General features: G+C 35.8%; 5 protein-coding genes and 1 non-coding gene across 6 annotated transcripts; 3 read left to right on the top strand and 3 right to left on the bottom strand.

Moving 5' to 3' along the window:
* Positions 1-14,972: 14,972 nt before the first annotated feature.
* On the bottom strand, positions 14,973-15,302 carry LOC133034381 (uncharacterized). Its single transcript, XM_061109460.1, has one exon. The coding sequence runs from the start codon at positions 15,300-15,302 to the stop codon at positions 14,973-14,975; it is 330 nt and encodes a 109-aa protein (XP_060965443.1).
* A 2,923-nt stretch (positions 15,303-18,225) lies between these two features.
* On the top strand, positions 18,226-21,236 carry LOC115719245 (pentatricopeptide repeat-containing protein At2g30100, chloroplastic). The gene is made up of 2 exons (XM_030648207.2): positions 18,226-19,513; positions 20,195-21,236. The coding sequence occupies exons 1-2, from the start codon at positions 18,770-18,772 to the stop codon at positions 20,966-20,968; spliced, it is 1,518 nt and encodes a 505-aa protein (XP_030504067.1). The 5' UTR covers positions 18,226-18,769; the 3' UTR covers positions 20,969-21,236.
* A 2,295-nt stretch (positions 21,237-23,531) lies between these two features.
* On the top strand, positions 23,532-27,690 carry LOC115718922 (ethylene-overproduction protein 1). The gene is made up of 4 exons (XM_030647742.2): positions 23,532-26,146; positions 26,229-26,520; positions 26,606-26,918; positions 27,030-27,690. Exons 1-4 carry the CDS (start codon positions 24,186-24,188, stop codon positions 27,254-27,256), a joined length of 2,793 nt encoding a protein of 930 aa, XP_030503602.2. The 5' UTR covers positions 23,532-24,185; the 3' UTR covers positions 27,257-27,690.
* Positions 27,691-31,210: 3,520 nt separating this feature from the next.
* Positions 31,211-32,125, bottom strand: LOC133034380 (uncharacterized). The gene has a single exon (XM_061109459.1). The coding sequence runs from the start codon at positions 32,123-32,125 to the stop codon at positions 31,211-31,213; it is 915 nt and encodes a 304-aa protein (XP_060965442.1).
* Positions 32,126-35,887: 3,762 nt separating this feature from the next.
* On the bottom strand, positions 35,888-39,292 carry LOC115719297 (inactive receptor-like serine/threonine-protein kinase At2g40270). The gene is made up of 6 exons (XM_030648277.2): positions 38,840-39,292; positions 38,575-38,716; positions 37,638-38,176; positions 37,266-37,456; positions 37,047-37,179; positions 35,888-36,826 (listed from the first exon to the last, which is right to left on the bottom strand). The coding sequence occupies exons 1-6, from the start codon at positions 38,940-38,942 to the stop codon at positions 36,228-36,230; spliced, it is 1,707 nt and encodes a 568-aa protein (XP_030504137.2). The 5' UTR covers positions 38,943-39,292; the 3' UTR covers positions 35,888-36,227.
* Positions 39,293-61,003: 21,711 nt separating this feature from the next.
* Positions 61,004-61,110, top strand: LOC133035232 (small nucleolar RNA R71). The gene has a single exon (XR_009686510.1). It is a non-coding gene; the product is annotated as a small nucleolar RNA R71 (small nucleolar RNA).
* The last annotated feature ends 4,039 nt before the right edge of the window (positions 61,111-65,149 follow it).

Here is a 65,149-nt window from a genome sequence, read left to right as displayed (position 1 = left end):
TAATGATAAGTAACGAGTATCATCTCCACAAGGACTATAAAAATAAAATTTCTATTGCAAAAGTTAATTACCACGCAAAATGCCTAAGAACCAAAATGAAATGATTCATGAATAAACTAAATGAACAAGAAAATAAGTAAATTAACTCAAAAGTGGATGCAAAGATGAACATAAAAATGAGTTGTAAGCTTTTGAAATGTGAAAGGTTTGAACTATTGAATCCCCCTATGTTTAGCAAAAACTGTGCGTTTTGCTGCAGCAAAATGTTAGCAAATCTTTAGCAAAAATCTCAGGTTAACAAGAACTCCATTAAAGTGCACAAACTCTTCCAAATTTTATGCAATCAATCCTTGGACCTGTTCAAACATATTCCTATGCCAAGCAAGCTCAAGAATACCATTCCAAGCATAGTTCTCAATTGTTACACGAGGATATAACATATTCCTATGTTATTTCAAATCTAATCTAAAAAGATAAAGATCTTGTGTCATTCAAGCTAAGTCCATTACACTTAACCTTTCAAGAATTAAATATAACTCAATATCAAGCTATTGGTGGCCAAACAATATCAAGAAACTAACAATAAGCACACTTAAATGAACATGAGAATTTTTTCTAAATATTTGCATAAGAAAATTACTCAACTAAACATAGGGTTCTTCAACAATTCAAACCATTAAAAAAGTTTAGCTCATAGCTAACTTAAGAACCACCATTACCAGATAAAATTTAGACATGGAGTTTGAAGGTTAGAGTTAAAGAAAATAAAAGAGAAAAGAAAGAAATAGCAAACAACTATAGAGGAGGAGTTTTCCAAAAGGGTGGATGTTGAATCTTTTTTGTTCTTCTCCTCTTTCCTCCTTCTTCTTCTTCTTCTTTCACTCCTTTTTCTGTAGAAAAATGGCAGAAAATTTTTGCTCCCAACGTGTTGTCCCCTTTTTTTTTCTCTAAATGGAGGCTCCCTTCTTTTGAAAATCTCCCTAGGTTTAGTACCATTTGCCCCAAATAAACCCTACACGTGGCATGCATCTAGCCTCTCCATGTAATAGCTCAAGCCACCACTCCTAGAATGCCATGCCATCTCCACAAATGCCACCTCTTTTAATGAAATGCCAGCTCATCCTTTTTCCAAGAAAATAAAACAAATCAGCTACTAACCGGTTTGCTGCAGCAAAAACTTCACAGAATTGCAACAAAATTAAGAACATGACTAACTTGTTATTTTCTTTGCCAATTTATACACAAAAGTCATTGATTTCTATTAACAGCTTCAAATTACACATATAAACATAAAACACTGAAACTTTCACAAATTAAAAGACAAAATAATTACAATGACACACAATTACATAAAAAAAAACATGTTTAAAGTGATATCAAATAACTCTTTACTCAAAAGTTATCAGTCATGTATTTCGCTTAGATAGGCTATCATTTTTCCCCCGAGCCTCGTACTCTCCAGACACATGATTTACTACCAACTACGAGTCACTACAGATCTCGATGTGTTCAGCATATAGTTCCCAAGCAAGTTTTAGATCAGCAATGAGGGTTTCGTACTCTACTTCATTATTGGAGGCTCTGAACCCAAATTTGACCGCATCATGCAGGTGTTGCCCCTCGAGTGTGACAAGGGCAATCCATATGCCAGACAGTGGATCTGTAGCCGACCCATCTACGTGTAATTTCTAAGTAGGTTTGTCTTCATTGTTGCTCGACTAAGGTTCTTGTACTGGCCTCGGGTTGCCTTCTGAAATGCTTTCTTCTTTGCCCTTACACTCAACTACAAAATTCGCTAAAGCCTGTCCTTTGATTGTTGTTCGGGGTTGAAAGATTATTTCATACTTACCCAATTCCACTGCCCATTTGAGTAACCATCTAGAAGCGTCGAGTTTTTGTAATATTTGGCGTAATGGTTAGTCAGTGTATACCCGAACAGGATGAGCTTGAAAGTAAGGCCTCAGCTTCCTTGTTGCTAAGATTAGGCAGTAAGTAACCTTTTCAATCAGCGGATATCATCCTTCATTGTTATCTCTTAAAAGGTCTTCTCATATTCCTTTGTCCATTCAAATTTCTTATTTCCTCGCATATGTTGAAGAAAGGATCACACTTGTCTGTTGGCCTTAAAGCAAATCTACTGAGTGCAGTTATCCGACCAGTTAAGCTTTGGATTTCTTTGGTTTTTGTAGGCGATTTCATATCCAGGAGGGCTTGAATTTTCTCTAGATTGGCCTCAATACCTCAGGCATTGACAATAAAACCAAGAAACTTACCCGACCTGACTCCAAATGAGCACTTTAAGGGATTGAGTTTCATGTTGTATTTTTTTAGGACTTTAAAGCATTCATCTAGGTCATCTATATGCCCCTAACCTTCATGGATTTGACGAGCATGTCATCCACGTATACCTCCATATTTCGTCCGATATGATCTTTGAACATTTTGCTTACCAATTTTTGGTAGGTAGCTGTTGGGTTTTATGCCCTAAATAAAACTCTTTACAATCTGATTAGCTATCAATATAAGAAATTTGAAGTGATTGATGTTTGCATGAATTCTACATGTTAATGGTTTAATATGTTTATTACATTTACACACAGAATCAGTTAAATCCAGATCATATGTTTATTCACAATTATAGTATCGTCAACACAGTGGAATGTGATTGTGATCATATGAATCAAAAGACTTGGTCCCTGTTTCATAAGTGTTATTGGATTTACACTAATGTGATAATCATCGATGATGTGTACTTACACTTGGAGTAAGTGTTATGTTCTTTCCAGGACATTAGTAAAGTATACTAGTTTCGAATGTATGGAGTATACATTGGACTGGACCGATATTGCAACTAACTTAAGATATTACAAACTTACCGTTATATATATCTTTCCAAGTCAATATCAGTAGTTGATCTTAAGATTAAAAGAATCTAAATCCTGATATGCTTAGGCTCAACTCAGGAGTGTTATTCATGTTCTTTGATTTATTAGTTAAGCCTACTTTTAGGTCAGGGTGATACGTATATTTTGGGAACATGATAGTATGATTGAGTGGGAGTGCTGAACATAAATATGGAATCTATAGCTTCTACTGGTGTATAGAAGTCAAGTGATGATTCCCTTCGAGCTTAGCAAATAGAAGTAAATGGATGAGCTCTTGTTTAACTGACTAATTATTAGATCACTAAACACCATTTACAGGTAGCTAAGTGTTTTAAGGGGCAAAATACATTGAAGGGTGAGAACGGTAAAGAAATCCCATCTTGATGTAGATCATCTATATAGAGGATCTTTAAATCACAATAAGGTTATAACAATGGTTAAATGAGATAGCATATTGATATCGTGGAACATACAATATGCTCTATATAAGTCTGAGAGTGCAATTCTAAGTTCTAAGAGTGGATTCAACGAAGAATTAATAAGTAGGAATTTACTTGGTAAATTTGGTTCACTTATTGGAAGCTCAACATATAGATCCATGGTCCCCATTCTAGTCGAGAACATTCTGCTTGTAAGACTCATTAATTGATTCGTGATTGATCAGTTATAATTCTAAAGTTAGACTATGTCTAGTTTTATGAATTTTCACTAAGCAGGGGTGAAATTGTAAAGAAAATAATTTCTAGGTTTATTTATTTATTAATGGACTTTATATGTCTAATTAATAATTAAATTAAATGACAATATTATTTAATAATCTATTTTAGTTATTAAATAATTATTTTTGGCATTTAAAAGGTTAGAATTGGAAAATTGGCGTTTTTGAGAAAATAGAGATAAAATTTGATAAAACTGCAAAATCAAGTGGGGCCCACTACAACACCTTGGCTGGCCACTTAATGAGGTTTTTCAAATTAATATTTTCATTATTTTAATGCCAAATAATTCCTAACCTAAACCTAGTAGTTGCGTATAAATAGAAAGTGATGGCTCAGTCAAATCACATGCTTTCATTAGTGATCTGACAAAAATTTCTCTCTTCAGAAAAACTGAGCCTTCCCCACTTTCTATACCTGGCCGAAAGCCCTATTCTCTTTTCTCCTTCATCAATTTCGAACCCTAGTGAGAGAGTAAGTGCCCACACACAGCAAGCAGTAACTCAATCATAGATTGGAAGACTGTGAAGGATCGAACTTGAAGAAGAAGGACATTCGGGCTCAGATCTTGGTTATACTCTGCTACAGAAAGGATACAAGGGTTAGAGATCTGAGTGGAAGGAGACATTAATTCCGCTGCATCAATGTAAGGTTTTCTTAACTTTATATGTGTTTAATTTATCGTTTTAGAAAGTTCATATTTAGGGCGTTTAAACAACATACTTGTGAGTAGATCTAAGATCCTGGTAAAATAAAATTCCAAGAACTGGCCTCAGAGCCATGGTAATTGATTTACTTGCAAGAAATTTGGACTTTAAAACGATTGTTTGTTTGTTTTTGGATGGTATCATGTTGTATTGAGTGTTATTTGATGATTGATTAGTGTTTGTGAATTTTCGTTAAAAATAATTGAATATCTGTTTCTGGAATTATTTTTATTGGATAGTATGGAAAAATTAAGCAAGTTACTTTTTTACAGAACTCAATTTCGATTTAATTTAAATTAGTTATGATTTTTTGAAGATTCTAAAAAATCGGAGTTGTGCTGAAATTCTCATGCGCCCGCGAAAATTGTCCGTACAGCTCGCTTTTTTTTTCGTTTTTCTTCGTTTTTTCATGGAATTAACTTCCAATTTTTTGTGTAGTTTTGTATTTATATATTTGCTATTCCTAATTCAACTCTAATTATCATAATGAATTATTTTAATATTTTTTTTATTTTAATTCATGATATTAGTGTAATTTGAATTTAAAATTAGTAAATATCTATCTTTTTGCTTAATTAATTATCTTATTTTTAAATTTGATTATATCTTATCTTATTTTTAAATTTAATCTCAGATATTAAACCTTTTTAAATTAAATTTTTTTAAAATATTTTGACCTTATTTAAATTTAAAATAAGATAACTATAATCATGTAATTTTAAATAGATGTAAGATATTTTGCTAACTTTTAAATTTTCATACTTTATTTATTTAAATTAAATTTAAAATCTGAAAAAGATATTTATTTTGTCTTTTCTAATTTTTATCTAATTTTTATTTATAAAATAACATTTAATTTTTAAAAGTAGTTAGCAAATTTTGAAATGATATTTAGGTTAGTTGAAACCTAATTTTTCAAAATTGTAGGTTTAATTTTAAATATTTTTTTTAATTTCGAAATTTAAATAAATATTTCTTTTTTATTTTTCGAAAATTAAATTTTAATTTTATTTTTTCGAAAAATAAATTAATATTATTATTTATTTTATTTTTCAAAAATAAAAATATTTATTTATTTATTTATTTAATTTAATTATTATTTTTCGAAATTTATTTATTTAAAATTAAATAAATCCTACTTTCAACTATCCAGCTAACCTTGTTGCAGGAGTATGTGGTTTTAGCTTGTGTGTAAGTTTTCAAAACCTATTATTACTTGATTGCAAATAGCCATGGTTACCTTTTTGCCAGATCTAATGATCTGATGGCTCCCTTGGTCAAGTTAATAATTTGTAACAGGTAAATTTTACAATCTTCTTTCATCTGTGTATGACCTAGCAACATGATAGGATCCATCCAAGTGTGTACCTGTGTGAGCCTATGTGTTTATTTTATTATATAGATGCATATAGGTTGTTGCTAAATAAAATGTCACACCATGATAGATTTTATTTAGGTCCATTTAGTTATTGGACCTATTCAATTTATAACAGTTATTTATTTTAAGGTTAAATTCCTCTCTTTTGGGCCTTGTGTGAGAGTTGGGAGCCATAGAAGTGGGTACGACATACTGAACCCAGCACCCCCTCACATGAACTACCCCAATTGTGAAGGCCCATTTGCCTGATTTAAGTAACTGTACTAGGTTAATTATATTAGTTTGACCTAATAAAATTGAATTAGCAACATAATTAACTTTTAAAATATATGAAAATTTATTTTCATTTTAATATTTTAAAGTTAATTTTAAGAAAAATACTTTTAGTTTTAGATATTATTTCTAGACAAACTATTTGTATTTTTCTTGTATTTAATTAAATATAGAATTTTAACTAACTAGATTCTTTCTGGAGCTTATTTAATTAAATATTCCTATTTAAGTTATAAATTAGTTATATCAACTGATTTTTCTTATCCAACTTAAATTTGAATATTTGATTTAAATTTTAAATCAAGTTGAGGAATCTTAGGCATTAGTTATTAAAGATTCTTAAGATATTTTTTAAGTTAATATCTTTTCGAATATTAACTTAAAATGGAATATTTTAGATATTTTTTAGGTTAATATCTTTTCGAATATTAACTTAAAAAGATATCTTCAAATTAAGTGGTTATAACTTAATTTTGATATTTAATTAAATCTAAATTTGAAATTATTTAAGTTCATTTTTTCTATATAACTTAAATTAGATATTTTTCAAATTTTTGTTGAAAAGATACTTAGTCAAATAAGATATTTTCTAGATAGTAATTTCTAGACTACTTATTATTTCTAATATTGAAATAGGAAAATATTAAAAATTGTGAAATTAATTATTTAAATAATTAATTTTGGTACAATTTTATCTAAGTATATTTTTCCTAGTATTAAACTAGAAATTAATAATTAAGCCTTCTCTACACTTAATTATTTATTTCTTGAATTTAATACATTTAATTAACTTGAAAAATTTAAATATCTAAGTTGATTTTCATCATGATACTTAATATTTATTTATTTTTCATGACACTTAATTAAATAGAAAATTATTTTTAGGTTGAAATTTAATTTTTCAACTTAAATTCAAATAATTTTCAATATATATATATTTTTCCTTTATTTTATTAATCAATTTCGAAAAAAAATGGCATGTTATTTATGCAATATTTTTCGAATTTATCTTGAAAAATAGATTGAGTTGTAAATTAATTATTTATTTTAATTAATTCTTGGACCAACTACAATCAATGATTTTTTTCATTTAATTGATTAATTTAAAATAAATGAATTTAATATATATATATATATATTATTAGAAATTGAATTAACTAGTCAAAAGAAAATCTAGATAGGTGATATTTTTGCTTGAAGTATTTCTTTTCTAATTTTTATTATTTTTTCAAAATTTGTATATTTTTTTTATATATATACTTAATTTTCGAACTCAATAAATATATTCTCAAAGGAAATTTTTAAGTTGCCAATTAATCTAATTTAATTCAACTTAAATTAATTTCCTTAATATTTATATTTAAGATTATTACTAAGATGGAAATAATTAATTTTATTTCAATCACCATCTAAGTATAATTTTATAAATATTATATTAAATTCTTATTTTTTGAATTTAAATTCTAAATTTTCGAATTTAATGAGAATTTATTTATTAGAATAATAAAGAAAATACATTTTAAAGAATGAGCTTTATTATTATTAAGATATTCGATCTCCATTGTTGGTTTTACATCGTGTTTGTTTTAGTGAGTAATCCTCCCTAATGGAGGAACGTTCATTAGCAATTTCGCACCGTTTAATCTCGAAAGATAAGTGGTTTGTAAGTGTTTTATATGGTATGGATCACCCTAATGGTGGCGACCATATTTGACTTGCAAATTGCGAAACAATGGTAGAAGCTCATAAGATAGAATAGCCTTGACTCTCGCCTAAACGGGACAACGCTGGATTCCAATCTTGATCGAATAAAAGGTTGCTAGAATGTTTAACATTTTAGATGAGCTGACAACTCTATTCAATGGATGGTAACTTTGACTCTCGCCTAAACGGGACACTGATTGTGACAGTCAATAGTCCCGTGATCCGTAAGGGGAAATATCGGGTAAGCTGTGCAATCCCACATCGCCTGGGGAAGGTCAAGTAGGATGATTCTGAGACTGTGTAGGTATGGGACTGCACAGTTGAAGAGAGCTTAAATGGATTGATTGGTACTACCTATGTCAACAAGGTGCATCTTGTTTTTTGGTAGCCCATCTCAAAAGAACTCCACAGTTAAGCGTGCTTGGCCTGGAGCAATTTCAAGGATGGGTGACCTCCTGGGAAGTTTTCCCAGGATGCGTGTGAGTGAGGACAAAGCACGCTGAAAACACTCGTGTTGGTCTGTAGGGTCAGTCATCAGTCCATGAAGCCGCCAGAGTGACGCACTCGTGTATAAGAGCCATTCATTCCGTGGGTGTAAGGGCCCAATGGAGGCTTGAAGCGAGGACGTTACACTGATATCAATTTGTTGAAAAACCTTGGAAATTATTTAGGATTGAATTTTTTTAAGTATTTTCTCATATCATTCCTACTTGCTATGTGCTTATAATTTCTGAATTGATTTTGTGTTAAACCATTATTAATTTCTATTATTTTGTAGTATCCTGTATTATCAAAATAAATCCCATGTTATCACTGTTGACTGAAAACAAGCTGAATGGATCTAACTTTAATAAGTGGAATGAGAACATTAATATTGCTCTCATAGGAGAAAGTGCCTTGTTTGTTTTAACTGAGCCGTCACCTGAAGTGCCTGGGGACAATGCATCCAAAGCTGTGAAAGAAAAGTATGAGCGTTGGCAGAAAGCGAATGACAAAGCTCTATACTTTATGCTTTCTAGCATGGTTGACACCCTCAAAACTCGGTTTTCTAAAACCGAGAAGGCTGCTGAAGTTATGACGAAGTTAAATGAGCTATTCGGTAAGGCATCACTTCAGTCACGCTTTGACCCGACTAAGAAGTACATTAATGCACGGATGGAACCTCATCAAAACGTGCGTGACCATGTTCTCCTAATGTCAAGTTATTTCCAAGAAGCCTAGGATCATGGTGCTGAAATGGACAGTGCTACTCAAGTAAGTCTTATCTTGAATAGCCTGACTCCAGCATTTCTACCATACACATCAAATTATGTCATGAATAAGAAGGAAATTGACTTTCATGAATTAGTCAATGACCTTCAAACTTATGAAAATTTGATTGGAGGACCCAAGAAGAAAGGGAGTAAACCTCATAATCCTGGGAATGGTAATGGGACGATGAAACCTGAAGCAAATGTTGCCTCTGCTTCGAAGCCCAAATCGAAGAAGAAGTGGAACAACACCAAGAAGCGAACAAAAGCCATGAAGAATAAAAAGGTTGTTCCTTCTGGTGATGCTACACTTAAAGGAAAGTGTTTCTACTGCAATGAGAAAGGTCATTGGAAACCCCAATGTCCTAAACTTCTTGCAAAGAAACAAGGTATTTCTACTTATAAACTTTAAAAGTTTTAGTGAATTATTATCCAATTGGATTTATGATTCTGGACTAACTTTGTTTATTTGTTTTCTTCTTCTTATAGGCCAAGCTACTTAAACTCAAATGAGTTGGATCAGAAAGCTGGACCAAGGGTGAAATCGTCCAGATGAAGATGAAGCTCTTCAATTTATTTTTCAATTAATTGTTTTAGTTTAAAGACAATTTGGATTTCAAATTTTAGTTAGGGATATTTATCCCTATTTTTCTCATATTGTTGCAATAAATTTTTATTCTATTTTTAATAAAGTATTCTTTTATTTTCGAACCACTATTGCAAATTATGAGATTGAGCTTCATTTAATTTATCTTCATCAATTATTACCGCATTATATTTGTATGTGTAAGTGTTTTTATTATTGATGCAAATTCTATAATATTTACAACTCTTCATAGAGTTATATTAAATAAACACTAGAAACTATTTCTATGTTTATTAATAATTGTTCATTCTAATACAATTATTAAGAATTTGTTTAATAAAAAGATCTTTTGATCTGATAGGGGTGGAGAAAAGTTAAGAAAACTATGCAGTTCAACGATCTTTTATATCTAATGAACTCTGGATAGTATTCAACTCCACATAAACTCTATCACACTAAGATTATAATGATCTTTACAACCTTTAGGGGTGGATCATAATCTCTATATACTTAGGGGTGGAGGTTATCCATAGTACCCTATATGTATATTCTTAGGGGTGGAGTCTATTCCACAATTCCCTATGTAACACATATCTTATTTAAACATGGAAGTAATATGATGAGTTAGATGTTGTCAATATAAATTCTTGATCTTGATTGTATGTTCCATTTCGATTTTACTGTTGTAAGTAAAAGTTTGATACCTATGAAAGTTCTTTGGAAAAGTTTCACACTACCTTAATTGAGTGGGAGAATTTTAAAGTTCTATACCCATCTTCATCAGGTTGATACTTGTGATAGATACTTAAGAACACTACTGAAAAGAAAATCTAACCATTCACATGGATAGAAATAGCTTATCAGAATTATGAGAATAAGATAAAGAACACTAGTTCAGTCCATTCGAATGACTTGAACCTAGAATTCTTAATCCTCATAAAATTTTATGGTATCTTAATTTTGATTACTTTATCTCTGGCATGTATTTTCACTTCAAATACTAGTCTGCTATGTTGATGACTTAGTCTTAACTTAAAGTTTCAGACTAATACAAAAGTCACAACTAGATAACTCTCCAAACAATCAGAGGTTAAAAGTATTATTTAACCAGACATCTGCAATTGAGTGGGAGCTATCTGAGATGTAATCAAATAGGGAACATTAGAAGATATTCAAGAAAGATTTATGAAAGTGATCTATATGTTAGATATTAAGGAACTGTGTATCAGTTGTCCTTGTGTCTCACCAACTCATTTTGCGATCTTTGAGATGGTGCTTACTTTGGGGGTGGAGGAATTATTGTATAATAATTCAAGCTCTACCAAAGAAGAACTATAACTTTGTGTATTCGAAAATCCAAGAAAGTTATATTACTGAAGAAAAGTCTACACTGTATTATCTCAATTACATATTTTAAAATATGAGAGATATGTCTTCTGTTTATTCAGATGTACTTTTAAAACAGTAAAGATTTCAGTATCCCTAGATAAGTAAAGTAATATAGTAAAGGATGTTTCATAAGTGTATTTATGAACTAGTTTCCAGAAGTTTGGGTGGATTCAAATATACTACACTTGATCTGAAGATCAAGACACCAGATTGACCTATTTGCACAGCTTGTTTTATATTAGTGCAAGTGGGAGTTTGTTGGGTTTTATGCCCTAAATAAAACTCTTTACAATCTGATTAGCTATCAATATAAGAAATTTGAAGTGATTGATGTTTGCATGAATTCTACATGTTAATGGTTTAATATGTTTATTACATTTACACACAGAATCAGTTAAATCCAGATCATATGTTTATTCACAATTACAGTATCGTCAACACAGTGGAATGTGATTGTGATCATATGAATCAAAAGACTTGGTCCCTGTTTCATCAGTGTTATTGGATTTACACTAATGTGATAATCAGCGATGATGTGTACTTACACTTGGAGTAAGTGTTATGTTCTTTCCAGGACATTAGTAAAGTATACTAGTTTCGAATGTATGGAGTATACATTGGACTGGACCGATATTGCAACTAAGTTAAGATATTACAAACTTACCGTTATATATATCTTTCCAAGTCAATATCAGTAGTTGATCTTAAGATTAAAAGAATCTAAATCCTGATATGCTTAGGCTCAACTCAGGAGTGCTATTCATGTTCTTTGATTTATTAGTTAAGCCTACTTTTAGGTCAGGGTGATACGTATATTTTGGGAACATGATAGTATGATTGAGTGGGAGTACTGAATATAAATATGGAATCTATAGCTTCTACTGGTGTATAGAAGTCAAGTGATGATTCCCTTCGAGCTTAGCAAATAGAAGTAAATGGATGAGCTCTTGTTTAACTGACTAATTATTAGATCACTAAACACCATTTACAGGTAGCTAAGTATTTTAAGGGGCAAAATACATTGAGGGGTGAGAACAGTAAATAAATCCCATCTTGATGTAGATCATCTATATAGAGGATCTTTAAATCACAATAAGATTATAACAATGGTTAAATGAGATATCATATTGATATCGTGGAACATACAATATGCTCTATATAGGTCTGAGAGTGCAATTCTAAGTTCTAAGAGTGGATTCAACGAAGAATTAATAAGTAGGAATTTACTTGGTAAATTTGGTTCACTTATTCGAAGCTCAGCATATAGATCCATGGTCCCCATTCTAGTCGAGAACATTCTGCTTGTAAGACTCATTAATTGATTCGTGATTGATCAATTATAATTCTAAAGTTAGACTATGTCTAATTTTATGAATTTTCACTAAGTAGGGGTGAAATTGTAAAGAAAAGAGTTTCTAGGTTTATTTATTTATTGATGGACTTTATATGTCTAATTAATAATTAAATTAAATGACAATATTATTTAATAATCTATTTTAGTTATTAAATAATTATTTTTGGCATTTAAAAGGTTAGAATTGGAAAATTGGCGTTTTTGAGAAAATAGAGATAAAATTTGATAAAACTGCAAAATCAAGTGGGGCCCACTACAACACCATGGCCGGCCACTTAATGAGGTTTTTCAAATTAATATTTTCATTATTTTAATGCCAAATAATTCCTAACCTAAACCTAGTAGTTGCGTATAAATAGAAAGTGATGGCTCAGTCAAATCACATGCTTTCATTAGTGATCTGACAGAAATTTCTCTCTTCAGAAAAATTGAGCCTTCCCCACTTTCTATACCTGGCCGAAATCCCTGTTCTCTTTTCTCCTTCATCAATTTCGAACCCTAGTGAGAGAGTAAGTGCCCACACACAGCAAGCAGTAACTCAATCATAGATTGGAAGACTGTGAATGATCAAACTTGAAGAAGAAGGACATTCGGGCTCAGATCTTGATTATACTCTGCTACAGAAAGGATACAAGGGTTAGAGATCTGAGTGGAAGGAGACATTAATTCCGCTGCATCAATGTAAGGTTTTCTTAACTTTATATGTTTTTAATTTACCGTTTTAGAAAGTTCATATTTAGGGTGTTTAGACAACATACTTGTGAGTAGATCTAAGATCCTGGTAAAATAAAATTCCAAGAGTAGCTCCAGCGTTATTTAGACCAAATGGCATGACTTTATAACAGTACAAACCCATATATGTTCGGAAACTTGTATGTTCTTGGTCTGGTGGATGTATTTTGATTTGATTGTATCCCGTATAGGCGTCCATAAAACTTAGGATCTCGTGTCTGACTGTTGCATCCACGAGCTGATCTATTCTTAGAAGTGGAAAACAGTCTTTGGGGCATGTCTTGTTGAGGTATGTGAAATCAATACATACTCGCCATTTCTTGTTGGACTTGGGTACCAGTACGGGGTTAGCTACCCAAGCCGGATAGAAAGCTTCAATGATGAAGTTGTTATTGCGCAGCTTTTCTACCTCTTCTTTTAATGCTTGTGCCCATTCTTTATCCAATAATCTTTTTTTTTCGCTGAATGGGACGAAAGTTCGGATCAATGTTTAGGGCGTGTAAAATTATAGAAGGATCGATACCAACCATGTCTTCATGCGACCAGGCAAAAATTTATAGGTTTGCTCTTAGAAATTTTATCAAAGCTGATTTTACTTCAAGTAACAAACCTTTGCCAATTTTGAGCTTCCTGGACGGGAGCTTTGGGTCAATTTCTATTTCTTCCAGTTCTTCCACTGGCCTAACAGTAATATTTGGTTCCCCAAGTCGGGGATCCACATCTTCGTCCCTACCTTGGGCGGCTCCCTATTTGGCAATGTTTTTCCCTCTGTCAAAACTCTAGCTAGAGGATTCTTCCTTTTTGGCCTTGGTCAGGGCAAGGTTATAACATTCTCGTGCAACTTGTTGATTTCCCTTTAGGCACCCTACCCCATTCTTTGTTGGGAACTTGATGCACGAATGGAAAATTGATGTAATAGCCTTTAGGTCATATAAGGTTGGTCGGCCTAACATAACATTAAAAGCTGATGGAACAACAATTATCAGAAATTATGCCATCAGAGTTATGCTCCTCGGAGCTTGTCCAACAGTGACGGGTAGATAAATTTGCCCTAAAGGTGCAACACTCTGGCCGGAGAAACCATACACCAGTTGGGTATAGGGGATCAGAGCTTTAAGTTGGAGTCCCATCTTTTCATATGGTGCTTTGAACAAAATGTTTACAAAAGCTCCATTGTCTATCATAGTCCGGGCCACTATTTTATTTACTATCTGTACTTCCACGACTAAGGGATTATTGTGCAGGAAGCGAACATGGATAGCATCTTCTTCAGTGAAGGTTATAGTGGGTTCTCCTACCTATGGAATTTTTGACTTCTTTTCTTCTACGACCAAAACTACTTCCTTTTGTTTGTGTTGTAAAGTTCGAGCATACCTCTCCCGAGCTTTGTCTGAATCTCCAGCAATGTGTGGGCCCCCAATGATGACTTGTAAATGCCCGTCCATTGGCGGTGGCATTAGTAGGTCTTGGTTGTTGTCTGCTTGGGCAGCCCGTTGATTTTGATCGGCCTTGACGTACTTTTGCATGTGCGGGTTATTTTTCCTTATCAGGAATTCAATTTCCCGCTTCAGGTTGTTGCACTCATTTGTGTCATGACCATAATCTCCATGAAAACGGAAAAATTTGGACATGTCCCGCTTGCTTATGTCCTTTTTCATGGGGGCAAGTTTTTCGTACGGACCGCAGATTGGGTTGCCATGTAGATTCTCTCTAGGTCGTCAGTTAGGACAGAGAAGACAGTGAATTCGGAAACATTTTCTCTAGGGGTTTGTTTGGCTTTGCCTGCGAACTTTCCATTCTTTCCATTGCCTTATCTGCCATTATTATTGGATCTTTTGCTACTCGGAGTTGAACTGCTAGGATACTGTGGGTTTTGAGCAGATGCTCCTGCCGAGGGGACCTGTGGGTTGCCCGATCTAGGTTCGACATCCGCTCGATGAATGGCTTCTTCAAGCTTGATAAACCCATCTGCTCAGTCTAAAAACTCTGCCATAGATCTTACAGAGCCACTTTCCTGATGTCCTTCCATAGTTCTCCAAGTACTTCAATGCCCCCAAATATTGCGGCTAGCCTCCCTTCTTCAATTAACCTTTCTACTTTCGTAGCTTCTGTCATAAATCTGCTTATATAGGCTCTGAGAGGCTCTCCTGGTCTTTGTTTCACTTCGACCAAGTTTTCTAAATGTAACGGGAGTTGGCAAGAAGAAGAGAACTGTGTATGGAACTCCGAGGAGAAGGCTTTACATGAATTAAACCTTCCTGGTGGTAACTTGAAATACCACTGTTGTGTAGCTTCTGAAAGTGTAGCAGGAAATACTCTACGCCGCATATCGCCTCGTACCTCTTATAAATCCATTTGCATTTCAAAATATTTAAGATGTGACAAGGGATCCTCCTTCCTTGTGTATATCTTCCAGGTCGGTATTTTTAACTTGAAGGGTAGCTCCAGGACATTGATCTCAGGAGTGAAGGGTGATCCACGTGCTCAATCCAACTCGAGATCAGTGAGTTTTTGGCCGGCCAGGCCTTGGAACATATTTTTTAATTCGTCCAACTGTGCTTACACAGATGGGTGAACTAGTTCAGCCTCTTAGCTGACCTGTGTCACATCAAGATATCTTAGAGTTGGGCCCTGGATGTAGATACCGAGCTAAGCGGGTGGTTGAACATATTGTTCGTCCAGACTTCTCCTTCTATTCAAATCGTCCTAAGATCATGGGCTGTACCCAATCTATTGAATGCTGAGACACTAGGTTGCCTCAATGATTGATTGGTTTGGCCGGTTTGTTGGCCATCAGTTTGGATGGACTTATTAGGTATAACTCCACCTAAGGAATTGTCGGATAAGGTCTGGCCGCCTACCACTTGGCCCACAGGTGGAACCTCTGACCAGGGATTGGACGGCTGACCGTTATGAGTTTGGGCGGTATGCCCAGCAAGAATTTCTTCTGTGTCGCCCAGTGGGATACTGGACGTAGCAGCTGGTTGCTGATTAACAACTTGATAGGCTTTTTGTATCAGTTCAGTGGCTTGTCTTGTTCGGTCATCGATGTCTGCCTACTGAGCCTTCAATGTTTCCATTTCCATATCCCTCCATTCAATGAACTGACACCTCTACTCTCCGAACGCAAGGTTCATTGCAGCACAAAGCTCTTCCTGATCATGATGCAAGGTATTAGTATGGCCTTGCATAAGCCCAAGAGCATTGCGGAGGTTCTGAGTCTCAGTATCATCTCCAATTATCGTCTGAGCATTGGTTGTGGACGGGATTCCAGTGCTGGGAGTGCTCTGGTTACCAAACTGGTGTTCTCAGTCTCTTGTACACTGGGTGTGATCCCAGCCAGAGGGGATGTCACACCTTGGCTCACAGTAGGTGGCTGCGCATTTGGCTGTTCAGAATTGGTTCCTGGTGGGACCCTTGTATTTCTAGGAGTTTGCAAGGCAAGATCTGTCAATAGTGAGTCACCCTGGTCAATCACGCCTCTGCGAGTTTCCACCATTCTGTGTGTCTGCTAAAACTTAAAGTAAAGAGCAAACTTGGATTTTTTCTCTCGATGAAAGCACCAAAATGTTGACCTCACTTTTAGCCAACGACAAGGTTTTAAAGAGGTTTGGCCCCTTTTAGTCTGTTAATAGCCTACTCCCCTTGGTTTGTATTGATTTGAGAACAAAGAATACAATGTTTCTTCTCTTAAAGCTCTTACAATGAAATCTTTGAGTATTTTCTCTTAGATCTCTCTCAAGCAATTCTCTTGATCCCTTTTACAGTGAGGATGAATCACTATTTATAGGGCTAAATGCATGAGGGAAGGTTTCTCTTTTGCTTACAATATCTATAATTGGTAAGAACATACATTGCATATTGAGAATACATAAAATGAGGGATTCGGACAGCTTGCCATATCCCTTTGATACGATTCCATGATTGTAGGGATTGTTCTTGAGCTTCACGATATCATCTTGAAATAGTTAAGTCCTGATGCACTGCTTGGAGAAATGACTTCATTTGTTGTTTGGATCATCTGCTTTTGTTCTGTTCGGAATCTTTCTCCAGCCAAGTGTAGAGAATAGTGGACACGTGTCACCAGTATGCATTACCGCGTCATAGTACGAAAAATGGAATAACACAAAAATATTACATAAAAATCCTAAATATATATATTTATATAACATAAATAGTTTTGATTTTGAGTTTGAGGGAGAAGAAAAAGAAATTTGCTACGCATTTTAGATTGAATGCAAAAGTTTAACAAAAGGATTATATTCCGTTAAAATTAACAGAATAAAAATAATAAAGGGTTATACCAATAATTGATATATTGATGTTCGTATTTATGATCATAAAAATTAAGGGGAGTTCTATTTACACCCCATAAATTTATAAATACACCTCATTATTAAAAAAAATATAAACTTAAATAATTTTTAAAAAATACTCTAATTATTTTTTTTTTAAAATTGTTTCTTCACATTATTTTATATTAATTTCAATACTTATTTTGATTTCATTTTCATAATTTTTTCTAACTCATGTATATTTTTTTTTTCTAAGAAAATTTCATATAATTTTTTATTTTAATTTTTTTTGCCATAATATTTAAAATACAATTTAATTTTGTTTGATAGGTATATTTTTTAAGAATATGAATTGGAAGAAAAAAGTTAAAAAAACTTAGTATAGTTGAAAATATAAATTTTATATAAAATAAAAATTATTTAAATGGGGTGTCTTTATAAATTTTTGGGTGTAAATAACCCAAAATTTTCTAAAGGCACCCCATTTTAATAATTTTTATTTTATATAAAATTTATATCTTTAATTGTACTAAATTTTTTTAACATTTTTTTTCCAATTCATATTCTTAAAAAATATACCTATCAAACAAAAATAAATTATATTTTAAATATTATGAGGAAAAAATTAAATAAAAAATTATATGAAATTTTCTTAGAAAAAATTAAAAAAAAATATACATGAGTTAGAAAAAATTATGAAAATAAAATTAAAATAAGTATTGAAATTAACATATAATAATGTGAGAATTTTTTTTTAAAAAAATATAAGAGTAATTTTTAAAAATTATTTAAGTTTATATATTTTTTTTAATAATGGGGTGTACTTATCATTTTGTGGGGTGTAAATAGAACTCCCATAAAATTTTCCAAAATTAAACATAATTATCTGAAATGACGAAACTAGCCCCCATAACCATTGCTAAAAGGTGGGTACAATCGTAAATTAGAACCGCGGGAAGAGGTCAGATTCGGTGGGTAGTCACCGTTACGACACGTGGCCAGTGCTTGCGGTTCCAAGACCGAAGAAAGAAGCTCACACACAGTGTCTCTGTCTTGGCTCTTGGGCACGGTGAACAGTATCACTTCGTTCGACTTCGACCGCCATTGCAAGACCACCACAAAATTTCAAACCCTAGTATAACTTTCGGGAGCTTCAACGAGAATCACTCGCCCCTTCTACTTTCTTCTTTGTTGCCCAATTTCACCTATCGTTCAATTTCTGAATTATTCTCCTTCTAAGAGTATTTTGAATTCGAACCTGAATTTGGTGTTTGTCTGTGGGGAAAATTTCAGGATAATGGAAAGGAAAAGAAAGGCAGGAAGTATAATTTTGAAGTCTCCTCCTAATGCCTCTCTTTAACTTACTTTACTTGGCGTGTTACCTCATTCTCTCTATATTCCCAATTTTGTTTTCTTCGACCGTCTTCATTGATTTTCTTGGGGACCGAACACAGTGAAGTTAAAGTTCCTTTCTTTGGGTGGAGTTGGGGGTTTTAAGAAATGGGTTCTGCTCAAGGTTTTACCCCGTTGACTGAATTTTGTGTATCGTCTTCTTCGTGTATCTCTCTTCAACTTCAACGGAGCCGAATTTTCTTTCATCAAAATCATAAGAATTTCTGGGGAAGAAGGACTTCCGCCCGAGTTTGTCCCATAATTTGTTGCAAACAGCAAAACCCGGGTAAGTTTCGAGAGTTTAGGTTATTCAAATCCGTTGAGTTGGACCAGTTCTTGACCAGCGACGACGAAGATGAAATGGGGGAAGGTTTCTTTGAGGCAATTGAGGAATTGGAGCGAATGACGAGAGAACCAAGTGATGTGCTTGAGGAAATGAATGATAGGTTATCGGCGAGGGAGTTGCAGCTTGTGCTTGTGTACTTTTCTCAGGAGGGTAGAGACTCATGGTGTGCGTTAGAGGTGTTCGAGTGGCTTAGAAAGGAGAATCGAGTTGATAAGGAGACCATGGAGCTTATGGTTACATTAATGTGCAGTTGGATTAAGAAGCTAATTGAAGCGGAGCATGATGTTGCGGATGTGGTTGACCTTCTTGTGGACATGGATTGTGTTGGTTTGAGGCCGAGTTTTAGCATGATGGAGAAGGTCATATCTTTGTACTGGGAAATGGGTGAGAAGGAGAGAGCCATTTTGTTTGTGAAAGAAGTTTTACAACGTGGGATTGCTTACTCTGAGGGTAATGGAAACAAACACAAGGAAGGGCCTACTGGATATCTTGCTTGGAAGATGATGGTAATGACGTTTAAAATAGTTCTTAATTTTCATGCTATTCAAACTCACTTATTTCTTTCCAAGTTATAGATTGCTATTTGTTCTTGTTTATGTTATTTTATCAAGTGGGATGGAGGGAAGAGGTCTTTACTTTCTGTTTTATGCTAACTTGATGTTTAAGACCATATGCCTAATGAACTGCCGTAGTGGTTCATTTCCAATATTGTGCATTGCTCTAGCGTTTCATTCAATGTAGAATTCTGTCTCGCCATTGCGCAATACGGGTTGGCTCGCTTTTCAAAGTTACTTAGGTGATTTCAATTATTGATTTTGAGTCTTCAACTGATTGATCACTTATTTCAAAGTTGAAATAGTGCTTATTTCCTTTCTTGGTGGAACATGTCGTCCTTTTAGTTATGGAATTTCTCAAAAATTGGGGTGTTCTAGATTTCTCTTACAGCCTATTGTTTAATACCAGTAGGGTCTTTTTCTTGTGATTATCTATTATTGGATAAAGTGAAGTAAAAAAGAAAATTGCTCGTCCTTGGTATTGGTGAATTTTCAGGAGTGGGCACAAGAAAAAATATGTATAACTTTCTGTTGAGTATTTCAATAGTTTATTATATATTGGGAAAACATTTTTCTTTTGTATTGTTTAGCTTCTTCAGCTTCCTTTAATAAAAGACTGATGTATTTCATCAGGTTGAGGGTAAGTATATGGATGCAGTCAAGTTGGTGGTTGACCTACGAGAATCTGGGTTGAAACCAGAGGTCTATAGCTATCTCATTGCAATGACAGCTGCTGTTAAAGAACTCAATGAATTTGCAAAAGCTTTGCGCAAGTTGAAAGGTTTCGCGAGAGGTGGATTGATAACTGAACTTGACACAGAAAGTACCGAGCTTGTAGAGAAATATCAGTCAGATCTTCTAGCTGATGGAGTGCGCTTATCCAATTGGGCAATTCAAGAAGGAAATTCTTCATTCCATGGGGTGGTTCATGAAAGACTCCTTGCTATGTTTATTGTTGCAGGCCGTGGAATAGAGGCGGAAAGACAATTATGGGAAATGAAGCTTGTTGGTAAGGAGGCTGATGGGGACCTCCACGACATTGTTCTAGCCATTTTGGCCTCTCAAAAAGAGACTAGTGCTATAGCAAGAATGCTTACTAAGGTGGAGGTTTCTGGCTCACTGCGTAAGAAGAAAAGCCTATCATGGTTGTTAAGAGGTTACATCAAAGGGGGGCACTTTGATAAAGCTGCAGAAACAGTATTCAAAATGCTTGATTTGGGTTTGTGTCCTGAGTATTTGGATAGGGCTGCTGTGCTGCAGGGGCTGCGAAAGAGAATCCAAGGACCTGGTACAGTGGAAAGTTACCTGAAACTATGCAAGCGCCTTGCTGACAATGGTTTGATTGGGCCTTGTCTTATATATTTGTATATAAAGAAATATAAGCTTTGGATTATAAAAAAGCTCTGAAGGACATCGGTTTGGTTAAACCATCTTTCTAAAGTATAGATAGGTAACACTATAATAGTGACTCAAATACCTTTAATTCTCCCCGCTCTTCATACGTAAATTTTGTATAGTGTATGTCACTATGTAAATCAAGTAATGCAGTTGGTAGGCAGATCAACTGCATTGCTGAAAAAATGTTGTTTACTTGAATCTCTGATGACTACTTTAAAATATGTAATTAAGCTGTGATTAGTTGATAATTTAGATTATTATGTGTGATACATGCAAATCTTACGCTTCAGAATTAGTTTCAATTTCTTGAAACAGGGTGAGAATCTTGGTTTGTCGTGTTCACTTGAAATTTCACGTGTACACTTTGATCCTTTGTTATGTAGAACTTGCTTTCAGAATTCATATGTTTCACTCTGCTATTTCAGTATGGATTATGACATCTAAAGACAGAGGAAAGGTACATCTTTGTTATGTATATATGTATATACTCTTTTATTGATTGTATGATTTATAAATGTGAATCTTACTATCTTTCCTTTTGTGCTTGGATCTTCCTCATTCATGTTCTTCTTTTATGATCCTGTTCACACTAGTGTCATTTCCTTCTGTTCTATTAGCTATGAAATTAAATGCTTAATTGGGGACAATGGAATTGATCAGAACCAAGAACATGTAATTGGGTCACCCTATAGTATTCAGGGCTTTTATTTATTCATTATTATAATGTTACAAATTTGCCCACATGGATATATGATCTGGGTTTTCTTTTCCATTATTGGACTTGGAGTTTGTACCCATCTTTATTTTTTAACTTTCACTTTGCAGTGACTTAAATGGTAAATGATTTGGCAGGCAGTATAATGAAGTGGACCAAGGAATCTTATTTAAGTGGGTTCCATCTATCTTCATGAATTATATTATTTGATGTGCTGTATTTTTGTTAATAATTGTTTGGTTATACACACTCTGTACTAATGTGGGTTTGTTACAAAAAAATAGATCAGTAGCTGACATTAATTAGTATTTTGATATTCATCTGTAGACATGTCTAATGCATTAAAGTCCTTCTGAATTGAACACATCTAATCTCAGCTTTCATTTACATTCATTTCTCTGATAGCAATTAACATAGGCAAATAAAAGCATGGCCCAGTGATGTTAAATGCTGCTTACTTTGACTGTTTGTGACATAAACATGAAGTTCTTTTAACAAAGAAAATCAAAAAAAGGATCTTTTAATCACTGAATCAAAATTTTGACACAGAGCACCCCCTTTTTCAGTTCAGTATTGTGCTTAGATTTAAGGAAGGAAAAGGAAAACATGATTAGTTTTTCTTTCTTTTGGCAGCAGCTGTTGTAAATTGACCTTTGTATGGAATCAAAAACAAAAGCAGCTTCAGAAATTTCACATGGGTCTTAGCCAATATCATAACCTTTTCTTGGCTCTTTGTAACAATATAACACTGTGACCTGTGACCTGATTTGGCATATATTCTCTCTCTCTGGACTGAGCTAATAATATATTCTCGTGTCTTAATTTTTATAAGATAAGGTCATATGGGTATGTGCAATGCAAGTTGTTACAATTATCTATAGCCTTTCTTAACGATTTAGCATTATTATTTGTTTTGAATAATAATATTTAGCCAACCACAAGTAGAGGCTGCAAGTGGAAGGAACACCTACTTTGAATTATGTATTCCAATCTAAATTATTAAAATCTGTGCTTAGATCTAATCCTTTCCTAACCCCATTAATAAGCTTCATCTCGAGTTCTCTTACTTTATAATTTTATGGTCTTAATTATTTTTTTATTATATTATTATTAGTTATAGAATAGTCTGTTTGTTTGGTTTGTCTTATTCATTTTTTTTTCTGTCACAGTAATTTATTTTTCTACTGATGTCATCATTTTCACAGCCACTAGATTATCTTTTTCCGCTTTAAATGAAAAAAATAAAGAAAAGATTGGAAGGAAACTCATATTGTGACACTTCTCCTTTAGTCAAAACTGTAATCTTTTTCTTCTCCTAACACCTTTTCATCTTTATTTTCTTTAAAGGATTTGCTTTATGTACATGGTTTGTATATGAGCACAATTGTATATGAGCACAATTCAAGCTTATTTAATAAATAAATCACTTCTGCAATTTCTTTTTTGGGGTTCTAATTTGCTTATATGATAAGTCCTCAATTAATTGAAACAAAAGCATTATTTTCAGTCTCATTAGATAGATGCTCAAACACGTCACAAATGATTTTAGCCTTTTTTACATGTCATTTTCTTAGCCTAAAAAATTAAAATAAAAAAATTTGCATCCCTTATTTTATTCTAATTTTAACCAATTTTAGATTAAAGGAGGAGGGTAAGGTTAGGTGTTGATATGACCCATTAACCTATAATAATTAGAATTTTTTAACCATCTCTTTCTCTTTAATTTTTCTTTATTGTTTCTTTTATCATTTTGAGATAATCTGCTTGAGCTTGACACCACCTCACTTCATGCTAATGCTACCTTTGCTTGACATGTAATTTCAACTTAATTCACCTTTTTATATTTTATCTTGTCTACTTTTAATTATTAATTTTTAGAACCATAGAAGAATTAGGATGAGAGATTTATTAGCTCAGTTTGAAGAAACAAATGATTAAAAATATAAGAACTGAGTGAGTTGACCAACTCCCTTAAGTGGGACCTTTTGATGACGTGGCATTTATGGAGTGGTTCATGCATCATGAAAGTGGGTACTAGAACAGTAGAACTGAACTCCATAGCTTTCCTTCCTTCAATAAAGATAAAAGATATAAAATAAAATAAAATCTTGTTGCTTTGGGAGTTTGGACTTTGGAGTTAGCCACCTAATCAATCGACTATAGAGAGTAGAGACTATAGTAATGGTTCCGGTAACAAAAACTACCATAAATCAGAGAACCACAACACACAACACTGAGATTTGCTTAAGCCTTATAAAGAATATATCCCCCATGATATGATAGAAGGAAAAGGGGGACAAGAAAGAACTAAGTCTAAAAAGCCATTTTCCTTGTTACTTTCCCGAGAAACTAACACCATGCTCAAGTTTACACAGTTGTCTCTTTCTCTGCTTTCTCAAGAGAAAATTAGCGAAAAAACCCATTTGAGATTTGAATCCATTTGATAAGTTTGAATCAAAATATTCATTCTTTCATCAAATATTTTTCTCGGAAGAGAAAATAAGAAGAAAAATGCGTGGTCTTAAGCTTATAGACCGATTCAAGAGTGCCCAAGTTCACGCCTTTAATCCCACTGACACCTCCGGCGGGAAAACCCCACGTGGTGGCACTGTGAGAGCTAAGCTTGAAGCTCAGATAATCAAATCTTTTGTCTCAAACTCAAAGCCCAACAAGGCACACAACTCTGTTTCAGTCTCTGAAGCTCTTCTTCCTTATGGACTCCCTGCAACTGAGCTTCTCGAACCCTGTTTAGAGCCTTATCTCAAGCCAGTTGACCTCATCGGCTCATTAGCCGAACTCTACCGCCGAATCGAAGGCTGCCCATCTCCGTCTAAAAAGTCGTTGCTTCTCGTCGAGCAATACTCGCTCATGCGTGGCCTAGCCGATCCCAAACTGCTTCGACGGTGCCTACGCGCGGCGCGTCAACAAGCCGAGGATGTCCACTCGAAGGTTGTTCTCTCGGCTTGGCTAAGGTTCGAGAGGAGAGAGGATGAGCTCGTGGGTGTTTCGCCCATGGACTGTGGTGGGCACGTTCTTGAGTGTCCAAAGGCTGCTTTGGTAAAGGGGTATGATCCGAACTCGACTTTTAAAGACTGCCATTGTTGTTGTGGTCCTTCTGAGGTAATTAATGAGTCAATATTAGAGAAAAATGAGTGTTTTGAGGAGGAAAATGATGTTTCATTTTACATTGGCGAAGAAGAGATTAAATGTGTTCGTTGTAGAATGGCGACACTTTCAACCCCATTTAAAGCTATGTTGTATGGTAGTTTTAAGGAATCTAGAAAGGAAAATATTGATTTTTCTCAAAATGGAATATCTGTAGAGGGAATGAGAGCTGTGGAAGTGTATAGTAGGACTAAAAGATTGGATTTTTTTAGTCCCAAAATTCTAGTGGAACTACTTTCTTTTTCAAATAGGTTCTGTTGTGATGAGATGAAGGCGGCTTGTGATGCCCAGTTGGCTTCTCTTGTTGTCACCATTGATGATGCATTGATTCTGATTGAATATGGTTTGGAGGAGACTGCAAATATTCTTGTGGCTTCCTGCTTGCAGGTCTTGCTGAGAAGGCTCCCGAATTCTCTATGTAGACCGAAAGTGATGAAATTTCTTTGTTGCTCTAAGACTAGGGGGAGATTATCCATGTTGGGCAGCGCTTCTTTCTTACTGTATTGTTTTCTTAGTCAGGTAGCTATGGAGGAAAGCATGGTCTCTAAAATGACAGTGAAGTTACTAAAGAGATTAGGAGAGAGTGCAAAGGAGAATTGGCAGAAGGCACTCGCAGCTCATCAATTGGGATGTGTTTTGCTTGAAAGGCAGGAATTTAACACAGCACAGCGTAGTTTCGAGGCTGCAGTTGAGGCTGGTCATGTTTATTCCATGGCTGGCGTTGCCAGAGCTAAGAACAAGCTAGGACAACAGTATTCAGCCTATAAGTTAATGTGTTATGTCATATCGGAATATAAACCAGCTGGTTGGATGTATCAGGAACGTTCTCTGTATAATATTGGAAAGGAAAAGGAGTTGGACTTGAGCACTGCCACTAAAATGGATCCAACTCTTTTGTTTCCGTACAAGTATAGAGCTGTAGCAAAGATGGAAGAGAAGCAAATTCGAGCTGCAATTTTGGAGATTGACAAAATAATTGGATTTAAGCTCTCCCCTGATTGTCTTGAATTGAGAGCTTGGTTCTTCATTGCCCTTGAAGATTACGGGAATGCTATAAGAGACATTCGTGTAATATTAACTTTAGAACCCAATTACATGATGTTTGGTGAGAAGGTTAGAGGAGATTACATGATTGAGGTTCTCAGTCGTCTCGTTCAGAAATGGAGTCAGGCTGATTGCTGGATGTGCCTATATGAAAAATGGTCTTCTGTTGATGACGTTGGTTCGTTGGCTATCATACATCAGATGCTAGAAAGTGACCCTGCAAATAGTGTTCTGCAGTTTCGCCAATCTCTACTTCTTTTACGGTAAACTTTGGAGCTGTCTTGATTATCTAGTTTAGCTTTTTAAAGTACTAGACTCTATAACTAACATACATGGTTGATTCAGGTTAAACTGTCAAAAATCTGCAATGCGTAGTTTGCGGTTGGCCAGAAATCATAGTAGTTCTGAGCATGAAAGGCTGGTCTATGAAGGATGGATTTTATATGACACTGGAAATCGTGAAGAATCTCTCTCTAGAGCGGAGAAGTCTCTCTCAATCCAGAGATCATTTGAAGCCTTTTTCCTCAAAGCATATGTATTGGCCGATACAAGTTTGAATCCTGAATCATCATCTTCTGTCATTCAGTTACTGGAGGAAGCTCTCAGATGTCCTTCAGATGGTCTTAGGAAAGGACAGGTGAGAATCACTTAACACTTTGCTGTTTTGCCATTTTGAATCAATGTACTTGTTTAATTGTGCATTGTTATGTATGAAATTGCAGGCACTTAACAATCTAGGCAGCATTTATGTGGATTGTGGTAATCTCGATCAGGCTGCGGGCTGCTACAAGAATGCCCTTGACATCAAGCATACAAGAGCTCATCAAGGGTTAGCACGAGTTTACCATTTAAGAAATCAACGAAAAGCAGCATATGATGAGATGACAAAGCTTGTAGAAAAGGCGCAAAACAATGCATCCGCTTATGAGAAACGCTCTGAATACTGTGATGATCGTGAAATGGCAAAGCAAGACCTCGATACAGCAACAGAATTGGATCCACTGAGAACATATCCTTACAGATACAGGGCAGCTGGTGAGATTTCGATTTTGCCATTGTCTGACATTTGCTTCTTTTCTTATGCTGTGTTCATGTTTTTGAAATCTTTTATGCCTACTAATGGTACTGAAATGCATATATTATCAGTGTCTATGGATGACCAAAAAGAGAATGAAGCAGTGGAGGAGCTTACAAAGGCCTTGAATTTCAGACCTGACTTGCAAATGCTTCATCTTCGAGCTGCATTTTACGATTCAATAGGGAACACAACATCTGCACTTCGTGATTGTCAAGCAGCTCTTTGCTTGGACCCGAACCACACCGACACTCTTGATCTCTATAATCGAGCACACAATTCAGTGATTCAAAATTGAGTTCTAATTCATTCCATCCAACAATTGAATTACAATTCAATTTGGTAAAAGAACACAGTCCTGTGGATCTTTTTATTTATTTTGAGGTTACACAAACCATTTCTGAGAAATAAAGATCAGCACTAGCAACAGCTGTGTTCTAGCTTTTCGGGCAACAAGGAAGGAATGCACCGAGGGAAAACGAGAAGGAAAGTGGTGGTATGAGAAAATTCCATTGTTGGTTACAATAGTAAGGGATCAAAAGAAGCGTTCTTTTTATACAAGAGCTTAGGTTGAAGATAGGATTTTGTGTTGTAACTTAAAACCACACCACATTTAGAATCTGTACAGCATTACTTTTTCGCGCCTTGTTTAAAGAACGAGTTCAGATTCAGATCCTTTTGTACATGAACTACAGTACACCTATGTTATAAAAGATGAACTATTTTTTACCACTTGAAATGGAGACAACTGCATTGCTGACTTGTAAACTCTAGCCATTTTATTTATTTATTTATTTATTTATTTTTTTTTTTGATAAATCAAAGAATTGTATTGCTCAAAACCAATTTGAATACACACTAAGAGCAACCAGCCGGTCCTCAATCTATACAATACCAACTGCACTATACTGCTGTGTTTTTCTAATTACAAAGTCAAGAACCATTCTCTATCTACACTTGAGATTTTCTTTGGCAAAACAACATGAATCCGAGTCCTTAGACTGTGAGTAACCTGCTCTTGCTGTCATATGATTTTGTTTCGGGCCTTCCAGCAGCAATAAACAAGTGCAGCAACTGCTGCAGAAAAAACTTGTTTTTTGAATTTCGACATCTTTGCCTTCTCAATCCATCTAACCAGCTGCTGAACGTTTGTTGTTCTTGCTTTCCAACCCAGCCAGCTCTTAATTTCAACAAGCCAAGAACCAGATACCTTGCACTCAAAGAACAAGTGCTGTGCACACTCCTTATCTTCATCACAAAGACAGCAGTGCTCGGGAACCTTAATTCCCATCTTCACTAGTCGATCTCTTGTTTTTAATCTGTTAAGCATAGTAAGCCAGAAAATAACACTATGTTTTGGAATATTCAGACGAGCCCATACCTCATTACACCAAGGTTTCTTTGGTTGTGGGTTGCTGAACATTTTATACCCAGCAGCTATGGTATATTTACAGCTTTGAAACTCAGCAACATCGATGTGATGCGAGGCAATTCTTGAGGTTAACCAACTTCTTCCAATACCAACTAGAGTGTATAGAAGCGTTGTAACCCCACCAATCTTGATCTCTTATGTATACACTATTCACCCATCTAAGCCATAAGCTTTCTTGGTTATTTGCAATAGCCCAAATGTACTTGGACATTGCAGCCTTGTTCCATAGCTCTAGTTTTTTGATTCCCAATCCACCTGAAGTTTTAGTTTGACAAATATTGTCCCAAGAAACAGCCCCTGCTCCATGAAAAACAGCCTGCCCTTTCCACAAAAAAGCCCTGCAAACATCTTCAATGGATTTCAAAATTCTTTTTGACATAATCACAATCTGACTCCAATATGCTTGTATTGCAATAAGCACAGAGTTAATTAATGTGATTCTTCCCGCAAAAGATAAGTTCCTTGAACTCCACGTCCTTATTCTATTTTGTCATTCTTTCAACCAGAAGCTCACACTCTTTACCTGAAATTTTCCTTGCACAAATTGGGATTCCAAGATATGTAAATGGAAGCTCTTGTCTCATAAACCCAGAAAGTTGTAGAAGCTTGTTCACACTCCCCTGCTGCATATTACTACAATATATAGCCGTTTTGCTAGCATTGGCCTGAAGTCCCGAGGTAAGAGAGAAAAGCTTGAGTGCCTGTAGCATGTATAGGACGCTTGTAAAATCTCCATGGCTGAAAAGTAAGACATCGTCAGCAAAAGCCAAGTGATTCAACTTAAGATCCGAACATCTATCATGGAAATGAAAATCTTCCTTCTCCCCAATCTTCACCATTAATCTAGAAAGATATTCCATACCCAAGACAAATAGAAGAGGAGACATAGGGTCCCCTTGCCTAAGTCCTCTTCTAGATTCAAAGAATCCATGTAAGGATCCATTAAACATAAGAGAGAATTTAGGAGTAGTGATGCAATTCATAATGAGCTGGATGAAGCTTCTAGGGAAATTTAGGCCAGTTAGCATTTCCTCCAAAAAGTCCCACTCAACCGTGTCATAAGCTTTCTGGAGATCAAGTTTGATCATACAACTTGGTTTGTTTGCTTTCCTATGATAATGCCTTACCAAATCCTGACATATCATAATGTTGTGCCCTATGAATCTTCCTTTAATAAAACCTCCTTGTGATTGAGATATTATTGAAGGAAGAATTTGACTAATTCTAGAGCTCAATATCTTGGTTGCAATTTTATAAATCACATTGCAACAAGATATTGGCCTAAAATCCTTAACCGAATTAGGGCACTTGCATTTTGGGACTAGAGTAATTATTGTTGAATTGATCTCTTTGAGGATGTTACCTGTTTCCAGAAAAGCCAGTACTGCACCACTAATTTCTTCTCCTATGATATCCCAATTGTCCTGATAAAAACTACTTGAGAAACCATCAGGACCAGGGGATTTAGAGCCAGGAATACTAAAAGCAGCTTTCTTCACTTCTTCATGTGTGAACTTCTGAGTTAGGACATTTGCAAGCTCTGGAGATAGCACAGGTCCTCTAGCCAAAACTCTTGCCTCAACTTTCCTTCGATTTTCTAACTTGGACCCCAGTAATCCTTTGTAAAATTCAAGGAAAGCCTCTGTAATCTGATCCGGATCATGTACTCTGCTTCCATCTTGTCTTTCAATAGATAGGATACGATTGTGCCTCAGTCTCTGCTTAATGCAAGCATGAAACAGACCTGAATTACAATCCCCTTGTTGAATCCAGTCTGCTTTAGCTTTCTGTTGTAAGAATGACAAGTAGTCTCCTTGCACCTTGATGAGCTTTTCTCTAAGTTCTCTTTCTTGAAGGTGAAGTTTAGAGTCAAGAGGCTGTTTGTGTATTTGACTTTGAAGAAGATCTAAGTTCTGCTTAATGCGAATGACAGCACTTTGTAAATCAGAATAACCCTCTTTATTAATCTCCTTGAGTTTCACTTTAAATTGCTTCAATTTAGTCACTACTTGGAACATTTTGGATCCCCTTTCATGTTGCTTCCACACTTCTTTCAAGCTAGTATCATACTGAGGATGAGATTTCCACATCCTAAAGTACTTAAAAGGTTTCTTTCCGCTCACCACATGAGGATAAATTGATAAGATACCCGGAGTATGATCAAATAAACCTTCATTGAGAAAGACAGCTTCAGCAAACTCATATTTGTTAATCCATGCTTGATTAGCCATGATCCGATCAATTTTTGAAAAAATTCTGTCATCCCCGTGCTGCTTATTCGTCCAAGTGAAGAAATTCCCACTTGATTTGACATCTTCCAATTGACAATGGTTAACACATTGAAGGAATTCAGTGTCAGGATAAGCCTTGGTCCTAAAACCAATCCTCTCCTCTTTAGCCAAAATATCATTGAAGTCTCCCATTACCACCCAATTACCACTTGTTCTCAAATCACACAAATCTTTCCATAAAAGTTTCCTTGTAGCTCGATCATTAGCAGCATATACCACAGTAACAAAACTATCAAACCCATCTACAGTTGTCATCCTTAAATGCATTAATTGACTAGTGCATTTAAGAATGTCAACTGTAAATCTCCAAGGGTTCCAAGCTATGACGATCTTCCCACCTGCATGCCAAGCTATATTAGTAGAGAAACACCAATTTGCAAACACATTTGAGTATAAGGTTCCAAGTTTTGGAGCCTTAACTCTTGTTTCGAGAAGACCAACAAAATCAACTTTTTGAATATTGATAAATTGCTTTATCAACTGTTGTTTTTGTTGATTGTTGGCCCCTCGAACGTTCCAACAAAGTAACTTATCCATTAGACAGAGAGGGTGCTCCCCCCTCTCCTGTCTTGACTATCTCAGTAGGCATATTCTCCACTGCATTTTCTATAATTTCATCTTCTTCAAGTCCCTGGAATGAGTTCTTCATTATCACCCCATTAGTTTCAGTTGTTCCCTGCTCACGGGTAGCAGTATTTTTCCTGCTATGAACTTTGGTAAAGCCCTCTTCATCAACCTGTGGCATCTTCCTGTTGTCCTTTTTAATGATCCATTGTTGCTGCCCCCCCATTTTCTTTTTACAATCTGTTGCAGCATGACCTATACCAGAACAATGTGAGCAAGAAATTGGCTTCCATTCATATTTTATTCCTACTGAAGTGATCGAACCAAATTCATTTTCAAACTCCAAGAAAGCTGGCAAATCTTGGTCCATCTGCACTTCTATTAAAACCCGAGGGAAGTTCAATCTCTCCCTTTCTTTAGTCACATTATCTACCATGATTGGCTTCCCCATCTGACCAACTATCTTAAACAATGACTTTTGGCCCCAATATTTCAGTTCCAGTTCTTCTAATTGGATCCATATAGGCACACTCTTCATATCATCTTTTTTGAATGATTCATTTGGGTCCCAAGGCCTCATAACTACTGGTCTTCTGTTAAAGAAAATGAAACCCCCATTTAACACTTGATCCCTATCCTCAATTGAATGAAACCGAATGATGAATATACCATAGGATAACACCTTCACTCTGTCCACTTTACCCTGCCAGATTCTATGAACAAAGCCATCCAGAATATGCAGAGGAGGATTTACTCCTAATACATAACAAACAATCGAAGGTTTCCAAAAGGATATCTCATCTTCAATATCATCTAATGTAATCTTCACTTTACTCTCCTTATTCTCAGTATTCAGAAACGAATTCTCAAGATTACGCATAACAGAATTTGATCGCAAAACAGGAGGGATAGAGAGAATACCTGCTGCAATGCAACTGTTACATTGCCTATTCGCCTGGAGAAAGTGAGAAAAATCACTTCGAACTTCTTCCTGCCTCTGTATCTAGCCATTTTATTTCCTTAAACTTAATTAATCTATAGACTTTGTTTGGTTTTTATTTTTCTTTGTTTTTTTCTTGTAAGAAAAATAATAACAATAAAATATGAAAAAAAATTGGAAAGAAATTAGGCAGGAAGGAAAAGAAAGTTGGTTTCTTCTTCAGTTTACTAGAAGAGAAGAAAAAGGAAAACAATAAAAACGTAAATAACAACAATCATTATTTCAAAAGCTAGTAAATACAGCAACTATTCTACTTCTCTTTTCTCTAGTCTCTTTCCTTTCCTCCCAGACAGCAACTATTCTACTTTTCTTTTTCCTCTTTCACTTTTCTCTATGTAATTTGCTTTCCTCTCACTTTAACCTTTATCCTTATAATGTAAATTAGAGTGCTTTACCAAACATAAGAAATCAAGGCCCAGATTATAACGTGTCAAGGGGTTTTTATTTTTTTGGAGAGAGAAAATGTCAGAGTTCCTTATAATAAATATTATTTTTAAAATGTGTCACGTACTTATTTAATTTTCTTTTTTTATATAATCTCACACTTCTCGTTTAATTTGATCATACTTCTTTAATATATTTTTTTAAATAGTTACATTTTTTTCATATATATCTTCCATTCGCAGTTCTTCTTACTTAGCAAAGGAAGATGCGCACTTGTGTCGTATTTATGTTGACATTTATTAAGATCCAATCATATAAAGAAACCAAACATGTAATAATTTTTGGGCAAAAGTTGAATTAGAGTACCATAAAAATAAAAAATTTAGTAATAAATCTCGACCAGTAAGATCTTTGCAAATAGTGCAGTTACAAAATTAAAGGGGTATATCAATCAAATTAAAAATAAAAAAATCAAGTAGTGTTTCAACAGAAGACATTGTAAGTGTTTGTTATTATAATTTATTTATTGTTACTATCTTATTTTTTTTAATTTTTATTAACGCTATTACTTAATTTATATTTTAACAGTCAATTTAAACGAAAATGTTAATAGCCCAAGATAAAAAAAAAAAAAAATACGACGAAGGCTTTAAATTTGATCATGTGTGACACACCCTCAAAGGTATTCAGAAATTTTCAAATAATGACAACATCAATGCACCACGTAGATTCCAACATGAAGGTCCTAGTTTCATTTCATCCAAATTACTGTATCACAATTTTGAGTCTCTAACATCGGCATCCATTGGTGTGAGTTCATTTGATCTAAACGTGAACAATGAGAAAATTAATGTTTATCCAACAGAAAGACTATGTGGTATGGAAAAAGCAAAGAAAAAACAATTAGGTAATGATCAATCCAACAAACTAATGGAACAAAATAAAGGACTTCTTAGTAAAAAGAGTAACAAGGATAGAAATGAACCTCATAGAAAAAAGGCTGACTAAAAAATTTTAATCACGAATTTGAATTCTATATCTGATCCAGAGTTTTGTGAGTACATTCAAAGCAAAAAAAAAGACGAATTTACAATGAAAGAGCACAAATATCTAGGGGTGTTCATAAAAGAGCCGATCCAATCCAATCCGCATGATCCAATCCAATCCAATCCGCAAAGTGCGGATATCCGCACTTGTGCGGATTGGATTGGATTGGATTGGAAAATTCAAAATTCGCACTTGTGCGGATTGGATGTTGATTGACATGTAAAAGTAACCGATCCAATCCAATCCACACATATTTACAACAAAATTAAAAAAAAAATTATATATACAAATAACATTTTAATGTAAAGAAAATAATAATTTAAAAGTCTAATACATATAATACAATTATATTGCAAAACTTAATAGATAAAATGTATATGTTATTCTTATATTTTTTTTTACATACAATTTAAAATAAAATTAAATATTTTTTATATATACAATTTTTTTTCTTCCTTTGAATTGTTATTTGATATTTTATTTATTTAATGTATTGTTGGAAACATAAAATAACTATAATTTGTTTTATTTTATTGCTTGTTATGTGAAAAAAAAAAATATTTTTTTATAAATATTAAATAATTTAATAATAAAAAGTAACCAATCTAAAGTAACCGATCCAATCCGCACTTTTGCGGATTGGATTGGATTGGATTTGAGCTATTGTACGGATTGGATTGGATCCAAAAAAATGAAATCGACACTTAGTGCGGATCGGATATTGTTTGACCAAAAAAGTGCGAATTGGATCGGATGAACAGCCCTACAAATATTTAAAGTTGGAGAACAAGGAGAAGGATCTCAATATGAGGGATCTCGATATCAAGGATTACAATATGAGGGATCACAATACCGAGCATCTCAATATTCGGGACATGACATTGAAGATGAAGGCCAACGATCTCAAGATCAAGGTGAAAGAGCTGAAAATGCCTCACAAGTATGTAGTCCATATTATGACTATCTCGACGGATCAGAAAATAGTCTTCCACATTATTGAATTGTTGTATGATATTTTATCTCTAAATGTTCATATTTATGTTATTACTTTTCTGTTTAATGTGTCGGCGTGTTTAATTTTAATGTTTAAATGTATGTAATGCCTTTATTATGTACTATTAAAGTACTTTAATTTTATAATGTTCTATTGTGTAATGTAAAGTATGTGTATTCTTAATTAATAAGAATATGATGTCTAGTGTGTTTAATTTTAATTTTATTGTGTTTAAATTTGTAATATTTTTTATTGTGTAATTTTTTAGAAAAAAATATATAATAAATTTTTACTTAAATCATAATTAAAAATATAAATAATTCATGGTATTCACATTTAAATTTACACAAAATAAATTATAAGGTGTTTTTATAATGTACCCCTCTAAATTTTTTGGCGTGTTTAATTTTTTTAAAGTTTACGAAATTTTACAAGATGTCTTAAATAACTATAATGTACATGTCTATGAAAAAAAATAGACTAAAAATTCTCTCGAGTGTCGAAACAGAGCATATCAATGCACCACTTTTAAAGATGTGCATTATTTTCGGATTGTTAAATTTTTTTGAATTTTTTAAAATTTTACAGGATGTCTTAAATAACTATAATATACACAACTATATAAAAAAAGACTAAAAAAATATGTCGGATCCCGAAATAAATAAAAGTACATTCGTACCATAATAAAAAGGTGCATTGTAGATTTTTCAATAATAAATTCTTAATTTTATAAATACAATAATATAAATACTAATTAAATATATATATATAAAAAAAAAAAAAAAAAAAAAAAAAAAAAAAAAGACCGTGACTACATATGCCGTGCAGTAGAAAACACTTCAAAATGGTACCGTTTTGCCGGCTCGATCCACTTGCACTTATAGTATTTTCTATTTAATAAACTTGTTGATATACTTGAAATAAACATGATTATCTGTATTTAAATTTAATGATCAATGAACTTGTGATCAATTCTATGATTTAGATGATTATTTATGTTCATCATGTTTAATTAAAATCAACATTTTGAAACACAAACACTTCAAAGTAAGAAAAAATGGTCCAATTTTCTATTCCTTCGTCATTAAACCATGTATATATGTTTATGATTTTATGCTTAGGAAAGGAAATTCTAGCTCTTAAAAAATTTATGCAGAACAAGGGGAGTAGGTTGGGATTGATGCATCATTACAGAGCTAAAAATGAGAGCAAAGGCAGACACCAAAGTCATTGGCAGTTCATCTCATTTATTTATATCTCATCAGTACATATTAAAATGGTAAGTTTTAAACGTCAAACAACCTGAAACCACATGATTGAGTGGAGGGAAGAACAAGCTTAATCCCTTTCTTTGGCCTTTCTCACTTATGTACACATACATTTACATTAACAAGCATTAATTAGCAATCACAATCATATACACATACCATGGTTAACATGAACAAATCAGAATCAGAAAAGATAATGCAAAAATAAAGGCCATTAGAAATTATAATCATAGTAAGGTAAAAGAATAAACGTAGGAAAAAATGAATCAATATTTGTGACCAAAATCTCTTAGCATCCTTCTGAGGACATAATTTCAAGCTCTGCCCACCAAAGAGGTGATAGTTTTGGTGTTGCACCATCAGGCCCCATAGCTGTGATCTGTTTTAGCCTTGAAGTGATTTCTACCATTGTTGGTCTCTCTTTCGGGTCAGGGTTAACACAATCTTTTATAACTTGAAACAATTTCTCGAGTTCGTCTTCTTCGAATGACTTCAAGGTTGGATCCACCATTTCTTTTGAGGAATGCTCAGCCTTCAGATAGTTCAATGCCCAGTCTGCAAGAGAGCAGTTGTCCAAAGAGTATGGAATCCTACCTGTTATCATTTCAAACAAAATCACACCGAAGCTGTAGACGTTACTTTCTGGATCAGATGATGGGATTTCCAAGAGCTCCTTGGTTTCTGGTTGCATCTTTGCTTCGGTTACTTCATTCCAAATCCGAAAATCTGAAATTTTGGCTGCATAGTCTTCTGTTAAGTATACAGATGAAGAATGCAAGTCCCTATGAGCTATAGGAGGAGTCAGTTGGTGAATATGATCTAGGCAGTAGGCTGTGCCCATGGCTATACGTAATCTCATTCCCCAGTCCAGGTGCTCAGCTTCTTTTACTGAAAACATAAAATTTCAACATTGTCAAAATCATGCACAAGTCTATCTTTATCAAAATGCTTCATAAATCATGAGTTTTCTGTAAAACCGCAACCACAAGTTTATCCTTAGAGCATGTTTCATGGCTCTTGATGAGTATGCTTAACAATAAAAAAGATAAACAAGAATTTTATTGTAGCAAAATATAAGTGAAGTTTATGCTTTTGCAGTAATACTCACTGTGTAGATGCTCAAAGAGTGTTCCATTTGGTGCATACTCAAAAACCATTATCCTTGTGAATGGCTCTTCATCTTCACAAAAGCCGATAAGGTTGACAAAATTCTTGTGGTTCACTTTAGACAGTGTTTCTATCTGTAAGAAGTCATGAAAATCAACAATTAGACACTGATTTTGAATACATAAAAGGCTGATGAAAAAAAAAAACTAGTATTGTTTACCTTCTTCCTAAAATGTTCTTCCAAAGTTTTTGACCAGTCTTCGCGTGATTTCACTGCACTAGATGTTACAGCTATTTCAACCCCACTAGACAGAGTTCCCTTATACACCATGCCTCCAGAAAATGTACCAATAATATTACTGAAATCTTCACAAGCTGCAACAATTTCTGATCGGTTGAGTTTAGGAACACCTGAAATGGAGAACCTCAAACTTGAGAACTTATAATATCATATAGCTGCATTGCACCCCAAGAGTCAAAATTTTTGTTGTAGTCTTATTAGTGGTACAAATGCCTCAATTTGCAAGAAATGAAATCATAATTTTGGTATTGGTTACTAATAGTCTCAGGTACCAAGAAGAAGAAAAATGACCTGATACGAACGCCTTCTGCAGCTGCCCACTTAACCCGGTAGCCCAGGGTCTGACAGTAACAACTTTGCTGCTTCGTAAGAAAAGAATGCCAGTAGCTGAAATTAGAATAAACAAGACGCCACCAACAACTCCAACCGAAATCACCATTACATGATTGTCTTTTTTAGCAACCTTTGGAGCTAAAGATGGAGATGGTGATAACATTGGAATAGCATTCTTTTGTCCAGGGTCAACAACTGATGGTTTCGCAAGAATTGGAGGGACTGCACTAGGTGATGGCGAAGGTGAAGGTGAAGGCGAAGGACTAGTGAAGGGAGATGGCGATGGGGATGATATTGGTGACTCGAATGGAGATGGTGATGGGGAATTTTGTGAATTTGAAGGTGATTTTGAAGCTGATGGTGATGGTGGGAAAGGGCGGGATTGTGGTATTAGATCCTCTTTATTTTCTCTAATTGGTTTTGGTTTGCTAGACTTTGGGGAACTTCTCCCTTGCAAAAGCCTCCTATAAGCTATATCTCCAGGTTCAGCAGTGCTCCTAATATTAACAAAGGAAAAATAAGAAAACAATGTCATACAAAGATGAAGATCCCTCAAATTCCTACAAAGATACTCAAAATTGACTTTATAAAAAATGCCAATTGAATCATGAAATTTGATAAACAAAGAAGATAGAAACTTTCTCAATGTATACATGTAACATTAATCTAATGTTTCATCAACATTTCGATCTAGAGTACCAATATTCTGAAAGTGAGCTTGCTATACTTGGAATCATCAAATGGAGTTCATTCTCATAAGAGGGAATGATTAGCATACATTAAAACTTGAATTTTCCATTAAATGTAACTAAATTATTACAATAACAACGTAAATTAGTTAAGCATCGTTATATTTGAGCTTTAGAAATAAGTAGAATTAGCTGAGAACACTCACAAGGACACGACTTTTCCGGTTGAGCAATCAACCCAGAACCATGAGTTACATGGGTTCTTCTCACCGCTATCCTTATTCCAATTCGACCAAGCTCCAAAAGGGTCTCTAATAATTTTCTCCCCGAGCTCGAACAAAGTTGAACCTGCATCCAAACAGTGATGAAAAGAAAACCCTTTTTACAACAAAGTTCATTTCTTTCTGTCGAAGAAAAAACTCAAAACAATTTAACGGGAGTACGGAGTAGTAGAGCTTTCAAAACACAGACCTTCATTGTCAAGAGAGTAACACAAGCTAAAATTCTGAAGAAACAACAACAGAGAGACCATCACCCACAACGCCGTCCGATCAAATCGACCCAGGTCGTCCATATTCTAATCAAACTTCCTAAAACCGACGGTTTATGGTTATATGTATATTCCCATATATTATATATCAAAAAAGAGAAAAACAAGTAAAGAGAGAAACTTGTGTGAATGTTTGTTAGTTATAATTTAAAAGAAGGAAGAAGAATGAAAACGCGTGTAGTAAAATCGGTGAATTCATTAATATGTATTATATATTAGTATTAGTATTGACCGAAACGTATCCATGGGACTACTGGGTTTGGGTGGGTCCGACACGACCAAAGTGACAGATGTTTTGGCCCAAAATCCCGTACGACACAAGTAAACCATGTTCGTTCGCTTTTGGAGTTTGGGTTCGGTTCAGTTCGATCCGGTTCACATAAACAAAATAATGGTTGGATTTTAATCCAGCCACAACCAGGTCACTCTCAACACAGACCACACCCACGTGCATTGCAATTTTCTCTCTCTTTCTCTCTAGTATTCCCTTTTACTTTTCTTTTCCTTCATTTTCATTATAATTATTTTCAATTTATTATTTGGATTAGAAATTTATGGTACGGGAATGGATAAGAACATTCGAGGAATTAATAATTAGGAGGATTAAGCATAAATATATTTGTATAAATCGCTACTTAATTAGGATTAGGCATGTCAAAAAGATCTATTTAGTTGGAGCGGGTTGGAGCTCCGATCCGACAAATCACCTCTGATTCGAAACTTTCGGATACTTATTGGATCTTCTTGGATTAGATCCGCTCTGCCCAGCCTAATTTTTTTCTGGATCGGATCTGATCTGACCCGATTTCAATTTCTTTTTCTAAAAAAACTTAATTCAAGACTCAGACCCGACTCGGATGCCTTGGGACCTAGACCTAGACCCAGACTCCGACCCGGACCCAGACCTGAACCGAGATCAGGACCCGAGACCGGGACAAGGACTACCGGGACCTGGGACCTGGGACCCGAGACCAGGACCTACGACTCGGGACCCGGGACCGAGACCTGCGACCCGGGACCTGGGACCGAGACCCTGACCCTGAACCGAGACCCGAACCCGAACCTGAACCCAAACTTGGGACCCGTACGCGGACGCGGACCTGGACCCAACCCGGACCCGGGACCTAGACCGAGAGCCGAGATCGGAACCCAAACCCAGACCCAGATTGAGACCCAGACCCAGGACCCTGACTCGAACCCAAACTAGGACTCAGACCCAAACTTGGACCCGGATTTGACCCGTAGTTGGTGTTGGGGTAAAGTTTATTGAAAATATATTATCTTTACACAATGTATTAATACATGTCAATACCAAACATAGTATTGTATTAAATAATACTAATACAAAATTAAAATGAATATAAAATTATAAGTTAATATTAAAATTCTTAAAAAAAATAGTCGGCTCGGATCTGATCCGATCCGAGTATTTGATCTAGCGAAGCGGGGTGGGACAAATCCTTACATGATCTGGATGAAATCGGATCATAGCCGGATCAGATCCAGCCCGATTCATTTACATTCCTAATTGGGATGTACATGAATGTACATCAATTTATCACTACAAAATACAAAAATCTATATAGAAATAGTATAACATATCCTTAAAGAATATATATAACATATTAAAATAATAAGATAATTTGCTGCCCACAATGTGGTTAGATGGGCTTTCGCCCAGAATATTACAGGTGTTGTGGAGCCATCCTTCATACCTATTTCTATCCTTTGTAATGACCGTGAGGTCTAGTTTTCATTATCCATATAACGCTTTATTTTTCAAAAAAAAAAAAAATAAGATAATTTATATGGGTAAATAATGGTACAAGTACCAAAGTTTCATATTTATAAGTGTCATAAATTTAATATTTATTTTTAACAGTATAAGTATCTAATGTTTGTAAAATTAATTTTTTTTTTTAATTTTATCAATACAGACTTTGTTTTTGTCTTAAATAAAGTACATATAAAGTTCAAATTTTAGAATAGTGAGTCTAGAAAGAAACATATCATATCAGTTACTTCTAAATGTTTTTTTAGTAAATTCAAAATAGAGCATGTGCTCACAAAATTGAAAGAAATTATAGTTTTATAAATATTAAGTACTTATGCCGATAAAAATAAATAATATATTTATGTTACTTACAATCTTAAAACTTTAGATACTTATGCTGCTATTTATATACTTATTCTAAAAATGAATGAAACCCTCTTGTTAGTAATATCTTGAACTTGAAGAGAAATTGTAATGTCGGTCTTCTTTCTGCTGATAGGAATCGGTAGTGTTATAACTTATGAGGGACTATTTTGGATTGGTTATAAGGCTTCTACGGTACTTGTTGTTTTGATGAACTTTTTTAACTGGTTGTGACTGAAGCTCTTGCAGTTTATGTAAGCTTCGAGTTGTGCCTTAGTTTGGGGTATGACTAGTTGATCATGGAATCAAATTGCTTCACGATTATTACTACTATCAATAAATGTATTATTGACCAATCGTATTTAGAATGCATTGTTAGAGATTTATTGATTATTGTAATAAGTTTGTTTTTTTATTTTTTCTTTTCGCATTTTTAGATTGGTTAATAGTGTGATTCAAAGTAGGTGTGTCAAAAAGATTCATTTAGTTGGAGCGGGTTGGAGCTCCGACCCGACGGATCACCTCTGATTCAAAACATTCGGATACTTATTGGATCCTGGATCAGATTCGCTCCGCCCCGCCTAATTTTTTTCTGGATTGGATCTGATCCGACCGATTTCAATTTATTTAAAAAAAATACTTAATTCAGGATTCGGATCCCTTGGGACCTGGACTCGGACCCGGACCCAGACCCAGACCCGGACCCTGACGCAAGACCGAACCCGAACCCAGACCCGGGACCCGGACCTAGACCGGGACCAGGACAAGAAACCCGGGACCCGAACCCGACCTCAGGACCCGGACTCGGACCCGGGACCTGCACCTGAACCCAGACTTAGACCCAAACCCGAGACCCGGACCCCAGACCAAGACCCAGACCCGGACCCGAACTAGGACCCGGGACCCAGACTCGGACTCAGGAACGGGACCTGAACGCGGACCCGAACCTGGGACTAGGACCTAGATCGGGATTCGAACCCGAGACTCGGACCCAGACCCGGGACCCAAACCCGGACCTAGACCCGAACCCGAACCCAGACCCGGACCTGCGACCCAGACCCGGACCCGGACCCGAGACCGAGACCTGGACCGGGACCCGGATCCGGACCTGACCGGGACCCGGACCCGACTCGAGACCCGGACGAGACCCGGACCGGGACCCAGGACACGAGACCCGAGACCCGACCGAGACCCGAACCGGGACCCGGAACCGAGACTCGAACCCGAGACTCGGAGACAAACCCGAGACTTGGGACCCGGACCCGGACCCGGACCCGGACCCGGATCTGGACCCGAACCCGAACCCGAACCCAGACCCAGGACCCGGACCCTGCTCCTCGAACCCTGGACTCAGTCCTCGGATCCCGAACTCGGGACCCGGGACCTAGACTTGGACCTTGACTCGGGATCCGAACCGGACACGAACCCGACCCGGACAGACCGAACCCGACCCGGACCACCGAACCGGACTGGACCCGATCCGGACCGGACCCCAGTCCTCGAACCCCAGACTCAGTCCCCGGATCCCGAACTCGGGACCCGCGACCCAGACTTGGACCTGGACTCGGGATCTGAACCCGGACCGGGACCTGAACCCAAACCCGAACTGAGACCCAGACCCGGATCCGGACCCGACCCGGACCCAGGACCCGAACCCGGATTGGGACCCGGGTCGAGACCCAGACCCGGGTCCGGACCCGACCCGGACCCAGGACCCGAACCCGGATTGGGACCCGGGTCGAGACCCGAACCCGAATTTTTACACAATCTATTAATACATGTCAATACTAAACATAGTATTGTATTTAATAATAATACAAAATTAAAATGGATATAACATTATAAGTTAATATTAAAATTCTTTAAAAAAAAAATAGTTTGGTCGGATCCGATCCGATCCGAATAAGTCTGGTCGAATCTGATCCGATCCGAGTATCTGATCTAGCGAGGCGGGGCGGGGCAGATCCTTACATGATCTGGATCAGGTCGGATCAGATCCGACTCGACCCATTGAAACTCCTAGTTCAAAGATACCATATTTGGAAGCATGATGGTTCTCTGATTGTATCAAGACATTCTTTAATCAATGATATTATTTGCCACTTTTTTCTTTTTGAGATTTTTCCCACTGAATTTATCAGGGATATTTTTTGTAAGGTTTTTCCCACTAACTTTATTCGAGTTTTTAGCGGCTAAACTCTCTCAATTATTGTTTCACTTAGATTTAACTTTCTACGCTCAAATTTTAGTAGTAAAACTCTCCAAATTATTGAATTAGTAGCAAATTAAGATGTCATTTGGTTAACTTCCATCATGTAATACTTATGAGTATACTCTTGTGCACGTGCCACGTTTATGTTAGTACACTTAATATTATTATTTAGAAACTATTTTCAAAACTCATTTTAAAATTTAATAAAACTATAAAAAATAAAAAATAAAAATATTATAAAATTTGAAATAATTTTTATATTTTTAAACAATAATATTAGGTGTACTAATATAAATGTGCTACGTAAAGAGTGTATTGACAATTAATTATAGAATATAGATGATACTTTAAATTTACAAACAATTAAAAAAAACAAAAAAAACTCAATTAATTCTGTAAGTTTTAATGAGTTCATTTTTCTCAAAAAAAAAATAATGGAATTGACTGCTTTATTTAAAGACAAATTTAGTTAAAAATGGGTGCATTATAATTATACACATTTTTTATGTATTCCGTAATGAAATAGTTACAGTTTAAATTTAGTTTTTATATCTAAATATATGTATACATTATTTTTTATATAAATGAAATAATTATAATATACATCTTCATATATATAAAATTAAACTTAAAATTATCCCACTGCCAAAAACATAATAATAATAATAAAAAAAATACATCCATACACTTATATTTTGAGGAGTGCGGTATAGGTTAGAACTAGCCAATATTAGCTAGTTAAATTATGTTGGACTCGTTGGTATACAATAAAATAGAATAAATAAATATGTAAAAAAGGAATTTTGTAATAGTTTTATTTATTAAGTTGCTTGAAATTGGGAAGGTCACATGGAAGAAAAAGACTATTCGAAATAATGGTGGAGACATGAGATGAGATGAGATGAGATGCCTGCTCAAAGTTGATGGCTGTACTGTACCCCTATATCGGCATATGCTTTTCTTTAGTTTAGTTTGTTTTGAGTCTGCTTATTTATAACATGTGCTTAATTAATCTACTGTAGCCGTCTTATAGGATTTCTCTTTACCAATAATATTTCTTCTTAATTTTTCTAATTTGGGTTAATATCATATACACATATACTCTTCTTCTCTGTGTACTGTACTGTACACTCAATAAAATTGTGAAGAATATAGATCACCTGTTTTCACATTTTAATTGACCATGTGTATGTAATCACATGCACATTGACCGGCCTTTTTTATTTTTCTACGTACGTAAAAATTAGTTACTTTTTTAATATAACTTTATAAAATGTTATTTTGTTTTTTTTATAACTCTATAGAAAATTGAATACATAGATTTTTTATTTTTAAAATTCCTTATGCATCCACACATAGCATTTAGTTAGGTTGGCCACGGAATATGTGAATCTGACAATGATTAAAATCTCAAAATAGCGAACTAAATATGAAATATGTAATTTTTAAATAAATAAATAAATAAAGTTGAAAGATAAAACAAAAACTAAATAATAATTGATCTATGCCTTCAAGAGAAGACTTAGTCGAAACTAAAATATGAGCATGAGATGAGTTGGGGTCAGTACCAAGACTTGGTCACATAATGCAAATGAATTATTTTAAGTGTGTACAACCCAATAATTCAAGCCAATTTTGTCTAGTTTTGGAAGGTGGATTTCACTTTCTCAATTATAAATTATTTTCTTCGTTAATTAAATATTTTTTTTCTTTATAAAAATAATAGTAATAATAATGTATCTCTTAAAAAATGTATGACAGACCCACTTCCTACTCTAAGTCTAAGATGCGTGCCATATGGACCCACAATATTAAATTGGAACAAAATTCTCTTTATATATATTTTGGATGATTCTATAGTGGTCCCATAATTTTAATTTAACATTAAAAAAAAAAAAACTTTCCAATTTTCATTCCTTTCAAAAAAAAAAAAAAAAATATTCCAATTTTCATTATTTCGGTTCTTGATTATTGGCCTGGTTTATAATTGAAGCTCTTAAGACTATTTTTTTTTATGAGTTCTTAAGACTAATTAAATAGGAAGCTAGTTATCCAATAATAATAATAATAATAATAATAATAATAATAATAATAAATGAATATATAGGAAGCTTGTTGGGAATATTTTTATAGTTTTCATAGTAAACTGCTTCATTTTTGGTTTATACAAAGCGAACATTAAACAATGATTTATATATTTTTTTGGTAAAATTTTTTTTTTTTTGATGAATCAGAAATTGTATTAGCTCAAAAACATTTGATTACACCCAAATAGCATCCTTAAAGGGCCTATAATAATGAACTAACTATACATTGTACATGTATTTACAAACTTTGAAACCATTGTGTGTCTATATTTGAGACTTTTTTTTGGCCAAAACATCTCAATTCTTAGTTTCAAGTTAGTCTTCAACTCATTGATCATGGCAGTAGGTGATTGCTCTTCTTTGGTCCATATAGCACCTTGTTTCTCAATCCCCATATGCTATATACCAGGCCGGCTGCTGCAGCAGTAAAAACCAGTCGCCTGAACTTTGTCTCCTTAGTTCTTCCTAATCATTTGATGATGTTAGGGAGGCTTGTATGCATTGTTCAATTTGATAGAAATATTGTTATTTATTATTATTATTATTTTGAAATCTAGAAATATTGTTATTAAGATATATTAGTATAAATATATAAAGAAAGAATATTTAAATAAATTATAAATTTTGAAAAGAACATTAAATTATAGTAAAAATTTATTTGAAATAAACTAAAATACTTTATGTGCATACAACATTAACATTGTACATTCGGAAGACTATTTTGGCGGCACCAGAACACAATACAAATAGATATGAATTTGAGTTTGATATGAATACATATGGGTCTGAATAGATATACAAAATATATTAGCATATATTAGTACGACGTAAGTACAAATTATAAAATAGAAGCTTGAATTAAATCCATAAATACCCATTTATATTTAGTCATTCATACATGTTTCCATAAAAATAGTTCTTATATATTTTCATTTAAATACCAATTTTTATAATCTTTACTAATGCATATACATTCTAGACTTCTAGTATCTTTGTTTTTAATTAGTGAACATTTGCTATTTTATTAAGAAAGCAAATTTATTAACAAAATAACATGAAGATGAGTAGGGACAAACCCCCACTGAAAAGATGACTTGGAAAAGAACAAGTAGCACGTATTTATACTGACCACAAAAGTCTCATATATTTTTTTTTTGAAAAAGAGTTGAATATGAAAAAAAAAGACGGTGATTAGAATTAGTAAAAAATTATCATTGTGAGATTCTTTATCATCATAGGAAAGCCAATGTGGTGGATGATGCTCTAAGTAGGAAAGATTTTTAGTGCTATGATGATTTCTCCTCAAATAGCAGTTGACATAGTTAAGGCGGGTATTGAGTTTGTGGTTGGAAAACTTAGTAATTTGACATTTTAATCTGATCTATTAGAAAGAATTATAAGTGCCCAAATGGAGGATCTTGAGTTGGTTAAGTCTTGGGAAGAAGTTTTAGCTAGTTGAGCTAAAGACTTTTCAGTATCAGACAATGGAATGTTGCTTTACGAAACTCGAGTTTGTGTTTCGAGTGGTGGTGAGCTCAGAAAAGAGATCTTATTAGATGAAGCTCATGTTGGTTTTATAGTACTAAATTAAAAACGCAGTGGAAGGATTTCGTATTGCTGATTATCATTGTATTATATCTCAATGGATCTCCAGATGTGTGTACATTAAATCAGAATATAAAATAATAACAAGTTTAGAATATACCTATTGAAGACTATCAGGGTATCCTCGAAACTTCTCGTATGTATCATATCCTTTAGTCCAGATGATGAGGATGATGGAATTGGACTCACACCAATGTCTTCCAAATCGTTCCACCACATACAAGGAATAATGTAGACTATTAGGATAAAGTGTATATGTTTGTTCTTGTTGAGTTCGCAACACATGAGCAAGAACAATTGGGAGAGATTTTTTTTTTCTTTTCCTCCTATTAATTTCGAAAATTATGGAAGCTGTTTGGCTGTGTTTTCAGTTTTTAGTTTTCAGAATTCTGTTTTCAAAAGTGAGAACAGAAAACAGTTTTTTATCATTTTAAAAATTTAATGTTGTTTGGCTTAGGATTTTTAAAGCTACTTTTAGATTTTTTTTACTAAAAAAAATCAATATTCTACACCATACAATGACATGAATCCATCCAACCCTAGACCGGACCCAAACCACAAACCCTGGGCCCGGACCTTAGACTCGGACCCGAATCCGAACCCGTTTTGGGGTTCGAGGTTCGGGTCTGGGGTCCAGGTCTAGGTCCGGGTTCAAGTCTGGGTCTAAGTCTGGGTCTGGGTCTGGGTCCGAGTTTGGGTTGGGGTCTGGGGTTTGGATTTGGGTCAACGTCTGGGTCGGGGTCCAGGTCCTGATCCATGTGTTGGGTTGGGTCGAGTTCGCGTCCAGGTTCGGGTCTGGGTCTAGGTTTTGGGTTTCGGGGTTAGGGTTCGGAGTCTGAAGTCCAGGATCTAGGATTCGGGTTCTATGGTCCGAGTCTAAGGTCTGAGTCTAGGTCTGGATGCGAGTTGGGGTCTGGGTCCACGTCCGGGTCGGGGTCCAGATTTGGGTTTGGGTCAAGGTCTGAGTCCGTGTTAGGGTACGGGGTCTGGGTTTGGGTCATGGTCCGAGTCTGAGATCCGGGTTCGGGTCGAGTTTGGGTCTAGGTCCAGGTCGGGTTTAGGCTAGGTCCATGTCAGGTCGGGTTCGGGTCCAAGTCCGGGTCCGGGTTTTGGGTTTTAGGGTCGGGGTTTAGGTCTGAGGTCTGGGTCCAGGTTGGGTCTGGGTCTAGGTGCAGATCAGGTTCGGGTCTGGGTCCGGGTTCGAGTTTCGAGTTCTTGGGTTGGGGTTCGACGTTCGGGATTTGGGGTTCGGGTTCCATGGTCCGAGTCCAGGGTTCGGGTATGTGAGTAAAAATATAAAATATAATATGTTAAACAAAAAAAATTATTTTTGAAAATTAAAAACTACATTTTGATGTTTTCTATTTTCTAGTTTTTAAAAATTTGGCCAAACGACTCCTATTAGTATTTAAAAATTATTTTCTAATTTTAAAAGTCAAAAACAACTTTTAAGTTATGAAGCCAAACAACCCCATAGTGTTCAGGAATTCAGTCTAATTTCTCAAATCAAGCTTCTATTTATATAAGTTAAAACCCTTTAATTAAATCACATTTAATTATTTAAATAAATAAACATCTACAATCGAATTCGATTACTGATATTTATGAGAGAATCTCTCAACTACTTGAGAGAATATCTCAACAACTTTAAAATATTTGTAATCACTTTTCAAATTAGATATTCATCTAATTGAATTAATTAATTAACCCAAAAAAGATAAAATCTATAGGGACGCGCCTACCCTTGTCTATTTAGGACAATGATGGTGTATTTTGTCTTGACAACTTTTATCTCAACAAATCTTGTCTTAACAAATTATATCTTAATAATTTTTGTCTTTTCCTTATTTAATTAATTTGAAAAAATTATTTATTTATTACAAAATCAAATATTTACTATAATTCTTTATCCCTACCATTGACAGTATTTTAAAGTGGCGATTCATGGACCATGAATCTATAATTCTAAGCTCCAATAAACTAGATTATTTATTGAGTCTCATTAATCAAATAATCTTTGTTTATTAATTACATGATTACTCCATTAAAAATATAGAATTGAACTCTTAGTAATTATAGAATTATATTTATTGAGTTTTATTGCAGTATCCATTGATATAATAAATTCTAGTGATTAGCCTTCCATGTGTTGGTTCGTAATTAGTTTCGATCAAATTACTGTTTTACCCTTTTAATTACTTTTTTATCTTTTAGTACCATTAATTTACTAGTGGAAGCATAATTTAAATCCCATCTAAATTTGTACACAACATTCCAGTTCTAGATTAACACTTAAAAGGAACCAACATTTGATTTGTTAGGAAAGTTAAGATTCTATAATTGTAAATCATGTTCTCAGTCATCCACATTATTAGCTTTCCAAAAAAAAAAGTTGTAAGAATCATTTTCTTTGAGAAACTTTAACGAGTGAATCAAATAAATTAATAACATGAACAAGAGTTTATGATTACACAGGATTTAGACCGATCTACTATTGACCATTGTTATGATATGAATTAGGTTTTTATGATAAACGATATGTTAGTAAAGACAACTTTATTCATATCAGTACTTATCATATATGATCTCTATTATATACAACACCTTCACTTTAATGTCATACTACTTCCATAATCTGAACCAAGACAACCTGCACTAAAGAACGGGCATCAGTGAACCATACTAGCAACCGTTGATTAAAAATTCCATAACTTTAATATGTTACTGATTATTTTATTCATAGTTAAGTGGTCTTAGTTCTCTATAAAGCTACAAGCCATAACCTCATATATGAAATAATTTTCTAATATTTACATATAAATTATTCAATAATAATATTAATAATTTAATATTTATACATATATCAAATTATTTAACTCTTTATTAATAATCAGAAATGTCTTTATAGGTTTTTCAAGGCATAAACTCTAATAGCTCGCACTACTCTCAATTCGTTGCATTCATGTACACCCAAGATGTATCAAGATTTGAAACTCTATTATTGGTAGTGCAGTATAAAAAAGGATGTGGTGGATTACATATCCGAGTGTTTAACCTGACAGTAGATTAAGGTTGAACATCAGAGACATGCAGGTTTGTTGCAACCTTTGACACTTCCCGAGTGGAAGTGAAAAGATGTCACTATAGATTTTATGGTTGGTTTACCTAGGACCACAGGTTTGTACGATTTAATCTGGGTGATAGTGGATCGATTTACCAAGTCAGCACATTTCCTACCTATGAAAACAACATATACGGTGGATCAGTATGCAAAATTATACACGAAGGAGATAGTACGTCTCCATGGGGCTCCGAAGTCCATTGTTTCTCATAGGGAGCTAAAGTTTATTTCTATGTTCTGGGAGAGTCTCCAAAAGGCCATGGGTACAAATCTGAATTTTAGCACAACTTTTCATGTAACGCCTGATTTCTTGAGATATTACACACGATAATCCATATAAAATAAATTAAGATAAAGACAATAAAAGACTTTTTTATTGAAAAATAACTAAGCATGAGATCTCGTTATTTTAAAAATAAAATATTAATTTATTCATAATCTTTAAAATAGTGAGATCTCATGCTTAGTTATTTTTCAATAAAGAAGTATTTTATTATCTTTATCTTACATTCTTTTATATGGACTATTGTGTGTAACATCTTGGAAAACGAGGTGTCACAATATGGTATCAAAATCTTGATCCAACCAGAAGTGTGGTCAACAAGGACGTCAAACCCCATAAGGGGGTGATTGTGACAGTTAGTAGTCCCATGATCTGTAAGGGTAAATTCTGGGTAAGCTGTGCAATCCCACATTGCCTAGGGAAGGTCAAGTGTGATGATTCTAATATATGTAGTTATGCGACTACACAGTTGAAGATGACTTAAATAGTTTGATTGGTAACACCTATATCAACAAGGTGCATCTTATTTTCTGGAGTAATCTTGAGAACTCGAAAGTTAAGCGTGTTTGACTGGAGTAATCTTGGGACGGTTACCTTCTCAGAAGTTTTCTCGGGGAACGTGCGAGTAAGGACAAAGTACGGTAGAAACACTCGTGTTGGTTTGTAGGATCAGTCGTCACTCCATAAAACAGCTAAAAGTAACATACCCGTGTATAAGAGCCATAAGTCTATGCATCTTCTTTTAGTAGCCCATCATGAAAAAACTCCAAAGATAAGCACGCTTAATCTAGGGTAATTTTAGGATGGGTGACCACCTGAGAATTTTTTCCAAGAAGCGGACGAGTGAGGATAAAGCACACTAGAAAGACTCATGTTTCTACAGGTTCAGTCATCATTATGAAGCAGCCAAGAGTGATGTACCTGTGTATAAGAGTCATTAATCTGTGGGGAAGGCTCAACGGAGGCTTGAAGAAGGAATGTTACATTCCATCCTGAGACAGATGGCCAGCTCAAGAGGAAAATTAAGATATTGGAGGATATGTTACAAGCCTGTGTGATAGATTTTGAAGGTTCGTGGGGTAAGTACTTGCCTTTGATAGAGTTTTCCTACAACAATAGTTATGGGAGTATTATAGGAATGGATCCCCATGAGATGTTGTGTGGTAGGAAGTTTCACTCTCCAATTTATGAGATGAAATCGGGGAAAGAAAGTACTTCGGTCCAAAATCAATTCAGCGAACCAGTGAGGCTATAGAGAAGATCAAGGATTAAATGCTTGATTCTCAAAGCAGACAGAAAATTTATGCAGATCCAAAGCCCAGAGATATAGAATTTTAAGTAAGGGACCATGTCTTCCTATGAGTTTCACCAATGAAAGGGGTGAAACGCTTTGGAAAGAAGGGAAAGTTGAGCCCTAGGTTACAAGACCTTTAGAGATTCTCAAGAAAGTTGGACTTGTAGGTTATCTCCTAGCCTTGCTGTTGCTATATTTATAAACGCTACGCAAGTATACGCAATCAAGTAGTAAAATCTCACACAGGTGAGGTCGATCCCACAGGGAATTGGACTAAGTACCACTAAATTATACTTATGATTCTATTCGGCAAATCAAAAGCAATTATGACTTAAAAACAGTAAAATATGAAAGAAATTCAGAAAACTTATTAACACAATTGAGAGTTGAACAAGATGAGATAATAGGGAGGAGAATCCTGTTGTTGTTTACCCAAATCATTAATGCTTAATTACTATCCTATTCTTGGAGTGAATGACAGATTATGAAATAACCTAGCTCCTTTCAGATCTTCTAGATTCTAAATCACATGTTATCTAATTAATTCCTTAATTAAACTAACATGAAATCAGCATTAAGTAATAATCTACTCGTCACATAAGTCATGCAAATACTTTCGTTTCACATAGAACATCGATTATCTTAATTTTAGCATTCTCAATTCTCACTTTTCAGATTTCGAATTGAGATCATAGAACATGCACAAGGTGATCAATCTTAAACATGAAATTAAGAACAAATTAAGATAATTTCACACACAAGAATTGAGGAATGGTGATTAAACATTAACTAGGCAAAACATTAAACAACAATCATCATCCTCCCTAAATGGGAAATTTAGTTCAGAAACAAATCCATAACCATTCCTATAGCAATATTCAACATAAATAAATTAAAGAGGAATAAAGAAAAGAACTGTTGGTGGATGAATTTTGGATCGTCACTTGAATCTCTGTGCTCTTCCTGCCGCTCTCTGCTGTGTTTTAGGGTTTCTGATCGCTCTCCCCGACTTCCAATCGCAGTTTTCTATTTATAATTAAAATTTAGGGTTCGATGGATGAAAATGCCCCTGGTCCGTACGGGATCTCGCCGCGGCCATATACACTCTCACCGCGGCGAGATAATTGAAAATAAGGGGTCTCTCTGTATCTCTTAAATGGCCGCGGCGAGACTCTTCATCGCCGCGGCGACTGCGCCTTTGAAACACTTCGAGATCTAGCCGCGGCCAAGTTGTGTTTAGCCGCGGCCAGATGTGCACAATTACTCAGAAATTGTGTTTTCTTCGGCTTAGCACGTCTTTTAACGAATTTCTGCACCCGAGACCTCTTTTATTCCAAAGAACCTGAAAACATAGAAAACAAGCGTAATTCCGTCCTAACACAGCTAAAAACGCACATAAGTTAGATCCAAAACATAGGCTAAAATTAGCCTAACAAACTCCCCCAAACTGACTCTTTACTCGTCCCCGAGTAAACTAAGACTAAACTAAAAACAAACTGACAATGATAGCTAAACTTTCCAACAATTTAATTGTTACCACCACCTGCACAACTTCAATTCATCAATAACCAGAATTTCAACTTGCCAACTCTAAGAACTAAGTTGAATGTGCAATTTACAAGTAAGTAATTCATACGAACATAAAACATTGCAATTGCCATCAATATCACAACTCTTCTAAACTTTCCAACATCCCACTAACACATGATCAATAAGTTTGAATGACATACCTCTCTCCACTAATGTTGACAAATTTCTATTTGGAATCAATAGGTCTTTTTCGGTTAACATAGCATGGCTTAGGTACATGGGTAGGTGAGAAGTCATTTAGGCTATACTATACCATAAGCACTATTAACCAAGCAAGCCTAGACATTTATTTTGCTTTCTTTCCATATATCCCAAAAACAGAAATAAGAGATTGCAATTTTTCTTATGTGTGTACCTCATAATTTTCTTAACTTTTTTTCCTTCAAGAAGACATTTTTCTTTTCTTTTTTTTTTCTCAATCTCTCATTCCTACACTTTATTTTTCCACTTACAGCACTTATCCCCCCCAAACTTGCTTCAAGGCTCATGGCATAATAAGGTATGTTCAGGGTGAAAAGAGTTTAAGATACAAATTCAGCTCAGTTAAGTGGTGAAAAATTTTTAAAACAGGCTAAGGCTCAACTTTGGGTATACTATGGTAAATATTTCTAGGCAGGCTTGAAAGGCTCAATCGATCCAAAGAAAATTTGCCTAGATCATTTTCCAAACAAAAATCAACAAGAATTTTGCTTCAAGAGAGTATGTCAAACAAATTCTATTTCATGTACAACCAATCATTCCACAAACCAAATAGAACAGAAGTGATATGCGAGAATAACAAATGTTTTAAATCTACATGAATCACTTCCTAGCACACATCCATCTTAATTCAAACAGTTGCAAGTCAAGCACACAGTTATGTTTTAATCCATTGCACAAGTGAATAACAACAATTCAATCAATCTTTCAATTTAGCTATCACACAGGACTAACTAAAACTAAAACTAACTAAACTAAAACAAATAAACGCGAAAAAATTTAAGTTTCCCCCCCCCCCCCCAAACTAAAAATGCACATTGTCCCCAATGTGTGAAAATAAACCAGGGTGAGAGAAACTTACCTGAGCCCCTTAGAAGGGGTTTGGCGCGTGGCCGGTCATAAGGGTTGAAACGGGGTGGCATGGCAAAATAGTTCGGTTCGTCCACACCGATATTCATCCTCGTGACAAGTGTATTCAATTGAGCCACCTGCTGCTCATCGAAGATACTCCTCTGGGCCATGTAATTTTGCATATGCATGTTTTGCTGAATCAGATAATTCAGCTGATCGTGAGTGTACTGCATGGCGGGGTCAAGAGGCCCGACAGGACGTGGTGGTTCGATGTCCTCACGTTCTTTTTCTTCTCTTGCCGGAGGACCTCTTTCAACTGGCAGTTGACCATGAGGATGAGGAGGTTTGAAGCGAAGAACAGTGGCCAAGTTAATAGGGCGCTGTGGCGGTGCCTTGGTATCATATGAGTACTGCGGTACCCCATGTTTCTCACTGAGTATCGTTGATAATTCCAGCCAACCCAAGTCCTCCACCGAAGGTCCCTCAACCATTATGTCAAAGGTCACTCGAATAATATCCCCCACATTCAAATTATACCTTTCATAATGCCATAAACCCATTTAATCTCGTCTATTTGAGCATCGAAAAATGCTTATCGGGGAGCATCCTTGCACTAACAAAGTAAAGCCAAGCCTTGGCCATCGGGTTAAGTTCACATCTGTGACAATTGGTATGGTTCTTCACAAGCTCATGGAACCTAAGGGCTGGGGATACCCTAGAGTCTCAGCAATATCCACATAATTCAAACTTTTCTCTCGAAATTGCCGTTTCAAGGGTTGTTCTTCCACAGTGAAAGTTGGGAGGTCATAAAGAGCATGAATATCGGCTGTGGAAGCAGGCACTCTGACCCCCCTAACTCTTACCTTGCCATCCTCTCTTTCAGGCCAGTTGGCTAAAAATTCCAAAGCTAGAGTTTGGTTATCACGCTCAGTGACATCTACGAACTTAGTCCACTGCCTATGTAGGATTTGATCCCTAATAGATGCAAATGCAGGGGAATGTTGCGCTGGCTTAGGTTCACAATGTCTATCCCTCTATCTTCAATGAATGCCCTATCTTTCAATTTCAAAAACCGCTCTTGAGCATCCATGTTGGTAAACCTAACTCTATCAAGATTAGAGCGTCCCCTAGGTGGGTTGGATGATGAAGCTCCCCCTTCCTCATTGACTCTAGACCTCTTTGGACCCATCTCACCAAAATTCTTTCCTAACTCTCAAGATTTTTTTTCAAAATTTTGACAGCACTTCCCCTTAAAAATCGACTTCCCGGGACTTAATTCCCTTTCAATCTAACCCAATTCTATTCACACAATCAATTTCAACAATGTATATAGCAAAAATCCCAAATATCCAACAAATAATCCAAAACTATCCAACAAATTCACAAATTCCTCAATAAAAATTGGATTGGAAGTCTTAGAATCAATACCTCAATGACAATTCTTCCTTTAATCATCCTCCATTGTTGAAATCTTGAAGCTTTTGAGAAAGAAAAGGATGAATAAGGGTTTTTAAATTTTGGGTGAGGTTTTAGGGATTTGGGGTTGATTTTGAGTGGGAATTAGTGTTTGATGAGAGAAATAAGGGTTTAGGATGATTGTTGATGAAAGTTTATGGTTAGAATTGGTGAAAAGGAGTTTTGAATGGGATTAGATGAAGAAAAAATGGTGAAAAGTGGTGTTTTCGGCGTGGAGAAGAGAGGGTTTGAATGGGGTGTGATTTTTTGAAATGTTAGGGATTTGGGGTTTTTAAACAAAATCTGACCATTCTCGCCGCGACCACATGTATCCTCGCCGCGGCAAGATTCCGTGAAAATAACCCCCTCTCTGTAAGGCTTATCTGGCCGCGGCGGTATGTCCCCTCGCCGCGGCCAGAATTCGTTCAAAATAGCCCCTTTCTGTAAGGCTTAAATGGCCGCGGCCATACATTCCATCACCGCGGCCATCGACAAATTTTTTTTTTTTTTTTCACTAACGAAAAAGAATGAACAAAAAGAAAAATAACAGTAAACTTAAAAAGAGTTCAACTAAATCAAAAGAACACTTGGGTTGCCTCCCAATTAGCGCTAACTTTATCGTCGCTTAGCTAGACGTTGATCGAGATCTTCACAAAGGGGCGCCGAATCATGGCGACATGGTTTGATCAAATTGACCTCCCAAGTAGAGCTTTAATCGCTGCCCATTCACTTTGAAAGTATTAGACCTTCACCTTTAGTTCCACTCGCTCCATAGGGAAATACTTTGACCACCGTAAATGGCCTCGACCACCTTGACTTTAATTTACCAGAAACAACTTTAGTCTCGAGTTGAAGAGTAGAACTTGTCGACCAGTTGAAACTCCTTTCGACTAGATTTTGGCCATGCCATCTCTTAGTTCTTTCCTTGTAAATCTTGGCGTTCTCATAAGCTTCGTTTCGAAATTCTTCCAACTCATCCAACTCGTAGTAGTCTTTTCTCGCCCAAGACAGCTTTAAGTCCATGTTTAGAGTTTTCATTGCCCAATAAGCTTTGTGTTCTAACTCCACGTAAATGACACGCCTTTCCAAACACCAACCGATATGGTGACATCCCGATTGGCGTTTTGAACGCCGTTCGTAGGCCCACAATGCGTCATCCAACTTTCTTGACCAATCTTTCCTTGATCTCTCGCACCGTTTTCTCGAATCATCTTTATTTCTCGGTTAGAAATCTCGGCTTGGCCATTACTTTGCGATGATAGGGGAGGCGTTCTATGACGAACACCATACTTTGAAAGAAGTGCTTCGAATCGTTTGTTGCGTAAATGACTCCCTTCATCGCTTATGATCGCTCGGGAGTACCAAAACCGTGTGAATATATTCTTCTAAAGGAACCGAAGAACGTTTTTCCATCATTACCGGTGTTATGCCGCAATTCTACCCATTTTGATACGTAATCCACAAGCCTAGTAAAATGTATAGATTGCTAAACGATGAAGGAAAAGGACCTATAAAGTCTATCCCCCATACATCAAACAAATGCTCTACTTCCAAGATTCCCGTCAAAGGCATTTCGTTTCTCCTTGAGATGTTTCGTACGCCGACAACGATCACATGCCTTCACAAAAGTACTAGCTTCTTTGAAAAGTGTTGGCCAAAAGAACCCGCTTTGCAACACCTTGGCAAATCGTTCTAGTTCCACTAAAGTGTCCCCCACATGGTAGAGCATGACAGCTGATTAAGAATAGAGTACATCTCCTCTTCAGCACACACCTTCTTATTATCCGATCTCGCACAAAGGCTTGTAGAGGATTGGCTCTTCCCGCAGTAATGTTTCACCTCGTAAAAGAATTTCTTTAGTTGTTGGCGAGATAGCTCAGGAGGAGTGATATTGGCAAAATAAGTAATTAACATAATCGCATACCATGGTACCATAAGACTTTCCCTCACACTAAAGAGTTGTTCATCTAGAAATTGTTCATTTATTTGTACCTCTTTCGTATTCGACTTTCTTCCAAATTTAGTCTTGACAAGTGATCTGCCACCAAGTTTTCAGTATCCTTCTTGTCTTTTATGTCTAGATCAAATTCTCGCAAGAGAAGAACCCATCGAATCAGTCGTGGTTTGGCATCCTTCTTAGTCATCAAGTATTTGATTGCTGAATGATCTGTATACACTATCACTTTATTGCCAATCAAGTAGGGTCGAAATTTGTCACATGCAAACACTATAGCCAAGATCTCTTTTTCCGTAGTAGCGTAGTTCAGGTTGAGCATCATTCAAGGTTTTGCTTGCATAGTAAATGGTTCGAATACCTTGTCAACTCCGTTGTCCCAAAATCGGCTTCCAATAGCATAATCACTTGCATCGCACATGATTTCAAAAGGTAATTCCCAGTTTGGTGTAGTCACGATCGGTGCTGAGATTAGCTTATCCTTGAGAATCTGGAATGCTTCAAGACAATCTTTCCCAAATTCAAAAGGTACTCCACTAGCGAGAAGATTGGATATCGGTTTGGCAACTTTGGAAAAGTCTTTGATAAATCTTCTATAGAACCCGGCATGACCCAAGAAGCTTCGAACTCCCTTAACTGAAACTGGAGGAGGCAAGTTCTCAATTGTAGATACTTTGGCTCTGTCAACCTCAATACCTTCTTTCGAGATTTTATGTCCCAGCACTATTCCTTCTGTAACCATGAAATGGCACTTTTCCCAGTTCAACACCAAATTAGAGTCTTCACATCTTGTTAAAACCAATTCCAAGTTGCTCAAACATTGATCAAACGATGAACCAAATACTGAAAAATCATCCATGAACACCTCGATGCACTTTTCTATTAAATCTGAAAATATGGCCATCATACACTCGAAATGTCTGGAGCATTACATGTACCCCAAATGGCATTCGTCGAAAAGCAAAAGTACCATATGGACATGTGAATGTTGTTTTCTCTTGATCCTCCGTGCTATAGCTATTTGGTGATACCCCGAGTACCCATCAAGGAAACAATAGTACTCTTGTCCCCGCCAACTTGTCTAAGATCTCGATCAATGAATGGAAGTGGAAAGTGATCTTTTCGTGGCCTTGTTGAGTTTTCGGTAGTCAATGCAAATTCTCCATCCCGTGATCTAGTTGGGATGAGTTCATTCTTTTCATTCTTCACCACCGTCATCCCTCCTTTCTTTGGAACAACTTGACCGGACTCACCCATTTACTATCCGAAATAGGATACGCTACCTCGCATCTAACCACTTTAAGACTTCTTTTCTGACAACCTCCTTCATTGGTGGATTTAATCTTCGTTGTGCATCAATGGTTGGCTTCACTCCTTCCTCCATTAAGATTCTATGCATTACAGTTGAAGGGTTGATCCCTTTAATATCTGCTAAAGTCCATCCAATGGCTTTTGTATGCTTCCTTAGAACCCGTAATAGCTTGTCTGTCTCTACAGAAGATAGGAAGATGCCACAATAACAGGAAGTGTCTTATTTTCTCCCAAATATTCATACCCGAGATGCTCGGTAGGACTTTTAACTCTAGTTGAGGAGGCTTTTCGCAGATGGGGTAGGCTTTGTTGGTATGACTCCTAACTCTTCATAGTATTTTCTATTCAGAGGTCCATAAGAATCGAGCCACAAAGCATACTCATAAGCTTCCTTACCGTCTTGTTCCACCACCTCTTCTTGTACCAAAAGTCGATTAAGAGGGTCTTCGCATGCGTCTTTGTCTCCACCAACCGGTCCACCACATCAATTGCAAAACAGTTGTCACTAGCCGTAGGATAGGTCATCGTTTCGAGCACATTAAATACAACTTCATCTCCTTGTACCCTCGCCTTTAACTCTCCTTTCCGAACATCAATTAGTGCTTTCCCCGTTGCCAAGAAAGGTCTCCTGTGATGATAGGAACATTACTATCTTCTTCCATATCCAGAACAATGAAGTCAGTTGGAAAGATGAACTTGTCCACTTTTACTAACACATCCTCAATGACTCCTCTAGGGTGAGCTAGCGATCGATCTGCCAATTGAAGAGTTACAGTAGTTGGCTTTGCTTCACCTACCGCATTCTTTTAAACACCGACAAAGGCATTAAGTTTATACTGCTCCCAAATCACATAGTGCATTTATTCCTTCAATTTTTCCAATAGTACAAGGAATAGCATAAAGCTCCCCGGATCTCTCGAGTTTTGGAGGAGTTTCTTCTCGTAGAATAGCGCTACACTCTTCGCTTAGAGCCACCGTCTCATAATCTTCCATCTTCCTCTTCTTTGACAAAATTTCCTTCATAAACTTCACATAACTTGGCATCCGCTCTAGAGCTTCAAAGAAGGAATGTTAATGTGAAGTCTTTTGAAGACTTCTAAAACTTGGTGAATCGCTTGTCTAAGCTTGACTTTCGAGCCTCGAGGGTAGGGCATTTTTACATGATGATCAATACTAATTGGTGGAGACCGTGGTGGTGGTGTCCGTCGTAGCCTTCCGCCGTTGGTGTTGGTGTTTCAGCACCGTCGAGCATTTATTTCTTCGTCTACCTCAATCGGTTGTGGTAACTCGGGCCCATCATACTTCTTACCGCTCCTCGTGGTAATTGCCTTGCGCTTTTGGGATTGACTTCAGTTGTGCTAGGCAAATTTCCTTGAGGGCGGTTGCTACCCGAGTTGCTACCGGCCCATCCGAGTCTCCGCAGTCTTTAATTGAAGATCTAGTTTCAGTCATAAATTGGAGCAAGAACTGTCCGCAAACTAGAACTTCCACCGCAGGCTTGTTGCCGATTAAACCGTTGGTTCCGATTTCTTTGCCGATAGAACCCACTATTTCTTCGGTTGTTACCCTGGTTGAACCCATAATTGTTGTTGTTGTTGTTCTGTGAAAAATTCCCAATGGCTTTAGCTTCATCCATTGGCAAATCATCCACATCTGCTTGACACTCCGAAAAGTGATGACTTCCTCCACATAACTCACAAACAATTTGGGATTGTTTAGCTTGCCCTGCAATTATTTTTGTCAATGCCTCAACTCCGAGCCGTTAACTTTGTGATGGCATCAACTTCTAACACACCACCTACCTTCTTAGATTGACTCCTTTCAAGCTTGGCCACCGCCGATTGTTTAGAGCCATCTCCTCCAATAGATCATACGCCTCATTAGCACTCTTTCTCATAAAAGCTCCGCCCGCCGTCGCATCTATTAGAGTTCTAGTATTACCAACCGGCCTCGTTGTAGAAGTTGTGAACCAGCATCCACTTCTCTATACCATGATGAGGACACCTCCTGATCAGATCTTTAAACCTCTCCCAAGCCTCATGGAGAGATTCATTATCTTGTTGGCAGAAATTATTGATTTCTCCTCTCAGCTTTGCAGACTTGGCTGAAGGAAAAAACTTTGACAAGAATTTTGTTGCCAGATCATTCCATGTGGCAATAGAATTAGGTGGCAAGGAATTCAACCAACTCTTGGCTCGTTCTCTGAGCGAGAATGGAAACAATCTCAGTCGAATGGCATCATCGCTAACTCCATTAACCTTAAAAGTTTCACAAAGTTCCATGAAGTTAGAGAGATGCAGATTAGGATCTTCAGAAGGGAGGCCACCAACCGAACTGAAGACTGCACCACTTGAAGGATGGCAGGCTTAATCTCGAAATTGTTTGCATCCACTGCCGGTGGCCTGATACATGACTGCACTCCCGTCAGAGTAGGGAGAATGTAATCTCTCAAGCTTCGGCCATTAGCTTGATCTTCCACGGCACCTCCATTATTACCGTTATTACCCCCATTTTTTCCAGCATTATTGTTCACATTGGCGACCATATGATCTTCGATGTTTCAAGAAGCTTGTCGAAACTCTTTCTTGCCTCTTGTTCTTTCGATTCCTCCTGCAAGTTTTCTCGATTTCAGGATCAACTAGTAGTATGACTGTTTGTCCTTGACGGCGCATGCACTTAGGATTCCTGAAATAGATCAAGAAAATATTGCAAGAAAAAGGTTAGAAAAAATCAGCAAGAGAAAATATACCAAATTAGAAGTTAGTATAATTTTATGTAATATTAATCTTTATACAATTCCCCGGCAACGGCGCCAAAAACTTGTTGCTATATTTATAAACGCTACGCAAGTATACGCAATCAAGTAGTAAAATCTCACACAGGTGAGGTCGATCCCACAGGGAATTGGATTAAGTACCACTAAATTATACTTATGATTCTATTCGGCAAATCAAAAGCAATTATGATTTAAAAACAGTAAAATATGAAAGAAATTCAGAAAACTTATTAACACAATTGAGAGTTGAGCAAGATGAGATAATAGGGAGGAGAATCCTGTTGTTGTTTACCCAAATCATTAATGCTTAATTACTATCCTATTCTTGGAGTGAATGACAGATTATGAAATAACCTAGCTCCTTTCAGATCTTCTAGATTCTAAATCACATGTTATCTAATTAATTCCTTAATTAAACTAACATGAAATCAGCATTAAGTAATAATCTACTCGTCACATAAGTCATGCAAATACTTTCGTTTCACATAGAACATCGATTATCTTAATTTTAGCATTCTCAATTCTCACTTTTCAGATTTCGAATTGAGATCATAGAACATGCACAAGGTGATCAATCTTAAACATGAAATTAAGAACAAATTAAGATAATTTCACACACAAGAATTGAGGAATGGTGATTAAACATTAACTAGGCCAAACATTTAACAACAATCATCATCCTCCCTAAATGGGAAATTTAGTTCAGAAACAAATCCATAACCATTCCTATAGCAATATTCAACATAAATAAATTAAAGAGGAATAAAGAAAAGAACTGTTGGTGGATGAATTTTGGATCGTCACTTGAATCTCTGTGCTCTTCCTGCCGCTCTCTGCTGTGTTTTAGGGTTTCTGATCGCTCTCCCCGACTTCCAATCGCGGTTTTCTATTTATAATTAAAATTTAGGGTTCGATGGACGAAAATGCCCCTGGTCCGTACGGGATCTCGCCGCGGCCATATACACTCTCGTCGCGGCGAAATAATTGAAAATAAGGGGTCTCTCTGTATCTCTTAAATGGCCGCGGCGAGACTCTTCATCGCCGCGGCGACTGGGCCTTTAAAACACTTCGAAATCTAGCCGCGGCCAAGTTGTGTTTAGCCGCGGCCAGATGTGCACAATTACTCAGAAATTGTGTTTTCTTCGGCTCAGCACGTCTTTTAACGAATTTCTGCACCCGAGACCTCTTTTATTCCAAAGAACCTGAAAACATAGAAAACAAGCGTAATTCCGTCCCAACACAGCTAAAAACGCACATAAGTTAGATCCAAAACATAGGCTAAAATTAGCCTAACACTTGCCTCCAGTATTGTTAGTAGTGCATAACATCCTTCATGTGTCAATGCTAAAAAAGTACATGTCGAATCGACTCATGTTTTGATTTATAAAACCCTCAAGTTGCATCCAGACGTGTCCCATGAGGAATAAACAATTTAGATCCTCGATAGAAAAAGATAAAGTCCTTCAAAACAAGACCATAACTTTGATCAAAGTACTCTAGATGAATTGCAAGGTAGAGGAAGTCACTTGGTAGTTAGAATCTGACATGAGGGCTCAATATTCGAAGTTGTTCAGGTTAGATTTTAAGGATGAAATCTTTTTAATGGGAGGATAATTGTAATGACCACATATTTAGACATAGAAATTTGGAGCTTAAAAATGATTTAATTACTTTTTATGTTATATATGTGCATTTATACCAAAACAAGACTTATTGTCAGAAATATGCATTTGTGATATAATTTATTAATTATGGAGATTCTATTGTAACTTAGGTGTGTTGGGCATGTTATAAATGAATTTTGGTATTTTTCATATTTTATGCCCAGTAATAGTAGAATGCAACAATTTGGTGCCACAATTATTTGGGTTAGTATCTTAGTAGTAGCTAAGTTTTGACATTTTGAGTAATTTACCATAAGTTTGACTTTTCCATTTGGTGGAGTTTCTAGAGAAAGCTATTCTTTTGATGTTAGTGAGATAAGCATTAAACAAGGGAATTTTTGTTAGAGATAACCATTACACAAAGACCAAAACCAAAACCTCATCTCTCTCTCTATATATATATATATATCGGTTTTGCACTCTCAGGAGAAAACCCAAAGGAAACACCAACAGCCCATACCAAATTCAAACCAAATTTACTCATTCTAGCTAGATTTCAGCAACGATTAGAAGGGGAAAAGTGACTTCTAAACTCAAGGTAAACCTAGTTTTGTTCCTCTTTGTTTTTACAGTGAGTTTTTGGTTTGGGGAATTTGTGTTTTGGTTGCCTCGTGTGTTTGATTAAGCTTAGAATTTATTTTTAAGATGAATTATTGTTGTTGTTGTTGTTGTGACTAGTTTTTGGAGTATTATTGCAGCAGTAGCAGGTTTGGGCAAAGTTTGAGTTTATGAACTCAAGCTTTTCTCATCCATGGTAGATTTTTGTGTAAGATTTTTTTTGAGGCTTTTGAGTTGTGATTTATGTTTAGAATACTTGCTTGTGTTGTTTTGGAAAGTTTGGTTGAGTTTGAGCAGATTTGGGGTAGATTGGAGTTGAGAACTTGAAGCTTTGTTCTTTGGTGCATTCTGGACAACGTGTTCCGGATGGAACCTTGCTACCTGGAACAGTTCCGGATGGTAAGTCCCAGAAGGGGCCTTGCCACTTGGAACGGTAACAGATGGCAAGTTACGGATGGAACCTTGCCACGAGGAACAATTCTAGATAGCAAGTTTTGAATGCTCACTTGTTGCCCCAAAACAGTTCTGGAAGGAGCCTCGCTGCCAAGAACGGTTCCAAAAGGGAGGTTCCAAATAGAAAGTCCTAAGTGGAAGGTCTCAGTTGGAATGTCCAGATGCGATCTGGTTGTTCGGACGAGGAACTTCTAGACAGAAAATTCTTGATGGAGGGACCTCTAGATGAGGATTTCCAGACGGGAACTTCCAGTGTTAGGACTTTCAGACGGGGGACTTTTATTGTTGGCTAGGTATCTCAGCGTTCGATTGCTTTCATCCGGATAAGGTATGTCTGGATGGATGATTTGACATCCAAATGCGGTACGTCTAGATGAGTTTGATTAGGCTAGTTTGATTTTGTTTTTAGTCCAAAGAGCTTCTGATTGTTAGTTAAGCCCTGAGAGTGTTTTTGGGAGAAACACTCATTCGTTTTGCCTTATTGTGACTTAAGACCTCAAAATCATTGAGCAGCATTTCCACTAGGGTTGGTTGACACACCTGATTATGAAAGTGAATTAACATTAGTCTAAGAATGCACATATATATAAATGTTGTATACACATGTTATGAGCTAACATACCGATACTAGTACGTTAAAGGTACTGAGTGCATATGGTAAACAAGTTAGGAGGTTCAAAC

This window comes from Cannabis sativa, chromosome 2 (genome assembly GCF_029168945.1).
Source record: "Cannabis sativa cultivar Pink pepper isolate KNU-18-1 chromosome 2, ASM2916894v1, whole genome shotgun sequence".
Classification (NCBI taxonomy): Eukaryota; Viridiplantae; Streptophyta; class Magnoliopsida; order Rosales; family Cannabaceae; genus Cannabis; species Cannabis sativa.
Note: the sequence above shows the minus strand (reverse complement) of the source record. Positions and strands in the feature narration are given on the sequence as shown.

Coding starts and splice junctions, on each gene's coding strand:
- LOC115718922 (XM_030647742.2), top strand. CDS start 24,186: ATGCGTGGTCTTAAGCTTATAGACCGATTCAAGAGTGCCCAAGTTCAC. Junction 26,147..26,228: donor CAATCTCTACTTCTTTTACG/GTAAACTTTGGA, acceptor TGGTTGATTCAG/GTTAAACTGTCAAAAATCTG. Junction 26,521..26,605: donor ATGGTCTTAGGAAAGGACAG/GTGAGAATCACT, acceptor ATGAAATTGCAG/GCACTTAACAATCTAGGCAG.
- LOC115719297 (XM_030648277.2), bottom strand. CDS start 38,942: ATGGACGACCTGGGTCGATTTGATCGGACGGCGTTGTGGGTGATGGTC. Junction 38,177..38,574: donor ACCGGAAAAGTCGTGTCCTT/GTGAGTGTTCTC, acceptor TGTTAATATTAG/GAGCACTGCTGAACCTGGAG. Junction 37,457..37,637: donor GCAGAAGGCGTTCGTATCAG/GTCATTTTTCTT, acceptor TCTCCATTTCAG/GTGTTCCTAAACTCAACCGA.
- LOC115719245 (XM_030648207.2), top strand. CDS start 18,770: ATGGGTTCTGCTCAAGGTTTTACCCCGTTGACTGAATTTTGTGTATCG. Junction 19,514..20,194: donor ATCTTGCTTGGAAGATGATG/GTAATGACGTTT, acceptor GTATTTCATCAG/GTTGAGGGTAAGTATATGGA.
- LOC133034380 (XM_061109459.1), bottom strand. CDS start 32,125: ATGCGTAATCTTGAGAATTCGTTTCTGAATACTGAGAATAAGGAGAGT.
- LOC133034381 (XM_061109460.1), bottom strand. CDS start 15,302: ATGCGGCGTAGAGTATTTCCTGCTACACTTTCAGAAGCTACACAACAG.